The 63925-nt window shown below is 43.8% G+C and overlaps 2 protein-coding genes across 2 annotated transcripts; both read left to right on the forward strand.

Annotated features, from left to right (window-relative positions):
* Nucleotides 1–6: 6 nt before the first annotated feature.
* SLC39A9 (solute carrier family 39 member 9) lies at nucleotides 7–17750 on the forward strand. The gene is made up of 7 exons (XM_005417534.2): nucleotides 7–252; nucleotides 2522–2630; nucleotides 5706–5897; nucleotides 8302–8370; nucleotides 9538–9623; nucleotides 11514–11648; nucleotides 13366–17750. The coding sequence occupies exons 1-7, from the start codon at nucleotides 157–159 to the stop codon at nucleotides 13594–13596; spliced, it is 918 nt and encodes a 305-aa protein (XP_005417591.1). The 5' UTR covers nucleotides 7–156; the 3' UTR covers nucleotides 13597–17750.
* A 7296-nt stretch (nucleotides 17751–25046) lies between these two features.
* On the forward strand, nucleotides 25047–51553 carry PLEKHD1 (pleckstrin homology and coiled-coil domain containing D1). Its single transcript, XM_005417536.3, has 14 exons — nucleotides 25047–25195; nucleotides 32119–32212; nucleotides 33108–33197; nucleotides 33691–33767; nucleotides 38456–38547; nucleotides 41316–41368; nucleotides 43335–43429; nucleotides 44339–44432; nucleotides 45693–45871; nucleotides 46367–46499; nucleotides 48238–48382; nucleotides 50357–50506; nucleotides 50903–51026; nucleotides 51496–51553. The coding sequence occupies exons 1-14, from the start codon at nucleotides 25047–25049 to the stop codon at nucleotides 51551–51553; spliced, it is 1533 nt and encodes a 510-aa protein (XP_005417593.2).
* Nucleotides 51554–63925: the final 12372 nt, after the last annotated feature.

Here is a 63925-nt window from a genome sequence, read left to right on the forward strand (position 1 = left end):
TGGGGGCCGAGCCGGCCGCTGCCGCCGGGAGAGAGAGACATGGCCGAAAGCCTCTCCTGGGAGCTCCGTGTCTGCACGGGTTAAGGCGTGCGGTGCGGAGAGGTGGAAAAGTTGCTGTTGGATTTCACTTCAAGGGAGCGGACAGAAAGCGGCGAAATGGATGACTTCCCCTCCATCTGCCTGCTGTCCCTGGCCATGCTGGTCGCCTGCTATGTGGCAGGAATTATACCCTTGGCCGTTAATTTTTCCGAGGTAAGACAACTCCGCCAAGCTACTCACTGGTTGCTAAAGGAGAAACCAGAGACATCTCCCAGTGCGAGTTGGTGCTGTCCCCTTTCAATATGGCAACGCTGTTAAGGATGAAGCTTTATCTTTAAAAGTTATGAGTGCCGTATTAATTTTCATTCAAAACTGCTGTGTAAAATTACGCTTGTTTCACAGGGGTCATTTAAACTTGTCAGATTTGAGTCGAGTCTCTGCTACAGGTGAAGGGAAGTCTCAGCACGTAGTGTAAGGACACGAATAAGCATGGCTATTTTTAGAAGCTTGTGTAAGAAATGGCTGAAGTCAGTGATTATCTCTTATGTGCCTGTGGGCTACTCAAATTAAGGCTTTTAAAAACAATTCCAAGAATATTTTCGGAAAAACTTTGATTCGCAATTTTATTCACAGCTTAAACTGTTGAAAATTAAACCTTAGCTCTTTGATTACTCTAGAACTTCAAGTTACTGCCCCGTGTAACTCAAGGCATTCTTTCAGAAAAATATCTTGGATAAAAAAGGTACTGTTAAAGAAGAGGGAGGGTTTCATAGATCGGGTAAGTTCCCAAACAGTACAGGAGTTCCTGATTAAATATCTTTGTGTACTTCTAGGAAATAGTTGTTGAGGTGGTGGCAGTTGTCACAGTCTCTGTAGGTTTCCTGATATCCTCCAATACCCGAGGGGTTTTGCTCTTTCTGAATGATGGTTACTTTATAGAGGCATGGTGTAGTGAGAGTTGAGTTGTACTGTGGTAGTAAGAGCACCCTTATAAGGGGTTCCCATTTCTTTTGGAAAGCAAGCACTTTTGGGGAACAAGGTGCTGGAGGAGAAATTTTCCTTTGTCCTCCATCAGGTCAGAGGGCTGCATGGAGTTTTAGCACTGCTTACTGTGTTGCTCTTGTTTTTTAACATGCGAATGTGTTTAGCAGAAATTATTTGATTTCTCGTATAAAGGTGTATTCCTTTTGCCTCTGTATGTAGGCTGTTCTTATTAAATTTCTGTCTTCACTACACCTAGCTATTTTGTACTGAAAGGGAGATGGAGACTTACCTTGGATTGTTAACTTGTTCTTTTAATGGATCTTTAAAATTCACAGGTGCCCCAGTGAAGGCAAGCTGTACTATGTATTTGCAGTTGTAATAAATCAGTATTACTTCTGACACTTTCCCCTGTGTTTATGTGTGTATGCAAAAACTACTATAGTGTTGCAGATAAAAATAATGATTTTTTCCTTGTATGTTACTATATTTTTGCAGAATTACTTTATGAACAGCAGATGTTGAAAATTTATCTTCTCATGTAGATTGCCACTGTGTGACAATTTCCCAAGTGTAATTATTGTATGTGCAAGTATACAGTGCATGTTTGTGGGAGCTTTACACTTATTTTCATCTCTTGCATATTACTGTTGGAGTGTCCCCAGTAAGGCTGCAGCTCTTTCCTTATGGTCCCGTTTGGCTGGCTTTCAGGAAGCTGCTTGTGCATCTCTAGTGCTCCTGCTTCTCCTGTGCAAGTGCTGCACATTGCAGTGAGACTGAACAGTTTGTGTGGTTACAGTGCGTGAAGGAGAACGGGTGGCACAATAATGATATGCAACAAGTGGTTTCCTGCTATTCAAATGCTGCCCTCTGTCCCTAGGTCCTCAGTAGGTAACATCAGTGTTTTGGTGGTGCTCAGACTTCTCATTGAACATGGAAGGTGATGGTGATTCTGCCACTGAACGTGTGCTGCACAGTTGTTAGGAGGATCTAAACTCCCATAGTTGCTACATGTTATATGATTGGGGTGCTTACAGAAACTGAGTCCTGGCCTCTGCTAACTGTCCTATTGTAGACTCTATTACATGTTCATGTAAGTGGAGTTTAGTATGTGGCTTTGACTTTAGCCTGTCAGCATAGTCAGAAGGAAGTGAATTGATGAATTTATTGGTGAAACAGAATGTAATTAGTTTGGGAGGAAGATATAGCCAAGCTTTTTGCCCCAAACTAGAATATAACTAGGAAGATAACTAATAGTAGCAAGTACTGAAAAACTATGTGTGGTTTTTATTTTTGTTATAGAAATTATTCCAAAAATATGAATAAAACTATAATCCTTTTCTATAAAAACATTAGGTTTACATGTTGTTGTTAAGGTTTAAATGCAAATTCTCAATATTTATGTAATAAGTAACCCCCTTCCCCAACATGTGTTAATAAGAGAGAGTAGAGAAAGCATTTTCATTCTTAAAGATGATACTTGTTTTGTACTTAATTGCAGGAGAGATTGAAGTTGGTGACTGTTCTGGGTGCTGGGCTCCTGTGTGGAACTGCCTTGGCTGTCATTGTGCCAGAAGGAGTACATGCACTTTATGAAGACATTTTGGAGGGTAAGAACCAAACCCAGATGGCCCCATTCAAGATAACTTAGACTGTGGTGTGTTATGATATACTGAGGCTTCTTTTTGGAGTTTTTAAGAAGAGATTGATGGAAGAGCTTCGCAGCAGCATGACACAAAGCAGGGATAGAAATGCAAAACTACTACAGGCATGATATTGCACATTGAGTGATATGATCATGCAGATTGATGACTCTTGCTGAGTTATCCAATAATTTGTGGGTCTGTATACTGTACTGTTCTGTGGATACTGTACTGTTCCTGGAATAACAGCCTTTTATGACAGGTCATGTGTAGTGTTTCTTATTCTGGGGAGAGTTTAACTTCCCCTGGAACTTCAGAGGAGGTGTAAGGGTGCCTTTGGCAGAGAATGAAATTATGGAGTATTCACTGCTTCTCTTTGTAGTTTAGACTGCTTCTCATTAAAGCAATTGCAGGAGTTGTTTTACAAATCCATGTCCCTGCCCTATTAAGAATGTCTTCTGAAGCTGAAAAGCATCTTGGAATTAATATATTTGGCTGAAAATTATGGTTATATAGGGCTAATTTACAGAGTAGCAGGCATTTCTTCTTGGGTAGTGGTATACATTACACATCTAAATCTCTGTGTTCAAGCATCCAGTTCTAGTCTGCTGTCACTGTTGTAACCACCTCATCATCTCTAATGAAGAGTTTAAAGTGAGCAGAGATTGTGTCTTGCAGGGATGTTTATGTGAAGCATGTTTTACAGCCAAAAGCCTTAACAGACCTCAATTTGAGGTTTTGACATTGTTTCGAATAGCCAGGGCTCATCACCTCTGTTTGGAGTGCGCTTTAAATTTTGCTTTTGCTTGCAGACTTGTGCTATTAGATGAACATTGCATGTATGAGATTTTTCCAGTATGCTCAGAATCAAAACTTTGAAGGTAAATGGCAATGGCTTACTGATTGCAGGGGAAAGCACTGTAAAGTTGATGCTGTATAGAACCTTGCAAACATCTGGTGTGCTGCTGTTGCTAATCTGGGATTGAGAGGCAACTGTAGTCCTTTGCTTTTCCAGAGTACTGGGTTTTGTGTTTCTAAACTTCTAAATTTCATTTTAGTAATATGCTTTACTGTTTTAGCTTCCACTAAATTTATGTTGTTCTGCTTAGATTTAGAATAAATAGGAAGTAATACATAAAATCATCCTTTATCAAGAAGTCAAAGAAGCTCTGATTATGCCTTTATACTGTACTATAATTTGTGCACTCTGATGTCAGATGTCTCTAATGAGCTGTAGTGGGTTTGCTCTCCATTCAATTTTAATTCTGAGCCGACTGATTTTCTCTTGTAATGGTACAGCTATCAGTGAATACAATTGCTGTGAACATTTGTGGGTTTTAACACTTTTTCACCAAATGGGGCATACTGTTCATGTATGACTCGACAGCTTGCTGTGTAGAGTTGTATGGGCTGTGACTTTGTTTAATACATGGCAAAAAGACACTTCACAGTACTGCAGTAGGAAGTATTTACCTGGGGAAAAAGAGAGTTTGTGAATGGCTTCAGACTCAATGTCTAACTTACAGTATTGTGTCTAACAACAGTCTATCTGAATTTTTTTTTATATTACAAAGGGACAGAACTAATGGGTATTACAGATTTAACTACAAAAATAATTTCTAATATGTTTCCTGGTAAAGTAGGAAATTCAAAATTAAACTTAAGACTATGAGAACAGCTTTCTGGTTTTCTTTTCCAAGTTCACCTATTTGCATAATTAAACCTAGAAAGGTGCAACTAAGGGAAACTTTGAGATATATTCATATAAGTGGAAAACAAAAAGAGAAATCTTTGTTTTCCCTCTTTCAGTTGTAGCTTAACTCTGATTGGTTGCTTGATAGCAAGCATTTCAGTGTTTTCCATTGATATGGAAGTAATTTACTATTACTTTTGTATTTCCCTGTGGGTAAACAGGCTGTGGAATAAATAACTTCTGATTTTCAACCTTGTAGGCTGAGAGAAAATAGCATATCATGACTTGGATTATTCTTTGATTATAAACCTGTGTAGTGAAACCTTGGTTTGGGTGCTACTAGCAAATAAAATTCCTTTGCTGACTTCAGTCCTTTGTTTTAACTGCTGAAATTGTATAATACCTGTCAGAAAGATTGTCCTGAGTTGTACAGTGTTATGGCTTGAAATGATCAGAAGCAAAGTCAACTTGATAATATAGATGGCAAAAATCTTGTGTGGTCCAAAGTAATTTTATTGATGAATCATGTTCAGCAAAGATCTGTGTGAAATCTTTGCTGCCAAGCTTATTCTGATGTGCTTTGACTATAGCAATGGCATTGTGACATTTTGTATAGTGGAATGAACATACACCTGTCTCATCCAAGAGGAAGTATGAATATTCCAGCAAGACAATGACTTGCTAGATTAAGTCAAGTTCTTGCTATAAGTTTTTAAAGCTTCTGAAGAGTAGTTGTCTTCCAAAAGACCCTCCAGAAATGAAAAAACCATGGACAAGCTTTAATAGCTGGTATGGGGAAAGGAAACCACACTTCATTCATCCCCAGGGCTTGGACTTTGGGTTTCTGGGACAGTACTGACGTTTGTAGGTCAGTGTGCTTGACTTAACCATTGTTGTAGTCTGTATCAATGGGGTATATCAATACCAGCTTGTTTATATCTCAGCATCAGTTAATCTTCTTAAAGATGGTATTAAATCTTTTAGTGGATGGAACCTCTTTTATTTTCTCGCTTAAATGAAGGTAATGAAGTAACTGCTTGATGGTATCTCTGAATATTGACAAAACGGGCAGCTTCAGTTAAAACAGGAATTATACAGCAATTTTTGTGAATTAATTTGTATTTAAAATGCAACCTGGCTTATAACATATTAATGCTTTCTTTGCTTTTCCATGCTGAAGATGTATGAGGAGAAACCAAGCAGGCTTTGCTAAGAATGTTGTCTAAGAAAGACCGTAACCAAGGACTTTCGTGTATTGTCCAGGAAAGTGTGAGGAAGGCTTTTGGCAGAAGAGGAAAGAAGTGACTGTGTTGTGTTTAGTCTCCTGATCTGTTTGCTTGGTGTCACAGGGAAGCACCACGCAGCGAGCGAGATGCAGCACGTGATGGAGTCTGAGAAGGTAGCGAACGTGCCAGTGGTGCACGAGCACAGCCATGACCATTCCCGGCTGCACGCCTACATTGGAGTGTCCCTTGTCCTCGGCTTTGTCTTCATGCTCTTGGTGGATCAGATAGGCAGCTCTCATGTGCACTCTACAGATGGTGAGTAAAGAGTCACTTCAATTGGACTTGCTAATTAGTCTTAATTAACAAGTTGAAATTCATTTCTTTAATGCTACCAGGGTGTAATTTGTCCAGTCATGTCCAGAGTTTCAGTAGGTACTTTAAAAACATAAGCCATAAACCAAGGTCCATGTGAAATGTTTATGCTGGAAATCTATCTCAAAATTCATCATAATGTGAGAGCTTGCCTCAATAACATGTATGAGCACATGTGGTGTGGGGGTGGAGGGTGACTTGACACTTGAATTACTGTCAGTTTTTAGGGGATTTCTTTGGCTTTTCAAAAAACTTTGGTTAGTCTTATATTTGTTTTTCTTACTTAATTGTCTTATACGTAGGTAAAATTTGCAAAGAACAGCAAGTTGTCTTAAGCAAGATGGCAGGAATGATTAGATGTAAGCTCTGGTATTTGAACTGCATAGCTGGACCTCCCACACTGTCTGAAGCCTCACATACTTCAAAATACTTCTTGCTTTATGTAAAGATTCGTCAGCTTTGTGCAAGACTCTAAAAATGCCTACAATTGCCTTTGTTTCCTGCCTGTGACTTTATGCTCAGCGTGTAGCTTGAAATGCACCAAAGGTGTTCTGTCATTTGAAAAGGTATTTTATTGCCTTTGGCTGCTCATTTTCTCCCACACAATGTCCCCTGATGCTGGAATTTGGCCCTGAAAAAATCAGGGATTGATCTTAAAGGAAAAGTAAAACACATACAAAGGCAGGGGATATGTTTTGGCTGGATTCTTGTCAGTTCACAGTGCAGCTTGTTTTTATGGGGATACTGTGGTGGGACAGATGAAAGACCAGTGCAGGGGCTATGTCACTTGTGTACTCCTGAAGAAGTGTAAGTGGAGCCACAGCCATTAGTAGCTGATTTTCAGAGCTGTTCTAAAGAAACACTGGCAATGAGGATGTCAGGGAGATGCAGGTGAGCAACTTCCTAAAAGATTCTTGGTTTGTATAGGTTATGACCCTTTCTGTGTCTCTAATCATAGCAAGTACCAGGACAAGACTGTGATCTATGTTAGAGATGCACACTACAAAGTAGGATTATAAGTGAAGTTTTATTTAGCCTCTACCTGTCACAGGAGATGTAGCAGTGTTTTTGTAATGTTTTTTAAAGCAACTGAAGAAAAACACTTTTTTCTTGAACCAATCAATGTCTTGTAGTTTATTAGCTGTCAAGTGACTAGGTGTTACTTTGTCTAAACTAGAAAAATTCAGTAGGCCAGAAGGAAGGTACGAAGTCAAATGTGATTCTTTGTGTTTAGTAATCAAAAAATCAAATCAATCCAAAACAATTGTAAAGGAAACAATTTTTATGAATATCTCCTCCTGTTTGGCATGAGTGTACCCTTGCCGTCATGCAAATGCAGCTTGTGGAATTAATTACTCACATGGCTTCCCCTTCATTCAGAAGATAAAGCTGACCAAAGAGGATGCATTAGTTTAGATCTGACTCATTGGGAAACGACATGTATGCCTGGGAATGAAGAGAGACTTAGGAGTAAGGGGCAAGACAGGAGGAAAAAAAGGACTGGAATTTTTGTTTTGGCATCACTGCAGAGTTACTGTAGGTGTGCTTACAGTTGTTTTACAGACCACTGGGATAATTCATACATGGCTACTCAAACTGCTTGAAATTAAACAGTTGAATAATAAGACGTTTCTACACTTTGTAGGGCTTACCCACCCTGCAGTGATTCTTTGTAGTGGTTTCACCACTGATTGTGTAGTGGTGGGTGTTGATGTTCCCCTGTTGTGCTGTGTAATGAGCTAACATGCAAATGTCAGGCAATTCTGGTCAAAACAGTGGATCTCAAACAGCTCTGGCTGCATTTCTCCTTAGTGATGTATAACATCAAAAGGGAAATCTTTGCAACTGGTGCTGTGACAAGTAGTCTTTACTGTTTACTGGGAACTGCCAGGGAATCACGGCAACAAAAACTGACCCAGACTGTCACCTGAAGGAAACTACGAACCTTGAGCTGTGTGGGGAAATACCATCCTGACTCTTGAAGCAGCTCTGAATTCTTGGGATCCAAAAATAGCTTTTCTTTTTCTTGGTGGTGCAGACCTTTAACATTTCATTTTAGGAGGTTAAGAAAAACATCTACTTCTGCCTATGAGACAGATCCTGCAAATTGCGAAGAATTGTCCGTGAGTCTGTCACTTGTTTGTTGGCGGAACTTCAGGTGATTTGAAGGTGTTACATGTCAAACTATTTTGCAGTAGATCTAATGCAGAAGTACAGAAGCTGGTAGTCTTGAATACACCTGCCTGAGCAGCTGGGGGAGATATGTACAGTGATACTTAAAATATTTTTTCTAGCATAATTTATTCATTTGATCTCTTTCTTATAACTTTTCTCATGACTATTTCAGATCCAGAAGCTGCAAGATCAGGCAACTCCAAAATCACCACAACACTGGGACTAGTAGTCCATGCTGCAGGTAATGTGGGACCTATTATTAGTGCTTGACAAGTATATGTATTGCTGTGTGGCTCATCTTTAGGTGTGATGGAGACATTTGGGTTTTGCTTTTGGAGGTGGCTTTTTATAAAAGAAAGGTAAAAAAAGGCAGGGAGAACTAAGGATCTTTCCCAGAATTAACTGGGTGCTCTGATGGTTCATGGACTTTTATGTGGGTACAGAATTTTCTCTTTTACTCTTTACTTTTTTATATTTCCCATCTGAAAGGTTGTGTGATGCTCACTCTCTGCCTCTTCAATTCCTTTGCTGACTCCTTTAGCTGCTAAATTTCGATACACGCTAAGAGATTCAATAAGTTGTATGGAACACCTTTAGGTTTGCTTGTTGGTTGATTGTGTTTTTTAAAAAAATACTAATTTAAAACAAAAATGCCTTGTAGGGAATAAGGTGGAGCACAAAGACTTGACTGAAACACATTTGGGCTGACTTGCAAGGTCTGACTGTTAGGTGTGTGTTACAGTCAAGCCATGTTCACATTGTGATTTTCACTATACATGTATAGTATAAGTATGGTGCTCTTTCATGTCCTGCTGAAGATTGTTGTCTAGGTAAGTCAGAAGATGTTAATCAAAAAGATATTTCTTCACCAAACAAAGTGTGTATATATTAAGGAGTAGTATAGTATCCATTTTTTATTTCATTTAAACAGTGTATTTATTGTAAGTGATAAAAAATATTTACAGTAGTATTGATATTTTAAAAATTATTTCAGTGACTAAATGTCTTGCATTTACAAATGTCTTGTAATGACTAAAAGTCTTGCAATGCTTAATATCTAAAACAGATCTTTTAATTAGAGAGGAAATCTCTTCTAGTATAGAAGACTAAAACAACTAAACTTGTTACTTGTTCTAATTTGAAGGAATGTGTTGAATACGGAGTAGATTCCCATTATGGTTTTTATGGACTTGGGAAATATGAGACAGCTCTTGTTGAGGCTTTTCTGATGTTCTGAAATGTTATGGCTTAACAAACAAAGGCAAGTGAATCCTCTGTTGGGCTGCTATTGTTAATGGCAATTTTCAGTAATAGAGCTTTTTAAATCAACATGTTTTCTACTGTCAGTCTTTGAGGGGGTGGGGAAGCTCATGTAGAAGAATAATCTGAATCTGCACTCCTTTTTCAGCTGATGGTGTTGCATTGGGTGCAGCAGCTTCTACTTCTCAGACAAGTGTCCAGTTGATAGTGTTTGTTGCGATTATGTTGCACAAGGTGAGTTATCATCAAAAAAATCTTACTTATTCTTCAAAAGACTGTTAACACTCACAGGAATTGCTAAAGATCTACGGTTACATTAGTGATGTAATACAGAGGTGTTTAATGCCATTGAAATGGAGAGGTTAGTACAGTGTCAAGGACCACAAAGCAAGGGTATGAGGTATGAGATAAGAGCACGTGATTGATGCTAAGTCTCAGTGGGGTGCAAGTGAGAGACAATTCTGACTGCCTACTGCCTGCCTTGATTGCAGAGGTTGGGAAAAGTCTCCCAAAAGTAGAGAGGGAAGATTAGCTCATGAAGAAATAAGTCAGCTTCACACTGATGATTTCTGAAGCTGGTATGGTAGTGTTTATTTAACGAACAAAAAACCCCAAGGTTATTATAGCTCTAAGAGACATATTCCAAGAAGTTCCAAAGGGTGAGGCACAGAAATATATGCTAGTGCATTGGGAGGAAAAGCAGTTTTATGCTTAGTACAACAGTCTTGGTTTTGTGATGTTCATCAGGAAATGGGAAGAATATTTGTTATGAAGGGTTTTAGTGTTTGAGGGATTCGTCTTTTGAAACCACTGAATATCAGAGTTCTAAATTACAGCAATTAACTTCTGGTTACCTCTGTTGTAATAGCTTCAACATCACTTATATACCATTTTTGTAGAAAAACAAATGCTTTGCTAATGGTTACAAACAAACAGTGGCTCTTGAAGATGGAGAGATCTTTGCTGAATACTTGTGTGAATGTGAACCTATTGGCTATGTAGGCTTTAAACATACCTGTGCAGATCAAATTTGCCTTATGGTAGCACATGCATGGATTACAGTGGTTAGTCATAAATTCATATCAGAAATCATACATAATTACTTGTTCAAAATGTTAGGAATGCATATCTATTATGTCTTTTCTTCAATGTTCATACAAGTGATTGTGGTTTACATAACTTCGAGGGTGGCAATGTCACTGTCTCATCTTGGAGCATAACTTATGGCTATTGCTAGGTGGAACTTGCTTTTGTTATTCTTAATGTTCTTAACTGACTTCTGGAATGGTACAATTTTAGAGGAGGAAAATTTCTCCTATGAATATTTGGTAATAGAAGAGAAACTTATTTCTTCTCTGGTGTCTTTTTTCTGTTCTTCTGATTGTGTCTGATTCTTTTGTCTTTCTCATCTTTTTTTTCACTTATGATTTTCTTCAATGTTAAAAAAAAAGAAGATTCTCTGTATAAAATGCTTAAGGTATTTTAGTTTTATGTCTTACCTTGGAAATGTTAGGGTGCATTGCTATTGTTTTTATACAAGTAAAAGTATAGTAAATTCTGTGAGTAGTGGGACATCTATGCCTTTTGGATAAGAAACTGGATGCCAGCAGAGGGAGAAGAAAGTGTTTGTTTGCTTCCTGATGAGAAGAGGAATGAACTAATCAAAAGACCTCAAGTCTTTGTTAACATGCAGGTTGACTCTTACCTGTGTTTAAACAATTGTTTCCCTCCCCATGTTAATTGTAGAATTTTCCTCCTGCAGATGGAAAAACTGTCGATCTAAGGATGTGTGATAGTAACAGGATGAAAAAGGAAATTACCCAAGTTGATGGAGTCTTAGGAATTATAGCAACGACTGTAGTCAGAATGAATATTTTAGTATTCATAATGACTACACAAGTATGTGTTACCTGATAGCCAGAACATGAGTTTCCATTAGGTTTGGTTATTAAGGTGGGGCAGTCTCCAGAATGCTCCTAATTTGGATTAGCTGCAGCCTGGAGTGCCTGCCCTGAATGTCTTCCAATTCAGTCCATTTCAATGTAGTAAGTTGTATTTCAACCTTTTCTCATTTTTCAGGGGGCTAGAAGGTATTTTACTAGCAGTGAATATTGTTTTTTGCAGGCGCCAGCTGCCTTTGGCCTGGTTTCCTTCCTGATGCATGCTGGGCTAGAACGGAATCGGATCAGAAAACACTTGCTGGTCTTTGCCTTAGCAGCACCTCTTATGTCAATGGTGACATACTTAGGACTAAGCAAGGTAGGTCCATGGTTTTGTTCTGCCCAAAATCTAGCTTAGTGGTGAAGTCTGGGGTAAGGACTGTGATATGAGTTGTATTACACAATTCCAAACTGCTTGAGATATTCGGCAGAATGAAGATATAAGAAAAGCTGATGAAAAGGTAGCAGTATGAATCCACAAAACAAATAATTATGTATGATTTTCACATCAGAATCAATGACATAACTCCTTTATAGGTTTTGTTATAGGTTTTTTTTTTTAAAGTCTGATTTCTGTTTTTTATCCTTTTTGCTGCTCCCCACTGAGAACAATTGATTCATATAGCAGGTTTTATGTGATGCCTATTTAAATAAGTAATTTTCAGCATTGTTGCATGCATTCTTCTTTTAAAATATAGGTAGGAAATAATCTCCTCTAGCGTCTCCCACCACCCCAGAAGTGGTGCTCTATATTCAAAGTCTGTTGAGTCCTCAGCTAGAGCAGTCCTTGTGCTTTACTCCATAAAGCATCGTTGTGTCTTGGGTCTGTACAACAAATGGTCTGTGAAATGGGACACTGCACACGAGTTTATCATCTCTGTCCAAATTAAATGTTTCTGCTTCTCATAGTATGTCCTGGGATGCTCCTGTATTTCTCAGCTGTGGTGTGTCCTGCTGGTGACATGCTGTGGTGGCATGTTGTAAAGGATATAACGTGATCTCATGAAACTCAAGGCATGAGAGGAAAGATTAAATAAATCATCTGGGCTAATCCTTTACTTGCTGGATAGGATTTATATTTGACATTACAGTACAAAAGACAGCAGAAAAAAGGTTGGGTCTGTAAATAGAAAAGAGAATTCTCTTTGAGCACTATTTTGAAGTGTCCTCATCAAGGGTTGGGTTTATATTTTGCCCTTCAGAAGGAACAGAGAATTGATAAGCATCAGGGCTACAATGGTTTTGTAGTTCCAGATGATGTATCTTTATCTTTGGAAAAATGACCTGAGAGTAAACACAAGAACTAAGATTACACCTGAGTTGGAAAGCATTGAAGAAGCATTTGAATCTGATATGCATGGGTTTGCATTTAATTGCATTTACTGATGTGTAGCATCTCTTAATCCTATTATGAAGGTGAAGAGGTGCTCAGTTTTAATGCAGAAGATGCATTTCTTCATGAAGTTTGCATGGAAATGCTGGAAATGTTTGGGGTATTTAATTCTACATACAAATGAAATATTTAATGAGTGATGTTCTGGGACTTTGTTCCGAAGAGCAGTGGAGAAGATATTTAAAGGTTAATGTCTTATTTGACCCCCTTGTTCAGAAAGAGGGAGGAAAACAGTCAACCTTGAGCATCCTCCCTAAAATTTGTGGCTTTGCAATATGAATTTTATTTTTTTTCAAAACCTGTTTGGTATATTGGCTGTGAGCTGATCAACAAGATGCTTCAGTGGACTCTGACTTCTTTCCTTTTCTGAGGGTTCTTTTGTAAGGGTTTTTTCTTTTGTAAGTCCCAAGAGAAGTAACTAGCAGGAGGGTGTCTTTCTGCTCCCCCACAACTTCAGGGTGCAAGTTACTACATGTAAGGTGGAAGACACAAAAAAAATCACACTAAACCATTGTCATTGTAAGAAGAGACTTGATAGAAATCCTACTGTTCCTGGATATGGGAGATTTTTTAAATTTTAAATTTTTATTACTGATTGAAAAACTTCTGCTTATTCTCACTTTTTTTGCTCTTTGTGTTTCAGAGCAGCAAAGAAGCCCTTTCAGAAGTCAATGCCACTGGAGTTGCTATGCTGTTTTCTGCTGGGACTTTCCTTTATGTTGCCACAGTTCATGTTCTCCCAGAAGTAGGAGGAATTGCTCATAGCCACAAACCTGAATCAACTGGAGGAAAAGGACTCAGTCGTCTGGAGGTGGCAGCCCTAGTATTAGGATGCCTTATTCCTTTAGTTTTGTCCATTGGACACCATCACTAAATGGTCGAATTTCAATGTTCTCCTCCTCAATAAGACATGAGCAGTAAATGTCTGCTGCTCCCTTTATCATTCTTTTACCCATCATTCATCCCATCCACTTTATGGAGTTCAGAGGGAATCTTGATTGCAAAATGAGGAATACTGGGAAAGTTTTTAGTGTAGCAAAATGTACTTTGGCAGCCGGACACAAATTCTCTGTAACTTTCTTTTCTGAAGACATTTGCTATTTTAATTGTTACTTCTGGCCCTATTCTCAGGGAAGATGGAACTTGAAGTCTAAGAAAGGTGAGCAGGGAAGAACATAGCGACTCCTCACAAAATTGCAATCACCAAAGTATCCTGCAGTTCAGCTTTCACAGCTGAGAGCAAAACCCAAGGATGGCTGCGTTGTGGGAGGTTGAAGTCTCACTAATGAAGAAGGGGGCTCTCCCCCATCGGTTCTACATTGTCCTGGCAATGCTACCGGCCCTTGTGATGCTTGTCACTAATTGTACTGCAGATATGGGCTGCACTGGGAACTCTGTATAACACTGCTGCTGTCACAGAGGTATCACTTGATAGGAAAGAAATTATGTAGACAATGCGTAGGATTAGAGGAAGAAATCAGCTGGTTAAGAAAGTGCAAATGGGTTTTGCAGTATATTCCATCGTTTAGACAAAGGAGAGAAGCAAGGAGAATAGTGTTTTGATTGTTTATTCAATTGTTAGTAAATTCTAAAAAGGCTCTGTTTCTTGGGAGATAGTCTTCTGCCAAGTCAGTCAAGTTAGCAGGAATTATGTGTTGGCTACTGGGATACACTAATGCTTCTGTTGAGAGAGATACCCATAGTGTCCTTTGAGATAGAGCTGTTGTGGGCTTTGAGGAGTAGAAATCTGATGGAGACAGCTGTTGAGGGACCAGAGAACTTTACTAGCTCATTTTCAAAAACCTGAACTGGTGAAATCTGTGGGGGGCTGTGTGGGTTTTTCACTAAATAAAGGTATTACGGCTAACAAAACAAGATGTTTAGTTAAGTATTTATGCTGCAGATAGAATACAAAGTGTTTCTAAAGGAGTTCTGGACAACAAAAACTCAAACCCACCAAAAACCAATCTGGTGGGTTCCCAGTGGACCTATTAGACATTTTGCTTTTCCTTTGGGAATTGTTCATTTGTTTCTTACTGATAAGCATTGGTTTTGGTGAATCTACTGGAGGACTTTCTGCCAATTGCTGATGTCTCTCACTAGAGAGGAGTGGGAAAAGATCCCTCTGTTTTCAAGGCACAGATTTGTCTTAGCAAACACAATTTCCCTTATGTAAAACATGTTATACTCTAATGTGCATTGGAAAGTCAGGAATGTTTGACATGCACATAATCAGCATAAAATTCTTTCTTTAGGGGAAAACTTTTTAATGCTGGCCCCCTTATAAGCTATACTTTGTCTGCACTTTTTGAAGATAACATTGCCAAATCTATTTTTCTTTTTTCTTTTTGTTATTTTTTTAAAAAAGAATCTTGAAGAAATATCTTCTTAACTGAAGTGCTTCTTGTTTCCGTATGAATGACTATGACTGTTTGTCATGCCATTTATTACTTAAACTGCAGAGCCCATTGTGCCTCATAACTTCTTTATGTTTTTGTTATTGTCCTGTTTGTTAGTTCAGAGAGTAATGGGTATGGCCTGGCTCTTGGACTAGTGATGGCTTTGTCTGTTGGCTCTGTAACAATACTGATGTATCCCAGGATTGAACCTAGTATTGATTCCCAGGAGTGCTTGTTCATTTGTGTGTTTTACTATGTAAGATCAATGCAAAATTATTAGAAGTCATATTTTCCCATAAGACAGTATTTTCAGATAGAATTAGTGCTTCAGGCCTAAACAAACATTTTTTTTAATATTAGACCTTCAATATTGTGTTCTGAAAAGCCACTGCAAAATTAGTTATGTGGATGGGATCCTCTTCTGTGTGTTTTTCAATTTTTTTGGTCTGTTTTGGTTTTGGGATTTTTACAACATACGTAATGCAACTGGTAAGTTACTGGTTTAAAAAGTTCGGCAGGACAGGTTCCTAACACACACAAGTCATACACAGGGGTGTTTACTCCAGAGTTCTGTTCTTCCTGATTCCCCCCTAATTACCTTCTTCTTTAATAATCTCACTATTTTTATTTGTGTTTAAGCTTTCCACATAACCATTTCCAAAAGCTGGAGGGTTTGCAAGAGCAGGAGATAGCTTAGTGCAGCACTAGGTGCTTGCATTTCATAAAGCAGTAAGTTTTCATTTTTTGACTTCTGTCCTGATGCTTGCATCCCCACCCTGGGAGTTGACACCCAGCCCAAATTCTCCTTCAGCCTCACTTTGTGTATAACAACAGCAGGGGTTGACAGAGGCTTCCCGTTCCATGCCTTTTGTTCCCGGCTGAAGCATGTGGATAGGACCTTTTCACATGGATCACTGTGTGTTGGTGAGGATGTGGCAGCCAGATTTTCACTGCTGACACAACCTCTGGCATATTAATCACAGGTGCCACTGCTGAGAGGTCTTGTCATCTTTCCATTTTCCTGTCCTCACATCATGTTTCCAGTTTCTGGGGCTGCCATCAGAAATAGCAGTACTCAGTTTAATGATTCATGAAGTATAGGGGCCAAGTTACAGCAGCAGGTGAAGGAACTTGAATGGAAACATTGGCAACTCAAATTTGGCACAAAAATTCTAAAAACGTACATTTTGGCATTTGGTTAAGTGACAGAAGACTTCAGTGACTTATTTTTTCTTTTACCCATTAAAATTAGCAACAGCATGTTGTTTTGGCTGCCTATTATCACTGAATTATTATTTTCAATTTGTAATTGAAAGTGCAGCGACTAAAGAAGCTTTTGGTTATGTTGATATGGAAAATTTAAATTTTATATTATCAGACCTTTCCAAATTTTTAGTACTAAATGGAGGATTATTTTCTTGACGCAGAGTATTTTAATGAGTTCAATTAAATGGTCCATTTTATTATAACCCTTTCTACCTATCTCCCCATCTGTCGCAGTAAATACAAGCCTTGCGTGTAGTCAGGGCCATCTGGTATCATTTTCTACTCCTCTGGAGACCTTGGTGCAAACAAATTCTTCTTACTCTCTTTGTAACAGCCTCTCTGCCTGTTTTTTCTTCTGTGAGGTAGGTGGCAGTAGGTTTAGCAGGTAAATGCTTAAACCAAGTGCCAGCCATGTCCCGCTTTCCTTCTGTAAGTCCCTCTAAGAAATCCATAATCTTCTCATCACCTGTTTCTTTTCAGTTAATGATTTCCTAATTGGCAATAGGAATTGGACTAAAGCTGTTACTGTTGATCCTCATGTCTTCAGGTACTTCCCCTACTGTTCTAATGCTTTTATTGTTCCTCTTGTAAAGAAGGGAGATATTTCTTTTTCAGCACTCAATGACAGAGGCAGAAGCTGCGCTGACATTAACTTAAGTAAGGATGGCAGAGCTGTCACACCAAGACAGGATTTTTTGATTGTTTTGGCTTGTCAGGTTGCTGGGTGTTAAACAGAAACCCACTGCTGGCTCCAAAGAACTATTTCCAGGTGGATTATATAAAAGGCTAATCTTACCTGAGAAGCCCAGGAAAACCACTGTGTTTATTCAGGAACTAGTTCAGAGCCTTCAAGGAGCTTTTGACGGTAGCAGGTGTGTCCATGTGGTATCAACTGATTGCAGAAAAGAGAGAGGAGTTGTGGAATAAATGCTCCTGCTGCTCCCTTCCTGTTCTGTGCTGGCCCTTGGGAAAAGAGAAGGAAGGAGTACTTGTATTCTATTGAGGGTGGAAGGAGGAGGAGTGATTGCAGTATGGTGGGAAAGTTTATTATGACTATCGGATTCCAAATTTCAGATTCCTGTTCGCATCAAACTTCTTTAAAATTTTTTTTTTTCTTTACTGTTATATCTCTTAGCAGCCTTGGCTTTCCAAGGAAAAACATTGTGTGGTCATTGCTGTTTACCTTACATGTTTCTCCATGTATGGAACTGTAATTTTAATGTCTTTTTTCCAAACCATTTGTACACAAAATCATTCCATGAATGGCTGCCTTATAATTTTTCCACTTTAATTGTGAATGGTTAAAATAATATTGCTGTTTTCAATTTGTTTTATTATATTAAATTTTTACTAGGTGCAGTGCTTCGGAGTTGGCTTGTCATTTACTGCATGGGGTTTTCTGACAGCTCTAATGGAAAGAAATTACAGTCTTAAATGGATGCAAGCATTGCAGACAGTGTTTTATTTTTGCGGGAGTGTGTTTACTGCTTTTCTTCTTGATGTCTGAGCACCTCTTGCAAACCTGGAATGTGAAACTGTACGTTGGGAGGCAGTGTAGCAGGTGGATTTGGATATGGCTCTGAGTGTTCAGAGGTATTAATGCAGAGATGATGTGACAGCTCTGCTTGAGCGGGGCATTTGGCAACTTGTGTCTCTCACAGAGTGTTTAGGAGCTGGCATTGCCCTGAGATATCTCTGGAGCTTACAAGGGTGAGACCTCTTTGGAGGGTGACAAGGAGGTGATGGGCTTAAGGTTGCTCTAGACCACTGTAAAAAGGCTTGAGGACCCTTAGGAACTAAAGGAAATCATCTTTTTTCCATCCTGTGCTCTCAATCTCTTGTCAGTCCCAAACCAAAAAATCTGACACTAAGTCTGGCTCCATCCCCTTTGCACCCTTCTCTCAAGTATTTGTATACATTGATGAGATTCCTCTTAAAGCTGCTGAGTTGACATAGTGTATAGGTATTCTCCATACTTTCCAGCTGCCCTCTGAGCAGGACTGGGGTTTAGACCTGCATTCTCAGAAAAGAGAAAGGGGAATGGTGCTGTTACAGGATGAGTGATGTACGCATTTACAAACTTCATGCATCCATTTAAGAGATAGCACTTGATGGAGATGATTCATAAGCAATTCATTAAAAAAGTGGATTTATGTTTTTCTGCTGCGCTTGCTGTCTACAGACTTATCTAAGATCCTGTCGCACAGTGTTTTAGCTCTTTCACTCCAGCAATAAGCAATCCTCTCAGCTTGTTGCTTGCATTTGATTTTTCTGGTGGTTCATAGGACTTGTGTCTTTAAGAAAGTGTAATCTCTATACTGGCTTAAGCACAAGAGAATATGATTAATGTAAAGTCAGTAGGAGAACTGAAGCAAATGACAGAGGTGCTGTTAAAACTGGTACAAGCAAATGTAAAGCAGTAAGAAGAGAAAGCCAGTATTTTTTCCGGGCAGACTCTTGGTTTTAGGCAAGTTTTAATGGTAAAGCATTATGCAGTATATTAGCATTCTTTTAGTGTATTTAGTAAACATGTCACCTCTGTAACTGGAGATTTAATCACTGTAGCCTGTGGTAAATCCTTTCGGAGATGTGAGGAAGTGCTTTGGGTGCGTTTATGTTACAAACTTAAATTTAGGAGCTGTGGTGTTGCAGGCTTCCTGGTGATTGCTGTAGAGTGTTCCTTCATTTGTTAAGGAAATAAAAAAGTACATCAGCATTTTTATGAGCAACTCACTAAGGATGAGCACAGCACTAAGATGATGAGCTGTCATCTATTGTTCCAGCTGACAAATTAAGCCATTCTTCTACTGATATTGCAAGCCTTATCCAAGTATCCCTGCAGGCAGAATTGCACAACATTCCACCCTCCTTATCACAGCACTTCTCCCCCTTGTCTGTGATGTTGAGAGATTAACAAACTGTTATTGTGGATGGGGGTTAAAGAAAAATGCCTCATTCAGAAAAACTTGTAGACCTAATAAAAATTAAGCTGTATCATGCTGACTGACACCAAAGCTACATAGTATTTGGGAAATGTAAAAGCAGAATGACATTATTAGGGGGAAAATGCTTATTGTGCATCTGTGTGCCTTGCCAGTATCTGAAGTGGTAGTTAATTTATGATCTATGATTATAGTTATGTTGGAGTCTGTGGAGGTTAATGGGCTTCTGCTGTCTGAGGGAACACTTTCAGTGAGATACTCGTGGTTACACAGGGTTGAAGAGGCCTGTTAAAAGCCCTGCTTACAAGCCTTACCACTACTCCAGGTGAGTCTTACTGTTGCACCTCTTACCCAAGTGGTTCGTCCCCTCACAGGGTGATGCTATGGGTAGAATGAGTCGAGTTTTAAGACTGCAATGGATTTCCCGTGTTCTGTTGTCTCTTTTTGACAGAGAAACTGACAGGTGACTGATGCTGAACAAAACTTTGTACCCCTGGTATCTCCTCTTGCAGACACTTCACGTGAAGGTGACTGAATACAAGTGGATGACTAGGCAGTGGATCTGGGAGCTTTTCCGTGTTTATCCCTACAAGCTAAACTTCAGCATTATGAAAGAAGCCTCATCTACAAATGATGTGTGGTAGGGTGGCTCACAGGAGAATAAAAGGAGATGGCACTCTTAGCCTGCTGTATGTTGTAGAGAGCAAAGTCTTCAATGCCCTTCCTTGCCAGACATTTTTTCTTTCATTTGGCTGCTGGTTCTCTTCATCATTGCACAGTTTGTAATGCAGCTGTCATGGTCTGCTGCTATGATAGATGGCAGCAGTAGATCTTTGTGCCTCTGAACTTAGATAACCACTTGCAAATGTGGATAGGAAGGAGGCAAGAGGTGTCTTGTGCCTGCCCTGTGTAGGTTTGCAGTATGGTCCTGACCTTGCTGGGACTGGCTGGATGAGCAGGACCAGGAAGGAGGAACTTGAAGTGGTGGTTGCTGGAACTAGAGCTGAGGAGTATTGAACAGTGTATAGGGGACGCGTGTGAAGAACACTGGTGATGTGGGCCCTGCAGTTTCCACTCCTGAATGAAGTCCTAATTGTAGTGTCTGTACTTTTTAAGGCCTTGCCTTAAGCAATGGTGTAAAGGAAGCCCAGAATGAGTATGCAAGAGCAATTGTGGTCTCTGTGCCTGTGCAAGACATTTAACGAATTTAAGATTAAATAAAAATGGGAGTTGGCTGTTTTTGTTTTCCTGGATATGTATTTATTGTTTAAAAGTTAAGCCTATGAATTTCCTTATTTTGATCAAAGGGAAGAAACTGGGTAGAAATTGGTGGACTGCCATCAATATTGATACCTTTGCAGTTGAGAAACACCTTGTGGATAGAAATCCAGCAGCTAACCTGTTTCTAGAAGCTTGGAGAATTCAGATATGCTAACTGGTCTTGAAACAGCTAAAGAGTGTGCTTCTCCAGAATGGGCAGCCCTGGATCTCATTTGCTCCTTGCTGGACAGTTTTGTCAGATCTGAAATGTGCTGGTGGTTCTCTGGTTGTTTGCCTGTCTTAATATGTAGAGGTATTACATTTTCCCTCCTCCATTATTCTGCCAAGGAAATGCTAACAAATCCTTCTTTTTTGCAGGACTTTGTTGGTTGCTCATGATACCCAAACTACTGCCCTGGTATATGTATTCTTGTGATGTTCTGGATTTACTACCAGTGTCACACAGGAGGAACAGTGGCTGAGGGAAATCAAGTTACATGCTTAGATTCAGAGAATATTCCGAGTTGGGAGAGACCCACAATGGTCATCAAAGTCCAACTCCTGGCCCTGCACAGAACAACCTCAGTCAGATAAGCACCCTATTTAACTACTGAAGCTCCAAACATTTTCTGTTTGTCAGCCATGTGATCATTTTGTGGTCTTCAGGCTTGATGGGGGAAAAACTGGTGCCTTGCAGAAAGCCTGTGGGCTGTCTTCTGGAGGAAGCCTTCAAAGATAGCTGACCACTCTGATGAATTTTGAAAAATGGCTTTTTAGCAGAAATCTTTGTTTATGAGAGTAAATGAGTTTTCTTCCAGAAGAGATATCTTAGTAGGATTAAAACAAATTAAATTTGTATTTTCTTCATGCTGAGAGAAATAATCATTGATTAGTGAAATAGTCATTGGTGTCAGTTCCTGAGAAAGCTACCTCCCAAAAGCCAAGCTATGGGGCTGGCTGCTTGCTATCAAATCCCTTTGCTTCAGTAAACTCGTATCTTATTTTCTGTCTTCCTTTAAGTCTCTCGAAGTGGCTCTATATCCACAGCAAATAGTTGGATTTATTATGATTATTATTTATCCTGGGCCATCCAGCATGGATCTGAGTGTGTTTGGAGGGCTGGGACTTGTGAAGGGCTTTGGCTGGAACAGGTCACTAAGACCATGTGATTCTTACCAAGAGATGATAAATGGGGTTATACATCTCTAAGGGTGATGTCTGATGGGGTTGCAAATCTACAGAGAAGCTTGACTTTAATGCCATTTGCTGAGTAACTTTTTTTCGAGTTCTGCAGAACAGCTCTGACTTTCCATCTGCAACTGAAAATTTAATCATTGTGCAAAAGAGATGTGCTGTGTTAGTGTATCTCACTAGAGGTGAATTGATGGTAGTTGCTTTTCTACATAAAATAGCCTCTGCACACAGCTGTGCCCCTAGGAAGCTGTAGCATCGCTTTGGGGAGTACGTGTGACATTTTGTCTTTGCAAGAATGATGTATCATAAATGAAACTGGAGCTGGACTTTAGTTCTCCACATTGTTTGGATACCTGCTAATAACTCCCATGATTGCTAATGTTTCTCAGGGTTAAAAATGGCTATGGAGCCTATTAGAAGCTGTAAAAGCAAAGGGAATCTGCCTTACTGGAAGGTAAGATCTGAATCTCTCCAACTCTGCAGCAGCTCTGATCCATCTCAACTTACTGGCCCCCAGCCCAAGAAGCAGTTTGTTCTTTTCTGCATAACACAGTATTGTCAGGTTGCCCAGAACATGAAGGTGTAACTTTTCACTTAAAAAAAAAGTACAAGCCTCCTCAGCAGCTGAAGTTAGTATGTCCCCTTAAACTGAAAGGGAACATCTTTGAGCTGGAGAGTGGCCTGTGATGAAGGCAGATGGGATAATTCTTGGGCAGTTCCTGTGCAGGGCTAAGAGTTGGACTTGATGCTTCTTGTAGATCCCTTCCGACTCAGAATATTCTGTTAAGAAATGTTACTTCTGTATAGCTTGCACTGCTGTCTGCTTCAAATGCTTATTTTTAGCAAAATTTTATTGGCTTGATGTGTAGGAAAAATAAAGGCAACATATTAGTGAAATAATTGCCATACCAGTACAGCCTGTTGCTCCAAAGAAAGGTTTCTGATTAAAGGTCCAGTGCTGTCTCTCAAGGATGTACAGATGTGTTTCCCCTTCATTAGATTCGTACACACATAAAGGAAATGTTAAAAGAGCCAGTATTACTACAAATTACTGTGTCCAGACACCAGCAATTACAAAATTCACCTTGCTGCTATCTACTGCCCTAGCATTGCTGGCCTGTCACTTGACAAAAGCAAGTTGCTCTTTTCCTCCCCTGGCCTGTTGACTTTAAAGAACTTGCTGTAACTACTCAGTGCCTTCCTTGTCTTAGAGGCCTCCAGAGGAAAAAAAAAATCACTTTTTGAGGTTCAGAGCTAGAAACCTCTTTACTCTCTTAGTCTGTGTGAGGTAAAAATAAGAAAGAATGAAAAATAAGTAAAGGATGAAAATCTGTCTCCTCATGGCAGGTCGCTGCTGTAGATCTTTGCGTTGTTGGTGCAGTGGGAAGGCAGAGGCACTGGATCATTACATGGGAGCTCTGTGGCTTTTCACTGGACATTTATACAGTTAAGTGAGGCTGTAGGGCCCAGAATAATTTTTTTCTTTGTGCAACATAATTTGAAGGAAAATTTTCTTTCTCCTGGTTATGAGCAGTATTTCCTTCTTGGTCCTGTGTACGGAATGGCATCTATGGCATTAATGCTTCTGTTCTGCAATGCAGTTTTATATTCCAGAGTTAGAGCTCAGGTGAGATGGAGGCAGTATCTGCTGCTCTCTTCTCCACTCTCTGTCTTAATGTCACTCTGACATGGGACATGTCCTGCTGCTTGGGGCGTGTCCTGTCTGGGACCAAAAGGTTGGTCAAAGCCAGGGTGAGAGGAAGTAACAAATCATGGAGTTTGCTGACTCTCTCATCTATTGGTCAACTGTGACTTTTATCAGGGATCTGCGTATCTAATTTCTTTAATACGGAATGCAGGCTGTGAGCCTGAGGCAGGCTGTCTGCATCTCCTGTCTTTAAGATGCTCTGCAAGTGCCTCTGACTGTACAAAGCTGTGAGCCCATGTCCTGTGGTGTGACCTGGCCTACAGCACATCCCAGGTTTCTGATCGGGGATGGGGAAGGATCATGTGTCTACACTGTGTTACTTCTGAACAACTGTGTTGGGAAGGGCTGGCATCCAACAATTACAGCATCAAAATCTATTCACGTGGGATGGCACAGGTTAAATCAGGAGCAGATACTTGGCATATATGGCATACATGCCATACAGCATGTACATGCCTGTGTTGGTTATAGGGTATCCCAAAACCACAGATGGTTTAGCAGCTGGGATTCTTCCCTAAATTCTAATCCTGGAGGGGAGGCAGGATGCAGTAAAGAACAATATGAGGATAAACTGCTTTCCTGTGAGCATTGCAAAAGGCAGGTTCTTTTGGAGAACTATGTATCTGTACAGGGAGAAGGGGTTTCAAGAAAGAAACAAGGACATAGGGAAGCAGATTAAAAAGCTTGCTGTGGGAGTACTAAGCAGGAGATGAACATGGACCTGAGCTGTGTGATGCATTCCTATATGTCTGTGTTGGGGCCAAGAAGGAGCTGGTACCTAAGAGGCAGGGCAGAGGCTGTTCTTGCCACCTCTCCACGATGCAGCAAAGCATGAAGGCAGGCAGAATTTTATGCTCTAACTTTGATCAGCAATGGCCCTTTAAGGCAGAGCAAGGCGTGGAGTATGGACATTGCCCAGTCCAAACCCAGCAGCCACGTGAACTCTCCCCAGGTGGGCAGTGCCAGGCTGGCACAGCAAGGCCCCCTCACCCTCCCCAATGACAGAGGGAGTCTGATTGAACTTGCTGACTCCCACTCACTCTGCCCCAATTTTCCTCAGGACAAATGAGAAGAACCTGTCTCCGAGTGCAAGATTTTGGGAATATGTGTCAGAGATGCCTGTCAGTAAAACATCATCTGTCTTGCCCTAATTTCTGCATGGAGTGCTGCAATGTCGAGTGAAATAACCTTCCAAGCTGGCTCTGGTGCAGAGGTATTTTGGCTTATGTTATTGCTGAGAGCTTTCTTTCTGATGAGCTCTTTCTGCCTCTCTGTGTTTCTGATGTCTGACTCTCTTCACTCTTCTTTTTCCCTTGGGCTGGGATGTGTGCTCTTTGCAAAGCATCAGGAAGTAATACGCAATGAGAAAACTCTCATCATCTGTGCATCAGGGAGAGAATTACTGACTGAGTGCTGAGCAGTCAAGTTATTGATTCAAACCAAAGCCCAGGCTCTCTGTCTGCTGGGCTGGTTACATCCTGCTGGTTCATTGCATTTAATCGGATTCCCTGAGCTGCCACGCAGAGGGGGTGAGTTAGAACCAGATCCATCTATAATGTTTGCTTCAAAATCCAGTTCTGTCTCCCCTTCTCCGTCCATGGAACAGGCAGATTTGGATGCTCTGGACATCAGCACCAAAGTGCAGCTGTACGGTGTGCTCTGGAAGAGACCCTTTGGGAGGCAGTCAGCCAAATGGTCCAGGAGGTAAGCCACAGTTGCTGAGGGATGCTCGGGTGAAACACAAAGCCTCAGGGTTCTGGGGTAAGTTAAGAGACTGAGTGCTTGACTCTTCAAGTGCAGGCAGCCAGGCAGAGGCTCGGGGTAAAACCTGGGGCATAGCTTTCCTGCTGCTCTGAGTCTGCTTCACACATGTGGCACCCCATTGTGCTCTCTTTATCTGTCCAGACCTTGAGCTATGTGCACTTCAGGGTGGTAATAGAGACTAGCTGCCTCCTCTGAATAATTGTGATAGTTTCATGAAACGGGAAGAGTCTGTTCATGTATTTTGCCCCTAAACTGCCTGACATTTTGCTTTGGCACTCAAAGCTCTTTGAGTCCTTCGGGTGTGAGATGGCAGGGCTGAGCTGACTGTGTGGGGGTCTGTAGTGTGTGTGTGGTCTGCAGGGGTCTGTGCACAGCTCCAGTACTGCTGAGCTGCCTGACAGCGACTGCGTGCTGGGAACAGCACATGCAGACTCTTCCCTGGAGAGAAGGTGGCTCTGAGTTCTCTCCCATCTGGTGTCAGGGACTTGCAAGCTGCTGGATGTTGTCTATCAGCAGCCAGGAAGTTTGGAGCTGGAAAGCATTTGCTATAACCTTTAACCAAGGACAAAAGTATGTTCTATAATACCGAAGTGGTTGGTCGGTTTTAAGTTTAGAGTTGCTGTAGTTTCTTTATGCAAAGAATCTCTAGCACTTACCTTTCGTGGGTAAGTACCTTTGCTGCAGTCTGCAGTGTAGATACAATCCATTTCTAAAGCCAGCTTTCCCAGCTTTGCTCTCTGTAGTAACCATAGTGCTGCCCAGTCTGTGAAGATGGCATAGCCTGAAAAAAAACATTACTTGGGAAGCAGTTTTGTATTTGTAGCAGTCTTTGACCTGTGTGTGTGTGTTTTATTCCCTCTCATGCCAAGAACAGCATATTTTCACCCAGAAAAGAATTTGTGCTGATGCTCGCTACTCAGCTCCCAAATATTGATAAATAAATGAATTATGCCTGGAAACTAATGTGATTGTGTTACGGAAAAGAAATGGACAGAATAACAGAGGGGAAGGTAATTTGCCATGGATGAGGCATTCTTAAAAGGCTCTCCCTAATAAAAATTTCTTGCAGGCAAATGGCCCATCTCTGTTCCCTCTGTCATTATTTATTTAGTGCTGGTCTATTCCTAGAAGTTACCCCCATCTTCAGCAAGTGGTGAATGTTTTAGTGATAGCAGCTGGGAGCAGAAGGGGAGGTGATGTGGGGCAGGGGTGATGTGGAAGGTTAGTTGCAAGCACAGCAGCGGAGGGTCCTGGGGGACCAGACACAAGTCAGTGAGAGTTGAACGTGGAATCTGTAGGGTTTGGAAGGAAGTGAGTACTGGGGTAAAAAGACTTGAACAGGAGGAACAATGTTTTGTTGGTTTGTTTGTTTTATCGTGGGAGAGACTTGCTTTAAAGTAAAACAAACTTGCATGGTATTATAACAAATCATTAGGGGGAGATAAGGAGCAATTAATTCATTTCCTCCTCTTTTTCCCCATGCCCACCAACACATAGCCGGTCAAGTACATTTTTTTATGAAAAGGAGAAGAGGTGTTTCCCACTCCAGTTAAATAAAGAAAAAAGATTGACTATATCTGGATGTCATTGAGGACCTGATCTCTGATAAATGTATGCTTTGTCCTGAAATCTTCGACAACTGTACTACTCCCACTCCCAAGGAAAGTCTTTCCAAGATATGGGAGATATCCTGTGTGTAAGGGGAGGATTGATCTCAATCAGGCCATCAGCCATGAAGATAGGTCCATGTGGGAGATACATGATATTTACTGACTTGATGCCATTCATTTGGCTGTAGCAGCAATACTTCTGGAGAAACTGAGAAGAAAAGCAACTGTTTCAGGGAAGGATGGAATCTGACTAAATAGCAGATGAAGGAAAAAATGTCCAGGCATGGTGTCCAGTACTTTGGTGATGGAAATACCAGGTTTTGGAATTTCACAGCAGTACAGGTTATGCAGGGAGGAGGGAGGGATAACAGAGTCTTGTTTTAGTCAGGGCCAAATCTGATGGCACCTGTGGAGACAGCTGAACTTGACCTGGGACAGCTGTCTGGAGCATTTTCAGTCCTTTCTTTTGCCCATGCAGTGGTCTGCTCTGAAGCCCAAATATAATATTTGCATGCTGCCTCAAGTACTGTTCAAGAGTGGGCTGGATGCTTCTGGACCAGTGAAGCTGTGTGTATCTGCCAGGGCTGACATCTGAGCATGCTGCCTTTCAGAGCTTGATTTTTGAAATGCCATTAGCAGCATCCTAATGCCTGTCTCTTAAAGAAAGGGAGGTCTATTCCTAATGTGAATTTTCTTTCCTTGTAAAGTAATATCCTTTCAACAGAGGAGCACCTGTCTTCTGAGTTTAGTGATGCTTTTGAGCAGTCTAAGCTTGTATCACTGCTGGAGTGGCTTTGGAAAATCAAATTCTCAGTCCCTGGCTAACAGTCCTCCTATTCTGAGCAACTTCTTTCCAGGATGGGAGTGGCATATCCTTCTGTACCATGAATAATCCCAGTCCCATATAGAAATGTCAGGCTCTAAACTGTCACCATCCATGTCCAAGACTTTGGGATTCAATGGGACAGTGCCAGGAAGGGCCATCTCTTTGGTGGACAATTGAACATCAGAAAAGCAAGGTGAAGCACAAGGAGAGAGAAAACAAAACACAAAATATGCCTGTATGCCTCCATATACCTGTCAGAGATGACAGGTTGGGAGGAGGGAAACACAGCACAGTTAAGAGAGAATTTTTTGTCTTTCGAACCAGTCCTGTCTGTGATGTTGCAAAGCAGGCACATAACCTGGTTTTCCACAATGGCTACCAAGAGTCACTGCGTGTGGTCACAGGACAGATGGAAAAGATAATTGTTTGTGGTTGCTTTCTGCTCAGGAGCCCCGGGAATCAGCTGCAGAGCAGCGTGCGTGTGCGGTGCAGGGCAGCAGGGGCTGCCAAGACAGCGGGGCTGCGAGAGCATGGGCTTCCCTCTGCTCCTTGCAATCCTCCCGTTTGCTGCTTGTGGTCAGGGAGCTTCCTGAACCTCTCCCTGCTCCCTGCAGGCTGGGCATGCTCCAGCTCCAAGGGCAGGAGGCAGGCAGGGAGCCTGGAGCTGTCAGGAGAGGAAGGGAGAGGGGCAGGTACTTCGAGCTCTGATCTTCAGGCTGATAAAGATCATTTGCCCATCGGTTTCCTGAGCTGTCCCTGGGGATGGAGTACTGGGCTGATGTAGTAAATGGGATGTGCCCCCTATGCTCCTGGCGCAGAGAAACACCATCAGAATAGAGGACCAGGGAGACTGCTGCAGTTTTATAGTGTAACTACTTCATCTGGGCCATTGTCATGTCAAAAACTTGTACAAAGATTAGCTAATTAATTTCATTAGCCCTCTGTAATACAAAGAGCACTTATTCCACAGAGATGAGGTGTCTCAGTTTGTCCAGTACAGAGCTGTTGTTTCTGCTTTACATCCGAGTCACTCAAATTGTTACCATTCCTCTGCTATTCCAGTTTAATTACGCTGTGGTTTCAGTGGTTCCTCAGAGCAGGATCCAGCAGTAGGGATGGGTGACCAGAGCAGCTGACCACATGAATGGCTCTTGCATTACCTGTGCTGCCTATGGAGAGTGGCTGTGCCAGCCTACCTCACCTCTCACATCTTTGCTGATGTTCTCCAAGGTTTTGAGCTCTGCTCTCTTTTTAAATCACTTCTTTTTTTGGGTTCTTTGTATTAAAAATCTTCCCCTGCCGCCACATCTGTGCCTAATTCATACACATGTTCAGTGTCTCCAGTCCTCCAATCACAGTCCTAACTGGGTGTCTCTCCCCATTCCCCCTTGACCATTTTTTCCCCTTTTGGCTCTTACTCACCTGGCTGCTGCTTTAGTCTTCAACCTGTTCGGAGTCTCGTAACTTTCTCCTCTATTATTTTACTTCATCCATCTTTTTACCATGCTGCATCAATTGCCCCTGGATTGTGGCATGGAGACTTTGTCCTGAAGGTCATTTAAAGTGATGGCCATGGTTGCTCTGGTGTTGCTTTCCAGGTAAAGGTGGATGAGGGAATATCATCTGAGCATAAATACATTATGTGCACAAGCGAACCAGATTTTCAATGTTTTTCCTTCATTCTTTGCAGTGGGATTTTGTTCTTCTTAAAACTCTTATTTGTGTATTTTCATTCCAAATCCCCATCTTTTCTCTCCACATCTGCGAGACCAGGGATCTAAAAGTTCATTTATCTGTGAGAGACACATTGATTTTCAGAGACTTGTGCTATGATTTGTTCTTATTTTTTATTTGATTTTGGTTTCCATCAAAGCATAATCTAGAATATGAGGATTATCAGCACTGAGCAATAAAAAGTATGTAACAAACTAAACTCTGGCATTAACTGGGGGATAACATTTAGATTAAAAAATCACACAGAGTTAAAGATCAATATCTTTACCTGTCTGGCAAATGTTTTTTGATATTAGTCAGACTGAAAAGAGTGTTGAAAGTGATGATTTGACTTTCTTTGTTTCATGTGGTGTTGACTTTTGGCATCTCTGGATTCATACTTGTGCCCACAGTATCTGGTTCCCTGTCACTCACTGGACCAAGCACAGGCCATTGGGCAGGCAGGTTTGTTCTTTTAAGAGGTTATTTCTGTATTTATTGTGCAGATAAGGCAACATTTCTCTCTAAAAAATGAAGTCCTCCTTGAACTAAGCATAGAGTTGGAGAAAACAAAGATGCAGCTACTCAAAGGAAAACTTTCTTATAGAGTTAATGACCAGAGATATGAGGAAAAATTAATCAGGAAGTCACAAGGCTGCTGTTTGCAGAAGTGATGTGGACAGGAGGAACCAGGAACAAGCCTTGTCTGCTCTCTAGAGGTCTCTGATGTCTGCCTTGGCAAAGTCCCTGCTTCTCCCCACCTCTGATGTCAACATGAACACATATAGATGAGAAGGAAGGAGAAGAAAAAAATTGGGGAACATTACCTGCTGCTGGTGTTTGTATGTCCTGAAGATTTCTGGATGTAAATATGCACCTGTTCAATAACTGTCACTTTCAAAGACTTTGGAGAAGGTACAAAGTGGTCCAGAGCCTGAGTTTGCTGCAGACTTTGAGAAGTTTAGCTTTGTTCTTTTATTGCCCCAAGAGCCTGTGGTCTCTGTTTCCATGGCATTTGGCAATTTCATCTTTGTTGCCAGAGCCATAGCAGAAGAGCAAGAGAAAGAAGCTGATGGAAGCAGTAAAGTTTTCACCTAAGTAAAATAATGATATTAATAATTATTAATTATATTTTTATGATGATGATGATTATTATAATTCTCTGCCAGTTTCAACATCTTCCTTTAGCTTTTGGAACTAAACTGGTACCAGATTGCTGTACTCATCTGTACTGGAGGCAGGACTTGGCTCCATCTGGCAGCCCATCCACTTCAGGAGAGGCCTGGGAGGAATGGGGGCACATGAAGGCATTGGAATTGTCCTTGTGGATCAGCCCCTCAGCCTCTAGTCTGTTACTAATGGTGGCTCCAAGGAAAGGTGCAGCAATGCCCAGGCTGCACAAATGGGCCGCACTGCCTGTGGAGGTCTTCTCTTATTCCCTCCCAGAAACAGGAGAGTTTCTTGGGAATGTTCTTGTTATTCACATAAATGCCTCATCCTTTTCAGTTTCCTCATGATCTCTTGTCCTCAGCACCATATGAAAGTGATTTACACAGCTGTGTTTTGTGGAGCGTAAAAGGGCATTTTAAAATAATCTTTACCTTCTTGCCTTTCACTTTCTTTCCAAATCCTTCTTTCTCGTGTCAGAAAATATGTACAGAACAGAACAATACATTTTCTTTGTCATTTGCTCTTTTGAAACCTCCCTGTTACACTTGTCCCCATTTTTTTCTCAGCTGCTCTTCATAATTTTTGAGTGCTGCAGAGATTTAGACCAAATTGAAACTAAGTCAGGTATCTCTCCCCTGTACCACTGCCTGCAGAGTATGTGCAACCTCAATTTTTGAAGAGAGGAGGAACCCTCCCAGGGGCATTTCAAAAATCCAAGTAAGCTAAAGGTGGCACTCCTTTAATCATAATTTTGAGGACACACTCCAGTAAGTTAGAGGCTTGGCTTGCAGAAGCTGTGATATTTTGTGGTTACTACACAATGACCACCAGAGCATACCTAAGGCTAAGTGAGCAGAACAAGGCCTATTTTAATGTTACACGTATGAGAAAAAAAAATATTCGATTTCCTTTGTAGTTGTGAAGGTCAGTGACAGGAGAGTTTGCCAGGTGCTCTGCTTAAAAATATCTCACAAATTTATTTCTGCTCCTTAGTGCTTTGGTGGCCAATTTTTGCCTCAAGAGTCACTTGGGGATGCTAGGCTGTGATTCTCTGTTAGACTGGAAACGCTTCCCTCTGGCTTGTGCTGAGATGGGAGGGAAGAGGGTGGCAGGCAGCATATTGCAAAATAAGCATTTAGTTGGGCTTAGCCCATGCAAGAGACCCTTGAATAAAAGAGCAGCTCTCTCCAGTAGGTTGAATTCAACCCCTGAACGAGAGAAAGCACACACATAGAGGTGCCAAAAGTCTGTGGTCCTGCTTGGGGCACAGAGTGCTGTCCCAGTGCCCTGAGAGCATGTGGCTTGCCCTCAGCTCTGGTGGTGCCTGCTGGGGTGAGCTGCAAGCACAAAGTACCTCAGCTTGGCACTTGCTGTTAGGCACCAACTCCTGGCTGTGAGCAGAAGTGAGGCACCTCACCTTAGTCTTAGGTGGGAGTGGTGAACTCTCGTGCTCAGAAAGCAGCTTTAGTTAGGTGGGGATTTTCTTGTGCTGTGAACCACAACCTCCATTTCACCAGAATGTATTTCCCTCCACTGTCTTAAAGGTTCTTCATCATTAAGGAAAGCTTCCTGCTGTACTATGCTGAGAGTGAAAAGAAGAGTTTTGAAAGCAATAAATACTTCAATATCCATCCCAAGGTGAGCAGTGTTTGCACAAGGAGGGAGTTATTCTCTTTTCTAGCATTCCCTCCCCCTTCCTCTGTAGGCCCAGCAGGTGATGAAGAGGTAAGTCCCAGACATCTCACAGGTCCAGGGAAGCCTCAAAAGAGGGACTTTTCAAGATATTTAATGATTCAGCAGGCATATGACTTCTATTTTTTTTTTACCTGATAGTAGATATATTCCCTTATTTTCATGATCTAGTCAACTAACATTGTGGCTATAAAAATAATGTTGGCAAAGCCAGTGGTGGGGCTAAGAGCTCCATTTGGCTCTTGCTCCTAACCTGTACTTGCACTTGGCAGCAGCTGATGGCCTGCCTGCCCTCAGTACCTGAGAGCCCTCTGTAGCTCTGCTGCCTGGAGCTCCAGGGGACCCTGTGCTCTGAGCTGCTTTTGTCCTCTGTAGTCACTAAAGGCTGATGTAGCACATGAGCTCCTCAGGGTGCTGATTCCACCCATCCTGGTTGTCACAGCCAGCTGCCTGCCTGCCCCACACAGCACTGTGGGGTTTGACTGCTGTCAGTGACTGATGCACAGCCCTTCTCATGATACCGCGCTGAATCTGCAGCATTGGCCCCTCTTGGGAGATCACTTCCTCCCTGATGAAACAGTTTCTGCTTCCCTGTTCTAGCTAACAGCTTTACCTCCATGCTGAAGGCAGGACTGCCATCCCTGCCCCTTCCAGTTACTGGCTGAGGGTTTCCTGGTGGTGATGAGAGTCCCTCTGCTTTGCAGGAATTGTGTGTATTGCCCCTCCCAGGCTAGCCAAGGCAGAGCAGGGGCTAACAAAGTGACTGAAAGTTCAGCTCCTGGTTAGTTGATAGTTATACTTGATTTTTCTGACTGATTAGAGTGCTCTGGTTTATCTCCAGGGTGTCATACCCCTGGGAGGCTGCATTGTGGAGCCCAAAGAAGAGGCCAACATGCCTTATGCCATAAAGATCTCTCATGAAGACTTCCATGTAAGTAGATTCCTTTTCTTCTAAAAACCTCCAAACACCACAGAACAGGTTAATGCTGATGAGCAGAGCTGGATTGGCAGACTTCTCCCTCCCCATCAAGGTATGCCTACCCTCTCTGGACAGACTATCCTGAGGGCAAGGGTGACTTAGCATCCCAAGTCCCCTCAACACAACCAACAAGGAAACTTGCACTTTCTTACACCAGGTTTTAGGCTACTAGCAGAGCAGTGGACAGATTCTCAGGAGCCCTAGAGCCCATGTTGCCCTATCAGTTTTATTCCTGCTGTGGCTGTTTGCTGTGTGCACATTCCCAAAGTGTGGTAGGCCTAGGTCATATTTGCTCCCGTGTGATGCTTCTTGTGGAGGTGGAAGGCTGTGGTGGGCTCTTCTCCCACCACAGCTGTGTCCAGTTCATGCCAGGGGTGCACAGAGGTGCATAAGGCACCAGCCTCTCTAATCTGGGTTTTTTTTCCCCTCCCCTCCCCTCTTCCAGGGTAACATTGTTCTAGCAGCCGAATCAGAATTTGAGCAGGCTCAGTGGCTGGAGATGTTACAGGAGTCTGGAAAAGTGTAAGCTCCTTTCTATTCCTTATTTGCTTTCATCTTATCTGTAGATGTATAAAGGATAAAGAGGAAGAAGCCTGACTAGAAGGGCTATGGGGAGTCAGACAAGCTCCCCAAAACCAGTGAGAGCTTTATTTGCCTCCTGGACCCATCCTTACTCCAAAGGGGAGTGCTCTAAAGCTGATGCAAAGCTTCCCATGTTGTTGTGCAGTGTGGCGCTCTGCTCACCACCCTAGGCTGTCATCTGCCAAATGCTGATACACTGAGTTCCATCTGCTATCCCTCTCTCATGCCTCAGTGATGTGGGAACCCTCCTGGTCCATTTTGTGTGGGAAGCAAGGTTTGCAGACTTGACAGAAGTGGGGGTCAGAAACCTCTCCATATGAATTTGGGGTAAAGAGCAGAACAGGCAAGACATGAAGCTAGTGAGCAGCTGCCCATGTGGCTCTATGTCCTGCCACGAGCAGGGACCTCACCAGCACAGTTCTGATCAATAACAGTAATTGTGCTGCGCTTCAGTGTCTGTGGGGTGTGCATTCCTTCTGCCCAGATCTGCGGGTGCTCAGGCCATGCAGCAGCAGGATTTGGCCTCTCAAAACAGTTTAATTGTGAAATGTGGAGGCAGCCTAAATCCCAGGAGAGGCAGTGTTAGCAAAGCATTTCCAGCCCACCTGCAGGGGTGAGAGGGTTTGATTGCTGTCTGCATTCAGTACTAGTTCACACTCTGCTGAGAATGCTGGACAGAGATTTGCAGTTTGTTGGCCTGCAGCTCTGCAATCCCCCAGCACCCAGGAGCCTGACAGTGCAATGAACAGCTGTCCTGCAAAACCAGAGCAGGCTCCTTCTAAATCTCAGCAGATGCAGGAAAAGATAACACTAAAACAGGGATTTGATTTTCCCAAATGAGATACAGAAACTTCCTGGGTTTGTAGGGCAGAGCCTACCACTCAGCGCTGATGCTTAAAGCAATGAGAATTTTGCTCTGCCCTTCTGGCTGCATTACATGTGTGGTCTCTTATCACTGTAAGGACAGAAGCTGTTTAACTTGTAATACCAATGTGTGCCTGTATGTGTACATGCTAAGGCAATATCTCAGTTAATTTCAATGTTGTGAGGCTCAAAATGTAGATTTGTAATTAATGGGAACCTCATGTTATGGTGGATCAGCCCAAGCCAAGCTCTGTGCTTGGCTGTGGTGCTGGGTGAGCTGTTCCCTCCGTGGCAGTGTATGAACTGCACCACAAAGCTGGCCATGAAGATCCATGGGAGCAGGAGTCCCATGGGACACAATTCCCAAGGCAGAGATCTGCCACCCCCTGGGCACGAGCAGCCTTGGCCACTGCAGAGGAGAAGTGACAGACACAGAGGTAGCCCTGGAGCAGTTTGGAGATTTTTCTTGAATAGCACTGGTCTGCACTTGCCTTTGCCAATGTTTAGATCAACTATTGCCAAGGGCAATAATTTGGGACCAAGGTCATCTTTCAGGTGTGTATGGGAGGGAAGGAGGAGGGCAGCACAACTTAGGATGGGTGTGCACAAGTAAGCCCTGCCCTGCTGCATTTGTCACAGAGCCAGCCTTTTCTCTAGCCCTTGCTTTAATATTCCAGCAGTAGCATTTAAAACAGAAGCCACAAGCGGCTGCTGTCATACAGCAGACCACCTGCGCCTAGCTGAAAATCCATCTGAGACACCTTTCCTCCCCTCTGTGCTTCTGTTCCTGCATCAGAGAATGATGCAGCTCCAGTGCCAGTCTCATCAGGGCTGATGGTAACCTGCATGTGAGGAAAAGCACGGATTATGTGATTTAACAGGGTCAGGTTGGGAGCTAGACAGCAGTCAGAAAGGCCAGCATGGGCCAATAAATTGATCTGCAGTGAATAGAAAAGCTAAAAGAATACAGTTGAATTATTCTAGGCAATCTGTTATAATGTTCTTTTGTTCCTAGATGAAGATTGTACTGCCAGTGGCACCTGCTGTTTTAATAATTATTTAAAGTTGACCAAAAAAAACCCCAACAAAAAACCAAAAACTTGCAAGCAAACTACTTTTTTGAGAAAAATAAAAAAGAGGGGAAAAAAGCGCCCAATACCCAAAAAAACTCTATAGACTGAAATATGGACATAGGCAAAGGAGGAAAAACAAATCCAGGCTGGGAATTATCCTCTGTCCTTTGTTTCAATTTTGTCCACTGCCTCTTTCCATCTGGGGTGGGTCATGTGTATGTGCCTGTGCAACTGGTTATTGCCTCTACCATCAGTCTGCTTGGTGATCCCTTCAGTTCTTCACTCCTTTCCAAGCCTCCTGCACTGATGGGGAAATGACTTATTCAATGCAGAGGGAAACTGATGGCATCCCTACACATCCAAAATGTTGTGGCTTGGACTTACCACACTTGCCAGATTCTAAAAGCATTTTGGAAATGCACAAAGCCCTGACTCCCAGACTGCCAGGCTCTCTTCCCACCCAGAGAGGCTTTACTGCTGCTAGTGGGGGAGAGGGGCACACATAACCTCTCTCTGTCCACAGCAGCATTCCCTGAACTGGTAGAAAGTAAACTTGGTGGGCAATGCAAGAGGAAAAAAAAGTAACATAGTACTTACATCCTGCAGACTATAAAGTGCTAAGTGTCTCTAAAAATTGGCTCTGGGTGCTACCAAGAAAGCTTTTCCTGCATTTTACCTAAAGAGATATTCCCAGTGCTGCAGAACTGGAACAGACAGTGATTGAGGTGTATGTGTGATGGAGATTCTCTACAACTTTGGGTTTGGTGTTTTGTTGTTTTTTTGTTTTTTTTTTTTCAGGCAGGGGCTTTCTACTTGTTCCATGAGCCTTTCTGGCGCTGTGCTTTCCAATACTTTAAGTAATGTAGCTCTTTCTGATGAAAACTCACTTGGCAAGAAATACAAAATAACAGAAGCTCTTGCTTGCCCCTCAACCCAAGGTATAGCCTAGTACCTCCCTGTAGCTGTGGTAACACCAGTGCTGGTTCCTGCAGATGTAGGAATAAAAGCTTAAATGCTACACGGTGATCCAAGTGCATTTTCAAAGTCACACAGCAGTGGGTGCAGTAACCTTTGAGTGATTGACAGTGAAATGTCTTGTTAGTCTGGGGAAGGGAGGGAGCACTGAAAAGGTGACTCTGTAAACAGACACCTTAAAGGCTGCAGATGTTTTGATACCCTCCATGCAATCATATGATAAACTCTGTCATTCCCTCCCTCCCATCTTGACCTGTTTGCTTCTCTGGGATCAGAATCATCCTGTAATAGGGAATGTTAGTGAGAAAACACATTCACACCCACATATTCTCACTCAAGATGAAGATGTCTACCTGTGGGCAAAACAGCACCTTTTAAATTAGTGTTCTAATTTTCTCTCTACTTTAGAAATAGCCTCATTAGCTGACAAGAAACACATATATCTGCAAAGAGCCTGGGCTGCTGGAGCTGTGAGCTGCCTGGTCCCTGGGGTGGTGTGTGTTTAATTTATTCATCTGGTTTTTATAACAGACAAAGTACAGCTTGCCTTGAAATCGGAGATTGCCAAATTAACAGTTTCCAAAAAGCTACAATTTCAAATTGTTCACAAAGAGGCCGAGTACAGGAAGCTTTACAGATATTTAATATTTATAAGATCCCTTAGGATTTAACAAAGATGGCAGAATTTCTGGGCAACAATTGCCGTTCCTGTATGCCCATCTATATAAACATATTGGAATCAATTTTAGGTATGTTTTAACGTTATGCATTTTATATGTGTAGATTTTTTTCTAATTAAACATGAATAGAAGTTAGCAGCAAACTCCATTTCTGGTTCTATTTTTAGTTTTTGTGTGTGCTTGTCCTTGATGTTTAATATCTGTATTAAAGTCCATCCTGTCTGTGAACTCAATCAGTAATGGGTATCTGCTTCACAGGCCCTTTTTTTAGCTTTGCTTCATTAAGTGTTTAAGAGACCTTGAGATCCTCTGGCCAGTGGCCCTACAATAACACAAGGTGCTCTTTGAATATGCCTGCTGCCTTTAAGATTCCCTACTTGCCAGCATCTTGTCTGGCTTTTATCTCTGGTTCTTCATTGTCAGGAAAAAGCACTTGACTCCCAGATTAGGGCCAGACACCAAGTCCTAGTGGCTTACAACTTTAGCAGAGGAGGGGTTGATTGGTTCCAGGATGGATGATGGATACCAGAAAGACCGAAGGTAAAAGGCCATAGGAAGGATTCAATAAGTGGTTGAAGTCTGAAGGGGAAGAGTGACTCTAACAACAAAATATTGGAGGAGCTGCAGAAGACAATGTTGCTGGCAATGGGAAGTTACTAGAGTTAAACCTAAAATCTGGTTCTAAAGTCTGTCATTTAAAAGGTTCCAGGTACATATTGTTGTAGTTGAAGGCTGTGAATGTGCTGGATTGGTCTGGAGAGCCCTCAAAATTAAGTTCAGTATAAAAGTCAAAACACTGGGAAAAACATTTGAATAGCTGTGAGGTGTTGACATACAGCCCATGTATTGAAAAAAAAAAATTACTGAATGCCAGGGAAATTTCTCCAATTCATTTGTGGAGAAAAATTTTAGAGACTCATGGTCCCAGCTGATGAGAGTCTGCATGTTTGAATTCCTTGGCAGTTTGCTAGGCTGAGTCCCCTGTCCTAGACCCTTAGCTCTCTCACATTGCCTGCTTTGTGTCTGCTCTCCCTAGGACCTGGAAGAATGCCCAGCTGGGAGAAGCCATGATCGAGAGCCTGGAAGCTCAAGGACTACAGCTGGCCAAGGAGAAACAGGAATATTTAGGTAGGAAACTCTTACTTTGAAAAGCAATAGAGGCCAAAATAGTAATTTTGCTTCTCCTGGAATTGTCACTGTGGCCAAGCCAAGCAGATTTTCTCTGGATGAAGCTTTTGAGCAGTCAGCAGCTGAAATTCAGGTCTGAAGGGAGTCAAAACATGCAAAAGTTAGGGTGGGATCTGGACATCTGTGTGGAGTGTGAAGGAGAAACATGCTTTGCCCACCATGTTGCAGTCCTCCATGGGCTCATCCGTACAAACATTTGCCACCCCTGAGAGGTTTGGATGTGCTGGTTTCAGCTGCCCACAGGCAAACAGAAAATACCTTTGTCTCCCTCAGTCAGACAGGACTGATACTTCTGAGGTTGGTCACAGCTTTTCATACATGAGTTTTCTTCACCTAGCTTTTTTTGGTCTTATCTACTTGATCTTTGTGTTTGCTGACACTGTTCATTTTGGAAGTGGGAGCATTTACATGGGCTTGTTTGAGGTATCTAATGGCAGTGGCTAATTTGCCGGTGCTCTCTCTGTAGACAGTAGCGAAAGAACAGATGAACCTGAAATAATCTAGGTATGAAGAAAGGGGATTATGTAATCCAATCCCCTATTTAGGAACCAGCCTCTGCATGGCCTGATACCTTGGATGCTCTGACTGCCTTGGCAGGTCCAGTTATCTCTTCCCCTCACTGCCTATAGGAAGAGCCAAGGGAGAGCAGCTCTTTTAACCCAGATTCCCTCTAAGTTACAGCATACCCCAGATCTCAGAGATCTTGTGACCTGGGGGCTGGGGATCACAGGTGTGGGCCCAGTGACTTGTCTGGATAGTTATCTGCTTTAAATAAGATAGCAGAAATTTGGGTGCTTCAGGTTGGTTATGCCTTGAGCAGGGGCTCATGCTATCTACTCCTAATTGTCAAGCCACTGGAGGAATCTTAAGGAGCTTTTTGCATTTCTGCAACCACACTGATCAGGGCTGATCTCAGCACATGTAGCAGTGATCATAGCTCTAGTATCAAGGCATGTTTACTCTGTCCATCTGAACACCATTCACCCATGTGAGGTGATGGATGGGCTCATACATGAGGCAGGCGACCACCAGGAAAAAGTGGTTCCACACTTGACAAAGGAATAACAGGGGATACTGAGAGGAGGACCTGAAGGGACAGAAGTGGTAGGAAAATTAGAGACAGGAAAGCTCCGTCAAAACATTATTTTGCTACCACCAGAGCAAATGAAAGGGCTTTAAAGACTAAAGAGCTCTTTAGTATGATAAAAGAAAAGGTGGTGGAGAAATAGAGGAACACACATTCTGTGGCCAACAGGCGATATTTGGAATATAAAATATATATTTCACCGGGTTCTTTGGTCCATGACAAGAACATTCAGAGCTGGTCAATTGTCACAGTTGGCTACTTTCTTATGACATGAACTATTTCTGTATAAGTGCTAAGGCTTCTGCCTTATTAGCCTTACCTTCAATGATCTGTGTCCATCCTGTAGTCAAGCTTTGAGGTCAGGCACTGCTCCTGGAAGCAGGTCAAGGTTCTCTGGAGGAACACTGCTCTGAGGAATTTCTCGAATCCACACTGAGTTATCTTCCACGCAGCTGGGATCCAGGTTTCACTATCAGACATGGACATTACAGAAGCCCATCAGGTCCAGGGCTTGGGCCTTCCAGGAGGGGCAGAAGAGGGAAGGTGGGAGAGCCTCTGTAATTACAGTGCATCTGTGCTGGGCTCTGGCCAGAAGGAAGAGGGAGTGAGTGGGGAAGAAAGGTAGCAGTGGTGTTCAGCAGAGCTTTGGTAATGTAACACTATTTCTCTGGCACCGGGAGCCCTGCTCTGGGCAGGAGGTAGAGGTCTGCATTTCTCCTAGAAGTAGTCATGCTGCCAAGCAGCAGTAACCTTGTCAGGTCCTCAGTACCAGGGAAGCCAGTAGCACCTCACTCACCTGACAAGAGGAAGACAGAAGTGCTCCAGTCAATCTGCCCCTGCTCCCGTGGCAGCCAGGTGGCAGAGCTGAGAGCTGAACTCAAGGCTTGACCACGAGAAGCGTTTCTGTCTGGGTTCCTGTAAGCGTGGCTCAGAGCTGCCCGAGGCAGAGCCTCTGAGCTTGGAGCCACCACAGCAGAGGTGCTGCAGAGTGAGGACGAGAGCACAGCCTCTGCTGGGCAGGTGTGTCTTCAGGGGACAAGAGCGAATGACATTGAGGGGAGCCGCTCCCTACAGCACAAGTTTTGTGGCTAAGTTAGGGATTGATTTCTGGGCTGGGCTGGGACATCCCAAGGTGACAATAGGGAGTTGGCAGTGCTGCCCAGAGGGCCAAGGACAGGATGATGGGCTAGGCAAGTGAGGATGGGGCACTGAGCTGCAGGAAAACTGACTGCTGCTACATGTTGTGTGATCCTCTGCACTCACTTGACCTTTCTGTGCCTTGTTCCTTATCTGTGAAGCAGAGATAAGAATATTTTCCTGACTCAGCGGGAGGATGGTGAAGGATGGTTCATCAATGCTCTTTAAGAACATTGAGAGGAAAGCTTAGAATGAGTACAAAGCAAGATGTTTGTTTAGTTTATTAAGTTATTTGGCAGGAGGGAAGTTATAGAACATCCCATTAGTGCCATCTCAGCGTTTGGACCCTCCTAGACAGATGCACACAAAGGAATAGGGAATGATGCATTTTCAAGCTTCAAAAAGTCAGTGATTCTTGTTTGTAAATATCCCGAGGGTATAAAATGCTTTTCTCTGTGCTTGGACTTTGTTTGTGTGCTTGCAGATAAACTAATGGAAGAAACAGAGGAGCTATGTCTGCAGAGGGAGCAAAAAGAGGTGAGTTCATCACAAGCCAGTTTCCTTCAGCTGCCATGTGGCAGGGCTGGGAGGCTGGGACTTGTTGAAGGCATGTCAGTGTTCAGGGAGAAAGGCTTGTGGAGGCACAAGAGTCTCCAGCCAACCTCTGGGTCTTGTGGATGAAGAGAGGAATAAGACTTGTGCCATGAAATGGGTCATGGAGGTGTATCCCTGCTCCCTTTCCCTGTTACTTTACATAGAGCAGATTTATCTTTATGACTCCAGGAGGACCAGGGAGGAAGATCAAATGAAATTCATACTCACTGGATTGAATTACACAAGTGTTATTTGGCAGATTCAGGAAGATTGTGGCAATTAAGACCCATCTCCACAACTAGAAAGCAAGTAAACAAGCATTGTTCTAGCATAGAGATGCTGCTGTGAGAAACAAGGAGCACAAAAAACAATGCAGCTTGTTCTTTGGACGCAACAGAGATGGGGAGAATAAAAAATGTTGCACTAGGGAAAAATCAAGGGAGCACTCCCTTAGATGTGGCAATTATACCTTAATTTACCTTAGAATAGAATGGTTTGGATTGGAAAGGACCTTAAAGATCATCTCATTCCAACACCCCTGCCATGGGCAGGGAGGGACATCTTCTACTAGGCCAGGTTGCTTTATCAAGTTTATAATAGCTTTTCAAACTATTCCTAGCTTATAATTGCTTAATATAGTAAAAGTAGCACATCCTTATATTTACCGATCCACATCTATGCCGATTTTTATAGCACCATCATAAAGTCATGGCAGGATAGCTGTGCAAGTGGATTGTCCTATCACACTGTTGGCAAGTCTGCATGGATGTGGACCACCATGTCACAACATTGCAAAGTGCCTCATGCTCTTGTCCATTAATCCAAAATGACTGTTGCCTCTCCTTAGGAAAAGATGGCAATGCTGACCTAGGCTTCTCAGGCCTATATTTTTAGTGCATACATTTCTGGAGAGCTAAAATCCAAAAGTGGCTTGGACACTTGCTTAGGGCTAAGCTCCTTTTGCCTTTGCAGAGAGACGTCTCCCTCTGGTGAGGTAGCGGGCTGCACCGCCCACAGCCACAGGGGGAGAAATTACCTTGTCTGAAGATCTTGGAACAAATCTCTGCTCTTCCAAAGCCATGCACAGTAACTCCATTGCCCACGAGGAGGAGATGGGGCTGGGTTAGTTTGAAGGAGTTTGGTGCTGTGAGGGACTGAATGTAGAACTCACTGAACTGTGGTTTGACTCCCTGGGAGCCGGAAGGCATCAGAGCAGTATGTTGGGAAAGCAGCTTGAGCTGTGTACCTGCACCATGGAGCAAGAGTCTCATTATGAATTTATCCAGTGCCAGCGCTGTTCTGTGACTGGCATGGGCCTGTAGCAGCACAGCAACTATGGCTGCAAGGGGACCTGACCAGGAGAGGGACCCTTGCTGAATTTTGGTTTTATCAGCACAAAGATAGTGACAGGTTGATTAAACTGTGCAAAGCTGTAACTGAATGGTTTGTGTTTTCCTCCCCTAGTGGGGGGTGAGAATAAAGGCTGAACTGGTAGAAGTATCACACGTCAGGCACAGAAATCCCAGAGCTGCTGCATTCTGAGGTTATCTGGCTTTTCTGTGTCTGTATGGCTGGATGCCTGAAAATGGTACATACAAGTAAGCCCAGCATTCCCAGGGAATTCTGGACCTTCTGTATATGTGTGGCAGAGCTGACCTCTGCAGGGAGCATATCTGAGATTTCCAGGTGCTTGGTAACCTGGCTGGGACTTCTGGATGTCTGAAAATCCTCAGGCAACCTCACATCCTTCTAATTGCCCCTGGACAAAAGTGCGGTGGAGTCACAGATCACACTGTAGCACTACACAGCTTGGGTTAAATGCCATGTTACAAGTCCCAGGCGCTGTTAGCAGGGAAGCCTCTCCGAACTGTGTTGGCAGAGTACATCCCTGTCTTCTCTTTTGGAGCAGGAACTGGAGCGTCTGAACCAGATCCTGGAAGCAGAGAAGCAGCGCTTTGAGGAGGTGGTGCGGGAGCTGCGGCTGGAGCAGGAGGAGATCCGACGGTAGGGCTGCAGGGCAGGGAAGGACACGACTCCCACTCTGGCCAAAAGTACTGCTGTGGTGAATCCAAACAGGCTGGAAAATCCACCTGGTTTGTGCATGTAGGAAGGAGATGCTGCATTGACTAAACCAGGAATGGTTGTGGGCTCTTTACCTGCACCTGCTATTGCTTGTGGCCAATAGAACACAGCTTAGCTTCATTTTACCCTCGGGCCTCCAGCAATTTAATTTCAAAGTGCTGGGACACAAGCAACCCTCATTTTAGTTGGGGTAGCATGGCAAGGGACAGATGCAAGAGAAGATTTCAGAGAGGCAATTAGTTCAGCTGACTGAGCAGCTATGTGGGGTCCAGACACCTGGATCTGGTTTTCCACCATCAGCTGAATGACAGTGGATGTATGATGATGTTGCCTCACCAAGATTAGTTTTGTCATTTTTGAGGTTAACTATGCAACATATTACCAGCAAATGTACTTAGAAATAGAAGGATCCAAGTGCTTTGCCTCAAGTGCTGAAAGGACATTTTTTACTATCACTCTTTTTTTCGTTTTTTTTCCCCCCTAAGTAACATGTCAGAAAAGCCAGTGTGATTTTGCAAACCATTTTTGTTCTCCCAGGCTCTGCTTAGATGTGATTGCCGTGTCTGAGCTCTTTCAGTTGCAACCATGGCTCTGCCCTTGCTGGAGAAGCGCAGTAACTCTTGGGTTGGGTTTGATGATCAGGAGGCACAGTGAAGTTCCTGGACATGTGTAGTGTGTCCAAGGCAGGATGTGATGTTTCCTGGAAAACTCCTGGCTCTCCAGGACTGGCTATACCAACCGATGGTTGCAGGTCCTGCACCAGGAGAGCCACAGCCTGCACAGCCTGCAGGGCTATTATTGCAATAGCTGTCACCCTTTTTGCTTCTTTAGGGAGCTGGAGCTCACAGCCCGCTCCCTCAAAGGAGTGGAGGAAGAGAAGAAAGAGCTGCGAAGCCTGACAGAGTCCTTACAGAACACCCTGGAGGTGAGTGACTGCTCCTCCCCTGAGGGATTGGGCCTGAAAGCACTGCTGTCACATGGCATGAATCCAACATCTGCTAATGCCAGGGTTGAAGTGCTGTGCAGATGAACAGGTTCATTTGGTAGCTGATATGAACACCAAAATCCCCTGTAGAAAAGGATGAGAAATGACACAGAGCACAACTGAACCAAGACTTTCTCAGCAGTACCAGGTGATATGGTGATAGGACAATAACCTGAATAAGTTGTAGTTTAGGAGGCTTAGGTGGAACAGTAGGGGAGAGAATTTTCACCAGATGGGCAGGCAGGCAGTCGGAGAGGCTGAGGAACCTTCACCATGGACTGTTGTCAGACTGTGAGCAGCCACAGCTGACCATATGCTGCTGTGCTGCCCGACTGCCTCTGAACGGCAAGCTGGGCAGGAGCCTACTGGAAGGTCCCTTCCAGCCAACATGACTGTAAGTCTGTGATGAACTTTTTCTTTTTAACTGCACCTCCCTACCTTCTGGTGGAATTTGAAGCAGCAGAGGGGCAATCTTTGTTCACAGAAGGGAGTATGATTCTCAAAGAAATCATGTGCCTGGGAATGTACATGGGAATCTAGGAAACAGAGTCTTGATGTATTAAAATCTTTCCTTACTGGTGGATTTGTGGAAAGTATCTTTTCTAAAAGTATATTTTTTGTGAAATTTCCACACGGTATTCTGAAGCTGCAAGGTCATCTTTAATGTTTGTGTCAGATCCTGCAAGTTTGTCCAAAAATATGTTCCTTTGAGCTCTTCTCCTTGCCTGCAGTTATGACAAAAAGAACTGGAAAGCTATGGAAGTACCATTCCTGCCCTAATTGCACATTGAACACTTCAGAGGCATACAGTGTGATGTGTCCCATTGCCCACATTTAGAAGTACCACAGAGGGGGTGCCTCCAGTTCCCACTAAGGAGCAAGTGGAGCAGGGAAGGCAGAGAAGCTGCCTGTCTCTGTGATGCACCAGGGAAGCACAAGGTTCCAGTCCCTGAGCTGTGTCCTCACTAGCATATCACATCAAAGGGGCCTGCTGGTTCACTTCTTCATACTGAAGGCTGTTTTGGAGGCTTGCTCCCTGTGAAGCAGATATGAAATGAAACCCAAATTTTGTTATTCCTGTGTTTACCTGAATGAGGCATGTGGATGTAAGAATGGAGGCACTCAGTAAGGAAGAACCAGGCAGGAACAGGAGCAGAAACATTAGACTTGGCTGATACTCACAATCTCTTGTCCTTCAAGGAGCTCTCCCTGGAAAAACAACAAATGCTGGAGATGCTGGAAGAAAATGAGAGCCAGGTCCCACCTCCAACCAGCCCCAGCAAGGAGCAAAGCCCCATCTGGGGACTACACTGCAGCCTGCGGCAGATTGAAGAGAAGATGCAGCAACTTCTGCAGGAGAAACTCCTGGCAGAGAAAAGGTGAAGTGGGGAAAGAGGACACTTCTGCTCAGGCTTAGTGGTGCTGAGGGATGTGGCTGTCTGCTGACTTGCTTTTTGGTTGCCAACACCAGACAAGTCTAGAAGCTTGTCTGGTTCCAATGGCAGGAGTCCAGGTTACAAATCCTTCAAAGGAGACAGAGTGAGGCAGGGCAGCTGAACTTGGTCCCAGCTGGGCCTGCTCCTTTCAAACCAGGACTTGGGCATGGGAAGGTGTTCATGGCCTGTCCATAAGGAGTGTTTGATACTCCTGGGCCTCATCTAGGAGTTGAGAATGTTCCATTCAAGAACTGTCTAGCTGGCTTTCTCCAGCAATGCCTGTGCTTTTGGAATGGAGCGCACAGTGCTCCTGTTAGCGTCTCTGCTCTGGGCAGTCAGGTAGTTGAGCATGCCCCATCATGACACTGAGCTCCTTTCCTTCCTGTGAGTTGTGTTGGGGTGGGAATGGTCATCTTTGTTTGCTGTGCCATGCACCAGGATGAAGGAGAATGAGGAGCGGTCTCGAGCACTGGAGGAGGAGCGGGAGTTTTACTCTTCCCAGTCGCAAGCGCTGCAGAACTCGCTCTCGGAGCTGACTGCAGAGAAACAGCAGGCAGAGAGAGACCTCAAGGTATCCCCTGCATACGTCACATATTGCTGTCCCTGGGCTCAGAGTGCTTCCATTTTCTCTTTCAATTCATTCCCTATCAAGCCAAACTCTTGGTTTATTTAGTTTTCACGTTTTGGTCATAAATCTTCATTAGCTGTGCTTCATATTGCCAGCTGTATCCTGGCCTGCATCCGAAGCAGAGTAGCAGGCAGGGTGAGGGAGGTGATTCTGTCCCCCTGCTCCACTCTGCTGAGACCACACCTACAGTGCTGCATCCAGCTCTGGAAGGATATTGACCTGTTGGAGTGAGCGCAGAGGAGCACCACCAAGGTGCTTGGAGGGCTGGAGCACCTCTCCTGTGAAGACAGGCTGAGAGACTTGGGGCTGTTTGGCCTAGGGAAGAGAAGGCTCTGAGACAGAAACCTTATAGGAATTTTTACAAGGACATGTAGTGATAGGATAGGTGAGGTTGGCTTCAAACTGAAAGAGGAGAGGTTTAGATTAGGTATTAGAAAGAAATTCTTTACTGTGAGGGTGGTGAGGCATTGAAACAAGTTGCTCAGAGAAGTTGTGGATATTCCATCCTGGAAGAGTTCAGGACTGGGCTGGATGGAGCTCTGAGAAACCTGGTCTAGTGAAAATTATCCCTCCCCATGGCCGAAGGGTTGGAATGAGATGATCTTTAAAGTCTCTTCCTACCCAAAGCACTATGATATTATGGTAACACATGAAATTGCCATCTTATATCTATGTAGTACTACTGTTTATTTTTGTATTCTGAAGCCTGATTAATCCATTCAGACAAGTCTTTCCCTTTGCTACTGTGAAAGCATAACCTATAGATGGAGGGAAGGAAAAAAAGTAAAAGAGGAAAGTAGACACAATCAAGAATAAAGATGATTTCCAATAAATGCTAATATGGATGTTGCAGAACTGAGCAGACATTTTCTCTCCTCACCTGTGCTCAGGAAACCAACCTTAAGACTTTTAAATCTTCAGTAACCTCTTGCAAGAACTTGAGTTCAAAAGCAGAGGAATTCAGCTGAGGGACCAGCCCTCCTTTGCAACAGACAATACATTAATCTATGCAAAGGTAACTGGACAAATACGGTATTTTACTTAAATCTTAATAATGTAAAGATTATGTTAATAATTGCCTGTTTGACACTCAAACTCCTTATACAATATTTTGTCCAAAACCACCCCGAGTTATTTTTTCCTGCATCTCCAGTATTTTCTTATCTTGTAACCTTCTATCTACTTGGCCAGACTAAAGCTAAGTTGACCTAAGCTGTGTAGTCTCTCATGTGCTAAACTAGTACAGTATTTCTAACTCCCCTTGTGTTTTGTTTCTGAAACTAAGCACTGTACATCCCTTTGTGGGAATTGACTGCCTTTATCTCAAGTCTGTCTCAGCTGGATTGATGTCCTTCTGTTCCTGCTAAGCCGCGAGTACTTGCATTAGCACAAATTCATGTGTTGAAATACCATCTCTAGTTCCATATGGTTTATGCAATGGGAGAAAAACTGTGAAAAATGAAGTCAGAGTAAAGTAAAATTACTGTAATAGTCTGGACTTCAGATTCTGTCTGAAGACATGAGAAGTGCCTTTATATTGCCTTGCAATACTTCTAAGGATTTCCATCACTGTTGTCTTTTCATTTTCATCCATGGCAAGTTCCTCACAGACCTTGTGAAGTTACCAGGATGTTTACTGAGAAACAAGCTGTTTTCCAGCAATTCTTACTTTCTTCCTCAGGCTGAAGTGAAGGTACGCATGGATCTGGAGAAGAGACTGAGAGAGGCTGAGGAAGCCTTGCAGAGCTTGGAGCAAGGCTTAAATTCCCTGAATTGCAACAAGGAGAAAGAGAAGAAGATGAAAGCAGATGTCAGTAACTTGAGAAGTAAGTCAGTCATCTATGTTCTCTACTGATGAGCAAACTCAAGAGAGGAAATATTTCTACCTATCTTCCGAGACACACAAAGATTCCAAATTAGCACAGCTGTGCATAAATGTGGTCTCCCAACTTCTTGTACCTCCACCACATCTCCCCTTTGAGGAGCCGTAATGTGCTATGCAGGTAGTTAGTGTTTTGCCCTCAGAGGAGGTTGAAATTATTCCAGCCTCTCAAAGGAGCATGAAATTATTCCAGCCTTCTCTGCTGGGTGGAAGGCAAACCTAGAGATGAGCAAATCATCTTGACTTTCCAAAATGTCAAACAGGGAAGCTGTGGCAGAGCTATAAAAACTGACTACTGACTAGGTCTGAGTTACAAGGAGCCCTCTGATTCCCCTCAAGGCTTTATTTCTCAGCCTTGGCTAAAATAATATCACCAGTTTCAGGAGGCCTGTGGTTGCTGTAGCAACGTGCTGGTGGGTGACCCAGCAGGTGAAGTTTGGATCCTCACTCAGAGCTGGATCACAGCATCAGCTCAGCACTGCAGAGCATGAGTCAGGTGTAAGACTGATGCTTCTCACAAGTTATCCCTGTTTCTTTGCCTTTTTCTGGTTTGTTTGGGCTGGGTCTTTTTGGGTTCTCTTGGGGGGCATTACCCTGGCATTTGGCTTGAGTCAGGCTTGGGAACTGACATAAGCAGCTTCAATTGAGTCAAATCTTGCTTGTTTTTCATGCCCTGCAAGTTATAGTGCAGGGAGAAGGGTTTATTAAGGTGCTAGGTCTGTAAAGCTTCATTTCAGTGATAGGTGGATGTACTGGACCAATATAGAAAAGTCAAAAAGTCCTGTGGTATTCTGAGCACTGTTAGGTAAATAGGGAAAAATAAATGTATAAATAGTTTTATATCTATTCACATACTTATAATTTATATATATTTAAATTTTAAAAGTTTTATTCAGTAGTTTCTACATAAGATTTCTAAATGGAGAAAAACAGTCATGATTCTGAACTTCATCCCACTGGCTCAGGGCCATGGTAAGAAAACAGAGTGAAAGTGGATGTGTTGAGCTCAGCATTCAAGTGGAGCTTCACAGGGCATACATGAGTAACTGGTACTGACTGTCTCCTGATATTGCCAGCTTTAGATTTTGGGAGATGTTTTTTTCAAAAGAGTAAAAATGTACTGATGAGCAGAGCACTAGAGAAAATAAGGGACCAGCAATGTCTCCCATAATGTTAGTCCCAGCACAGATTGCCTCAGTCCTTCCAAGTGGTTCCTGCAGCTCTGCATGCCCTTTATAGAAGAGTTTGGGCACATTAGCACATGGTGCTTTTGAACAGCAAAGGACCAGCAACAGGCAGGAGGAGAGCAAGACTGGAATGGCAGAATAGACACTGGTCAGACCATAAGAGGGGAAATGGGCCAGGAAAAGCAGTTTGTGTGGCAGACCAAGGCAGAATAACATCAGAATCTGGACATGGGGCTTTTCTTGGAGCCCATAATATATGTAACTTTGTGCTAGTATTTGCTATGCTATTAATAAATCCCTTACCATGTGTGCCCATGCTGGAGTTGCCAACACTTGCCAACACCTTCCTTTTCTAGTTAGACCTGACTGGTTTTAGAAGCCCTTCAAAGAAAGTATGATGAGCAAGGCTTCAGAGTTGAGAAGTTTTATCACAGTATCAAAGGCTTTTGGCAGTTGAGTCATGAGCAGTTGTGAGAATTACTGATGTGGAATGGATGACTGCAGTTCTTTCTGAATTTGAGTATGCATTTGTTAGGAACTAGAGGGTTTTGTCACTTTGAAAATGAACATTTGCAAATGTTCTTCCTGATGATATTCTGGAGCCTTATGGATTGTTGTTCATGAAGGTCATCATTACCTGGCTCAGCCCATCAATGAGTGCAGTCCCTTGTGACTGGTTCATTGCTTGGGGTGTCTGTCCCATCACTGAAACAGTGGTGTTCTCTTCCCAGAGTTCTTTGAAGAGTGCATCCGCAATGCTGAGCTGGAGGCCAAGATGCCTGTGATCATGAAGAACTCCGTGTACATCCACAAGGCTGCCACTCGCCGCATAAAGAGCTGCCGCTTCCGCTGCCGGAGAACCAGCGCCTCCTGGAATGACAGTAGGTGTCAGGCAGCCTTCTCCTTCATATCCTGCAGGAGCAGATATGTGCCCAGGGGGCTGGCAGAGCAGTAAAGTCTGCAAATGTTGTTTCTATTTCATATTCCTTAGCAGCAGAATGGAGCTGCAGTGCTACTTGGAGCTTCCTTTCCCAGAGAGCAGGCATTGAGCCTGTGTACTTGTTGCCCATTTCTTTATATATGTTGAAAGCTAAACTTCTGTGATGGTCCTGGGCCCCTAAAAAAAGCATACTTAAATATGACTTCATCAGAATGCCTAATCACAGACTGAGGCTCAGTCATCTTGGTCACATGGCTTGTGAACTCTAGTGAAACTTTATCTTCAGTTTGTGTCCCTGGTGGAGAGTGCTTACCTTTCTGTGCTGTTCTTGTTTCAGTGAAACAGTCACAGTCCTTCATCTTCTCACCTGCAGAAGCTGAAAACATTGAAGAGCTGAAAGAAGCAGCCAAAAGACTGAGCCGGGACCAGCGCTTTAGGAAAACTATCTATCAAATCATGAGGTCACAAAAGGATGGTGCTTCAGGGGACAAAAAGTGACTCTTCTTGAGAGGGGGCTTCTGAGATCAACCTGCCATTCAGCTCTGCAAAAGTTACCACCTTGGGCACTAGGCTCAGAAGGGAGATCTGGCATTTGGTGGGCAAGGTGGGGGAGAGTTGTGTGTGTGCAATCCCTTCAGTTATTGGCTTTGCTTTAGTTTGAGTGCTCCCTGCAGCCTGGCAGACCTTCTCTGCTGATCTCTCCAGACCTGTTTGCTTCAGCTGCTTACATTAAGCTGTGTTTGGCCAAGATGCCACAGTTGGTGTTCAAGTGAACCAGAGACCATAGCTTAGGAAGTGCCTCTCCTGTCCCTGTCTAGTCTGTCTGCCAAACACAAGTGCTTCTGAGGAAACCTTTAGCAGCCTGTGTTCCAGCTAGTGTAATCTCCTCAGCTGAACACAGCTCACCCTGTTCTACCTGATCCCCTCTAGGAGCTGGCTCACTGCACACCCTCAGTCAATCAGCACTTCAGTGGGGCACATTTCCTGAAGACTGCAGCAGTCCTAGCCTCCTAAGCACAGACAAAAGTATCAAACACAGGGCCAAACTTTTTCTGTTGATGCTACATCATTTCAAGCAAACAGCAACAACACACAGTGAAGACAACAGGAGGATGCTGTGGATTTGGGTCCAAGGAGGATCATGTACAGAGAAGAGCTTATAGGTAACTCAGTGGCATCGATGCAAGCTGGAGGGAGGGTTCTGTTGTGTTGATGGTGGGCAGAACATTCCGGGGCCACCTTTGCACATTTTTTGCACTAGGACATCTAGCTCAGTCAGAACAGAGGAATGAATATGTGCTAGGGAAGATGTTAGCTATTGGCTATCTATACCTCAGTGTGAAGAAGCCTTTGACTCAGTTTTGATGGCTTCCTCAACGACTCTGTGAGATGAGTTGGAGGGCAGGAGGGTGGGGACTGTCCAGCAACAAAACCCACTGCCACTTCAGGCAAGCTGTAAGGGCTGTGGAAGAGGAGTCCAGGAGAGGAGTCACTTTGTTGTGGAAGCAGCCTCCTCCACCTATTTTAAGCAAGCAGTTAGCTAATAATTACCCATGCTGTAGAAGCAGCACTGCCTGGTGCTTACAGACCACAGGATAAGCATGCTCAGAGTGACGCCCTGTTCTCTCCTGTGTATTAATTGGGAAATTAAGAAATGGACAATATAAAGGTGAATAAGTAAGCAGCAGAAGTACAGTTAGGGGTTAGGGGGTGGTAATGTGCAGATTTACTTTACCTTTCATGGCATCAGGACCCCTGGGTATTATGTATGTCCAGTGACACACAGGTAGTTGCTTGCTACTGTCCCATTCAGACTGTGACAGTGTCCACTCACAGCCTTTGGCTGCTGGCCACCTACATAATTCCCTACCAATTTGGTGTTGTTCCTAAGGAGAAGTCAAGGATGAGGCTGGGAAGCAAGCCTTGGCTTACCAGCCAGAGGAGAGTGGTTAAAGCTGGGTGGAGGAACATCCTGTGACAGTGTGATGCTCCTGGATGGAATCACTCTAGTGTGACCAGAGGAGAAGCTTTGAAAGCACAGCCTGTACTTCCCATTTCAGTCAGTTACTGACTAGTATCCTTCTGCCAGGCATTGGGAGGTTTCATCCAATCAGAGGATCCAGCTCTGAAGGAGGATGTTTTTGTGATAATAGGTGATACGGTAGAAGATTGTTTCCATCCTTCCTTAGCATACCTGATCCTTCTGTGGCTTATCTACTTGTGTTTATATGCTAGAAAGCCACAAATGAATTCTTGGTCCTACAAGGCTGAAGGGCTGTGATGAAGAAGCAATACAGAAATTTTTTTTTCCTTGATGCTGCTCCCAAATAATCTCTGGCTATTTTCCAGTTACAAGGTCTATATTAGGTGATGCTGGAAGGGACAGAATAAAGGATAGCTAGGGAATGCATCTGTAATTCAGGCAGTTAGGAAAATCACCCTGTGGCCTGTGAATACAGCATTTTTGTTTTATTACCATCAAAGCCACAATCTCTGACTCTTCTGAAGTATTGTATGCAGGAGGTAGTCACATCAGGTCTTCCTTTACTGTGCATATTGACAGCAATAAGTAAATAAAAGTTATGCTGACACTAGAATGAATTCCTGTGTGTTCTTGATACACTGTCACCAAAATGATGTTAAATTGTCTCTGCAGGAGTTCAAACAAATCATTGTGACACTCTCATTTACTACCAGTGCTGTTCCTCTGCTTCCCTGAGTTGCTGTGTTACGTGCTTAACATCACCTCTCAGAAGGATTGGCTGTATGGAAAAAGCTTTCACCCTTGCTACCCACTTTTAAATTGTGCATAAAGTTAAAGCAGACTGTATCACATCTGAAGTAGAAAGCTCCCACTTGCTCACCTGAACTCAGTGAACAACTCTGTGTAACCAGCAAGATGTGCCCTGAGCCACCTGTGAGGAGGTGCTTTCCCTCAGTCATTCCCTGCTGCACAGGAATCTACTACCCTGTAATCTCCCTGGCAGAGCCAGCATGGAGCTGCCTCTGTGCCCCACAGCATCTAAATTAAGTGACTGTCTCCTCTCAAAGGACACAGAAATTACTGATTTCAATGTTCTCTGTGTATTTTTAACACAATGGAGTAACAGGAAGATGGCTTAGGAAGCTCCCCTCTGTTCACACAACCTCCACCAGTAATCCTAGGTTGTTTTTTTCTGCTGGGAAAACTGGGAAGGGGGTAATAACTTCCTCCAATGAGAAGAGTTCTCTAAATTGTTCTCTTCTGTCTGAGGATAGAAGAAAATACAGATGGTTTGCGCCTTTAAGATTTCACTTCAGGAGTTGCAGAACACCTAGACTGGCTCTGAAAAGCATGTGGCCATTCTTCACCACCTCCACCTTCTGGGTAACACATGGGAACTTCTTTTCTCTCTGAAGATGCTCCCTGTTGTTTCTGTCAGAGACACTGCCAAATGTGAAGCCTGCTGATTTCCTCTGCATTGTCTTGGCTATAAGGATGGATCCTGTTAAAGGTTCAATTAACTGATTTAAGGGTTAACTTCATCCTCCTTGTAAGATGCACAGGCTGTTTCAGTCCCTAGTGAAGAAGAGTGGTTCCTGCTGGAGTGCCCACAGCCCCAAGGCTTTGCTCTTGCACAGAAGTTAATGTCAGAGAAAGAAAGGCAGCCCTAGCCCTGTTGCCCCCAGTCTGTGATGCTTCTAAAGCAGAGAAAGTGGATAAGAAATGGAAATTGCCCTTGGGGTCAGAAGTGGATAATGAAGGATAAATGGTTGCTGGTGCGTGTTGCGCATTGCTGTGTGTGGCACACAAGTGACATAAGCTGGTAGCGGTTTTTAGTGACAAAGTATGGCTTTTTTTTTAGCTCCAGATAGTAGGCAGGCTTTCTGCTTAGGACTTAGTGTAATATTAGTGTATCTCTATGGAAATAAGATGATAGATTTCCATAGGAATAGTCTGTTTTGAATCTTTTCAATGCAGTCACTTTTGGTGGTTGTTAGAGGGACAGAAGCTGTCTCGTGTTGTATCCAGTAAGGAGAGGTTTGCTCCCAGGAAAGTGGCCCATGCTCTGAAAGCCTTGCCCAAGGCAGGGGCTTGCCTGGACTCCCAGTGCTCCTTGGTGCTGGTGTGTCTGTGAAGGATACATTAATTCTGGCATCTTCTTCCTTGTGCACAAGGACAACTCCGCAGTTTTTTGCCTAGTCTGTGTACAATTTTTTACCCACCTAGTCCGAGCATGGATTTGAATGGGTGAAATGACCAAGCAAGAGGAATTGCTGTAGTGAGTCACCTGAGAGCTGGGTCTGAGGTGGCCTGTTGGGGTGACAGTCACCACGAGTTCAGCCACTATGTGTGGTTTGTTGAACAAACCAGTGCAGTGTGTTTCTGTGTACTGAGATAACATCCCCTTTTCTATATTAAGTAACACTTCTTACTACAGGCTTATCTCCACAGCCAGAATGCAGAAAGATCCAACTGAGTACTCAGGTACTCAGTACTGTGAGTCCTTCCTGCTCTTTGCAGGATACAGTGTAGTGCCTGAACCAACATACAGATTTTGAGGTTCAGTATTGGCAGATATGGCACTTCAAAGGAAGAAAAATTATAAAGGGCATTTTGTGGGGGTAACAAAGGCATTTTTTGCTAACTCAGAGGTGTTGCAATAAATAACTCAGCAGGGTCATGTGCTCTTATTTTGCTGTATCCTGAAAAGTGCAAACTTTGCATTGCTTAAATTACTAAGTGAACTCTGCTTACCCTTGAGTTCTTCTTGACTGCACCCCTGCCTCAGTCCTCTCTGTGGAAACCACCCAAGAGTGGCGGGATATGTCCTCTGCTAGAGCTGCTCTTCTTGTTGGTTTCTTCAGCATTAATTCTGGGGTGGGAGAGAGCTTCCTGTTCCTCCATACATCAGTGGTTGCCCACAGAAGGTACAGCCCCTGCCTCTCCAGCATGAGGAAAACAGGTTTTGTTTTTTGTTGTGGGGTTTTATATCCAAGTTCTGCAAATAGGAATTAATATTTTTGACATCTCCATGTTAAAAAGAGGGTTTGGAAAAAGTTCTTTGTGGTGGGTGTGAGCAAACTGACTCCCTGCAATGGAATTAGGCCCTGTTCAAAAGAGGTTCTGACTCTCAGCCTTGATGGAGTAAGGCTGGAAGCTTGTGCCAGTCACTGCTGAAAGCACAGCCATGACCAGGGTGATAGCATGTTTGGCAGAACTCTGGGACAGCTCACAGAGCATTCAAGGTCCCTGGGTGGCAGAGATGGGCTGTGCTTTCAGGTGCACTAATCTTACCAGCAATAAAAATGACATAGCAAGAAGAGGAGAATGCTGTGCCTTTTGTAGCAAAGTAGAGGAGCAGGCTTTTAATGGAAAATATTACCAGAGATTGGTTGGATTGTAACTTGCTTGGGAGTAGCCACCATTTTAATTTCTCCTTTCCTTTCCTGATTGTGCCAAAGGCACACCACATGCTTGTTGTGGGCAATGGGATCTTGTTGGAGGCTCCAAGAGGAAGGAGAGTGAAAAGTAGGAGTGCAGGAGTGTGACTAAAAGCTGGAGCGCTGCTGACGGTTGACAGTTGCTGTGCTTCAAAAACAAGCAACTTGGCATTTGGCATTTCAATAACCTGAAGACGGCTGTTCAATTTTCCAGTAAGCAAAAAGCTTACTGAATCCAACCAAGGAGTCCAGCCCCAGGTGCTCAGAGAAAAGGAGTCTGCAGCTCAGGCCCTTTTCCCCTCTCCCCAGTTTACATGAGGCATGCCCTGTGATGCAGGAATATGATCCCTGTGATTCAGGGATACGCTTACAGTTATGCTTTGTGGATAGCTGTGTTTACACAGAAGCTGCTCAGGGGAGCTGAAAAGGTGCTGGAAAGGTTTTGGGTATCTCAACATGTACTGGAAGATATTGGAAATTCCTATAACTCTCAAGGGATTTGGATGTTCAGAAACTCCTCAGGCCTGAAGCAGCAGCCCTCTAGATCCCTCTCTGATCAAGTGTGTGGTACTTCAGAGAGATGCTGCAACCCACGAAGGGATGTGGGGAACGGCAGAGAAGGCTGCTTTTCCTCCTTCTCCTAAATTTCTCTTGTGTGAGGAGTGGTTTCCTCCCTCACACAAATACAGATCAAGTGTGGTTTAATGTGGAACTTATTTTAGATTAAGAAAAAGAATGTGCAGGCTGAGCTATATTTCCTGCCTGTGTAGGGGGAACGTGGGCTCCGAAATGAGGACACAAAATTCTCAGCCACTCAAAGGTATCACAGATGGGTGAAATAATTGTGCTTATCACATATATCAAGCTTAGATAAGGGGGAGTGGTGGGATACACTGTATTTGAAGCTTGAAGCCTTGCAGTAAAGGAAAATTAATTAGTTTGGTGAAGGAAATGTTTTAGTGTCTTGCCCTGGCTGATGCTGAAGGAACTATAAGAGAATGTGCACACTTAGTCCACTTCAGCATGTGGCTGGCTCCTGGTGCTAGCATGGAATTAGTTTTGATGGCTGCTAGCTACACAGAAAATCCCTCCAGCTGTGACCAGCTGTTGCTGAGTTGTAGCCTCGCTCAGAAACAGTGGTGGTGATTGTGGATCCAGGGAGCACCCTCAGACCTGGATGCCCCAAAGGATGTGTATGATACCTCTCCTGACACACTCACAGCATCTCCATGCCATGGGAGCCTTTGGCTTCCCCTTGCAAGTGGGCATGAGTTCAGCTTGCAGCTCTGCTGCCACCCAGGAGCAGAGAGCCCCATGCCCACAGCTTGAGCTGCTCCTGCCTGTTGGATTCCAGCATGCTGAGACAGACCTTGCACCAAGATTTCAGCAGCAGAATGGAAGGAAGCAGTTTAGTGAGCCAGCCTTAGAGAGGCTACTGGGAGCAGGGGTTGGAGCTATTCTATGCCCTTCCTGAAGGGAGAAGAGCATCTCCTGATCCTGGCCCCCATAGTGCTCTGCTGTGAGCTCCTGGTTCAGCTCCTAAGTGCGGCCTGGCTGTCAGGGGAGATGTGTGTGGGCTCTGCCTCATTCCCAGACCAGGGAACCAGAGAAGAGCCAGAAAGAACTGTTGCTTTCTGGGTAATGGGAAAGAAAGATCTGTCCTACCAGGGAAGCAAAGAATAGCTGTTGCGGGTAGAACTCTGCAAAGGAGTGAAGTGGCCTGAAGACAGGAGGGAACACACCTGAAATACTCTTCTGGGCCTTGGTTCTGGTGCACTGCCCATAGCTGGAGTTTCCATCTTGTCTGTGCTTGGAGAAGATCACAGAGCTAGCAAACAAATACTGCTTTACACAGTGAGTATACACCCTGCCCTGTCTATCCAGCTCTCCCTAGCTTTGAACAGGATTGCAGGCTGGCTGTTCCTCACCTTCCCCTCCAGGCTGCTCCCTGAGCTTTCTGCTTATTCTTTGCTTAATTGGGGCCATCTCCCGAAGTTGGAAATTAGCCTCACCCTGGTGGGGTTTGCAGCACGCAGGAACAGTGGGAGGACAGCTCTGCCATGGTGGGGATGGGGAGGCTGCTCTCTTTGGAGTGCAAAGGAGGTGAGACATGCCCTCATAGCTGCTCATGCTTTTTTCATAACACTGGCTTCCTGTCTAGAAATATTATTCATCCTGATCCAAAGTCTTTCCGACTTGAGCATTTCGTGTAGAAAATGCACAGCGATGGGCAGTGAACACCCCGGGCTCTTAACCAGGCACCTTCCCTCCCTACTTCACGGGCCACATGTGGGTACAGAGCTGGGCAGGGTGGTGCTGGGCGTCCCCTGACCTGGGACATGCAGAGTGAGCCATTTTGGAGTCCTTGTGCCAGGTCCTGTCTCAGTGTGTTTCACAGGGGCGAGGGGCAGGCAGAGGAACCAGTCCCCTCCACTGGACCTCCACTCAGAGGAGTTTGTCATCTATTCAAAGAAATATTTCATAATCAGGGTTTTTTTTTTAATTTTTATTATTTTCCCTGAAAATAATTTATCCAAAAGTAATTTCTGGTTTTTCCTCAGAGGCAGAGAGCAGACCAGAAAGTTTTACCTTCAGATGAAGCTTCGTGTGCTTTGTACCTGAAGGTGGCTGTGTCTCTGCTGTAGCTGCACTGCCAGACCCACAGAGAAGGCTGTGTGTGGGCAAGCAGCCCTGGCAAGGACAGCAGCCTGTTAATCCTGCATTAGAGACACGTCTGTGCCTCCCCTCTGCAGCTGCCCGGTCAGCTGTGCCTTCAGCTTCTCCAAGTCTTTCAGCAACCTGCTAAAGACAGGCAGCTGAGCACCTTCCCAGCTGCTCTGGGTGAGGGTCAGTGGGGGCAGCTCTCATGCTGGGGAAGGGGGCAGGCAGCCTGTCCCAGAGCAAGGGCTGGGCATGAGGCTCAGGGATAATGTGGTTTCTGAAGCTAAGCACATAGAAAGCCTGATGTGCCCTTTTCTTTGCTGCTGCTTTTCCCTGGAAAAGCAGTCTCAAATCACAAGGGCTAAAAAACTAGTGCATTTCCTAGCTCTAGCATCATGTAAATAAGCCAGGTCAGACAGCTGGTGTGCCAGAAATTTCCTCAACATTTTCCTATCTGCATGATTTAACAGACTGCAGCTATATCCTAAGAGCATGGAAAGACATCCCTCTTACATTCACCAGGGATGTTTTAAGTATCTCTGAATGTCACTGAAAAAAACCAAGAAACTCTTTCCTTGGAAGAGATGGCATGTGTGTCCCAGACAATGGGCTCATGGGGAAAATGGAGGGATGGAGCTGCTGACTTCTTGTAGCTGCAGTGCAATAAGGGAAAGGTGGTGCTATAAAGAAAGACTTCCTGGTTTAAGGCTCTGAATTAATTTGAATTGTTTTGCAGAATAATGGGCTTGCACTTACTACTGCTGTAATGGGATAGCCAGAGAATCAGAAGCTGTGGCTGCCTCTGCAGCAGGAGACATCAATTATGGAAGAAGGAGGCTGTGCTGTATAAGGTCAGAAGACAGTAGGACAGACAGGACTATATTCAGCTTTTTCTCTGCCTGTCTGTGTGATGTTTGCCATGGCAGGGTGTGAGTTCCCAAGGTAACGTGAAATGAATCCTGTCTCCTTCCTAAGGAGAAATGGGTGAATATTTGCCATCCCCACAACCCTGATAGCACAGCCTGCCATGTTATGAATGCTAGTTACAGTAGTAAAACCATGACTTCAGCTCACTTATTGCAGGCTGTGTGGAGAAATGTGAATTGTACAGCAGTGGGATGTGGGTACTCATCTTTAGATAGACAGCTGTGCCAAGGACAAATCAGATTTTACTTTATGGAATCTCCTTTCTCCTTAATCTTCAGAGATTTATTGAAAACAGCCTCTAATCTCTTCTGTTTGCCACAGACAAGTACGTTTTACCTACTTACCACAGGGTAAATTTAGTTCTTAATCTACGGCCAAAAAAGGCTTGGGAACAGGATGTGTGACATGTCATCTCCGGCACACACTGGGGATTTCTCCAGCTGCATTAACTGCTGCCTGGACCAGCACATTCCTACACACAGCCAGCACAGACCCTGCAGGAGGCATTCAGGAGCAGCAGCTCACGGGGGAGCACATGGGCTGGCAGGCCTGGCTGTGCACTGAGAGCCGGAGGCAGAGGAGCTCCCAGGGGAGACCTGGCAAACCCAGCTGGCAGTGCCTGAGCAGGGGGAAGGAGAGGAACCAGGGTGCTTGGTGGGAGGGAGCCCATCTCACACAGCAGGCAGGATCTGGTACCACTAATGGGGAGAAGAAGGAAAGCAGTTGCTTAAAAGTTGCTTAAGTCGGAAAGCCAGGCCCTTAGACTTACTGCTGGAAAGGCTATATTTAATTACATACATTTTCCAAGAACTAGTTGTATCTAAACATATATGGACCATTTTTGGGGGAAGATTAATTGTTATCCAGGCTAGGTGCTGTAACCTTTGAAGGCTGAAGGTTGGTGAATCCTCTGGAAGAGATGATCCTGGTTTTGGTGGCCATGCTGTCATCTGGAGCACGGTAGAAATGTAGAGAAGTCATGATTGAAGTCTGCTTGTAGGGAGGAAGTAAAACTTAATGAAATGGAGAAACTAGTTAAGTAGAGGTGCCAGACTGGAGGTCTATGGGAGGAGAAAGCAGCTCATGCCATTCCCCAGCTGACCTGGTGAACCTGTGCAGCCTTTTCCCTTTCTGGGGAGCACCCTGTAGCTTGGTCAGAACAAGCTCTGGGTTGCATACCCAGCTGCATTTCACAGCCACTGTGCTGTGATTGATTTCCAGGTGGTTTCCTTTTCTCTCACATGCTCTAGAAGAGAAATGTGGTTTTTCTAAAGGGGTTGTGCAGCTTTCTGCTATGGACAAAGTGATATTGAGGCTTGGATTTTGCTTTCTGCAGATCCTGGGGCTGCAGGGACAGTGGCCATGGGGAGAGACACTGAGGAGAGGGCCTCCAGCCAACTGTAAGGTAGATGGCTCTCAGTGCATGTCCCCCTGTCTCTGCTCTTGAGAGTCACTTAATGGAAGGAGAATTTTTTGTTTTCCTAATTAAGAACAATATAGAAGATACACAATGTCAATTTCCCCAAGGCACAGAGGAATGCAGGTGGGAAAGTGAGGGGAGCCAAGGAGCAGCAGTTGAGTGGAAAATCTAAAGCTTTATTAGTGCTCTGGTTTCCACAGAGTGCTGTGGGATGCTCTCTCCTTTGCCTGAGATAAGACATGGAGAAAAGGGACTTTTATTTTCAGCTAGCTCATCCAATTCCCTTGCATGGAGGCAGGCTATTTACTCTGCCTGCCTGCCCTGCCTGTGTCTCTGCTGTGCCTTAGCTGTTAGGTTGGAGGTGGGTGTATGGGAAGGGCTCTGATACCTGTGCCCAGTCCCAGGAGGATGAACAGCATGCACATAACCTCAGTGAGCTCTTTGGAGGATCCACTAAGCTTAATAGAGACAGACATCTCAGAGACAATCAGACCCTTCATGTTCTGAGCTAAAGTAACAAAAAGCATTTTTATTTTTGATTTATAGCTGAAGAACAGTGAAATTTGCTAAGATATGTTAACCTTGTGCTTTAAGGTGGGAGCTGCTTCTCTCACATTCCACACCAGTGCTGCAGGAAGCATCTCCTGGTGGGAAGATGGAGAAGAGCAGTGCCCCTGGCTGCAGTGTGGCCCTTGCTATTCACAGGTAAGGCACACAGACTTGGCAGGGTGTGAATGTTTCACAGACAAATTGTAACAACCAGGGCTTTTAGGGAGCAGCTGGACTGCAAAAGGCAAGATGTACTGAGGGAGGTGAGAAGATGTCATTTGACTGCTTAGCTGTTTTTGAAAGGCACAACAAGGAAGATTTAGCACACATGTAATTTCAACCAGAGTCTTCGGGACCTAGACTCTTGTAGAGATGAGGATTCCTCCTCTGGAGTTCCTGTCATGCATGTGACCATGAGGAAGTCACCTGGAGAGCTGCAAGCCATTTGTTTTACCCAGCTTTGGGTAGAGAGCCTCATCCTCTCAGTCTTTCTGTAATCTCAGTTTACACCTTTCCCTTCTATGAAAAGACACTGCTCTTGGCAGCCACCAGGCAGGGGACCATGGCTTATCCTGCCTGGCTGTGTGCAGAGGGTCCTGAGGCACTCACAGCAACACTGTGGGAGCTCATGCCCTCTGCTAGTGCCTAGTAAGAACCTCACTTTGTAGCTCTCTGTGTCAGGAGTTTTCCTCACTCTTTTATGGTGGCAGCAGACCTGGGCTCTCTATATTTAAGTCTCCAATGAAGAACTTTCCCCCCATAGGCGTGAGTTGCCCTCTCACAGCCCACAGCTGTGCAGTGAGCTGTGGGGCTGGCAGGCCCTGCAGCTCTGCCCTTACAGCCCAGCTTACATGGGAATAGGACTTCCCACCTTCTGCTGAATCTGATGTGTAGAATCTATGTCCTCTGAAATTGTGTTTCTAGATATGTATGTTTCCCCCAAGGTCACTTCCCTTTTGGCCCAGTCTTAGCGCTCAGTTAGTTCTTCAGTTTCTTTAGTACACAATGCCAAAACCATCTAACCACCAAAACCTCTTGCTCTCAGAGGGACAGGTTTGGAATAAGAACTGTTTAAGAGAGGAGGATGTATGTACCCAAAAATGAATACCATTTTTGCTGTGTTTCTCTTCTCCTGACACCAAAAGACATTTTGGGGCAGGTGAGAAGAGTCACTCTGCACTTCCACAGCATCTTAGCAGCACTATTCCCCAGAAACAGCAATAAAACTGTGTCCTGTGGGCTGGCAACGACAGTTCAGCTCCTCATTTTGTTCCAAGCCCTGGCTGCGTTATCTGTCAGGAAGATAATTCCTTGACCTTGTGGTCAGGGGATGAGTGCTTTGCTTAGTGATTAAGCCACTGCAGTAGATAACATGCTGTGTTTAATCCCTTTGGTAGCTGGTCCTAGAGGGGGGCAGGAGGGGCTGCAAAAATACAGTGGCTTGCAATAGGTCTGGAGACCTCAGAAACGGTGGCAACAATGCAGAAACTGTGGCTGTATGTGCCCATCCTCCTAAGTTAATTTGGTGGCAGGCTGGAAAACAACCAGCCTCTCTAGGGCACTATTTTGTCAAGTGATAGAGCCATATGGTGCAAAAACCCCACAGTTGTCTGAGGGCTTAGGCATGTCAGAAATCAGGGAGTCCCTCTGCGTACTGATCCTGTCTGCTAGCTGGCACATATAAAAAGAAGGTTTATAATTATTTTCCCCTGCTGATGGGGGAAGGGACTCCTAAATAAACAACTAATCCTGCTGATTTGAATTGGGAAAGAATGAGATAGAACCTTTCCTGCTGCTTCAAAGCTGTGGCTGGGATATGGCTGTGAAGCATGCAGCTGGCATGCTGGAATGCCCCACAAGCCTGCTTTATTCCAAGCAAGTGCAGCAAATGCATCAGAGCATGGGTGCATGACCAGGTTTCATATTGTACAAACTGAGGGTTGAAGCCCACTCTTCCAGTGGTATTTAGGGTTCTCTCTGCAAGTGAAATCAGAGAGGGAGAGCTTTGACTGACAGGGTCTCACCTAGGAGGTTTCATCCCCACAGCCAGACATCTGTCCCCTGCTTTTTGCTGTAATTGTTTCTTACCCCTGCCAGAGGAGAAGATGGAGACACGAGCCCACATCCAGTTTGCCAACAGTGAGGCACTATCATTCTTGAGAGAAGACCCCTGGCCTTTTTGAGCAAACCTCTCTTCCCAGGCTGTCACTGCATAGTTAAGGATTATGATTCCCCTTTAATCTGGCTTTTCCCTTTCACGAGGTCCCTGCTCTCTTTGGAAACAGCCCCAGCCTCCTACCCCACCCCAGACTACCTCTGGCTGTGGTGCCTCCTCTGTTGGGCACAGGAATGTGCTAGCTGTCACCATGTGCCTGCCCT

This window comes from Geospiza fortis, unplaced genomic scaffold (assembly GCF_000277835.1).
Source record: "Geospiza fortis unplaced genomic scaffold, GeoFor_1.0 scaffold54, whole genome shotgun sequence".
Classification (NCBI taxonomy): Eukaryota; Metazoa; Chordata; class Aves; order Passeriformes; family Thraupidae; genus Geospiza; species Geospiza fortis.

What these genes read in the sequence shown, in the direction of transcription:
- SLC39A9 (XM_005417534.2), top strand. Translation starts at nt 157, where the DNA reads ATGGATGACTTCCCCTCCATCTGCCTGCTGTCCCTGGCCATGCTGGTC. An exon ending in ACTAGTAGTCCATGCTGCAG is followed by an intron (nt 8,371 to 9,537) that starts GTAATGTGGGAC and finishes CTCCTTTTTCAG; the next exon opens with CTGATGGTGTTGCATTGGGT. An exon ending in TTGCGATTATGTTGCACAAG is followed by an intron (nt 9,624 to 11,513) that starts GTGAGTTATCAT and finishes TGTTTTTTGCAG; the next exon opens with GCGCCAGCTGCCTTTGGCCT.
- PLEKHD1 (XM_005417536.3), top strand. Translation starts at nt 25,047, where the DNA reads ATGTTTGCTTCAAAATCCAGTTCTGTCTCCCCTTCTCCGTCCATGGAA. An exon ending in CCTTACAGAACACCCTGGAG is followed by an intron (nt 44,433 to 45,692) that starts GTGAGTGACTGC and finishes TTGTCCTTCAAG; the next exon opens with GAGCTCTCCCTGGAAAAACA. An exon ending in ACTATCTATCAAATCATGAG is followed by an intron (nt 51,027 to 51,495) that starts GTCACAAAAGGA and finishes GATCCCCTCTAG; the next exon opens with GAGCTGGCTCACTGCACACC.